We start from the raw sequence: 72,089 nt of genomic DNA on the forward strand, positions 1-72,089 counted from the left end.
AAGCTAATTTTGAGAGGAAAATGTCAGACAGTACAGCAACCTGAATAAGTTCTTCCTCAAAATCATAAACATGGTAGCCGTAACATGATAAACATCATTACAAAATATTGGTGAGCGGGGGCACCTGGCTGGCTCAGTGGGTTGAGTGCCTGACTCTTGATTTCATGTCAGGTCATGATCTCAGGGTCGTGGGATGGAGCCCCGTGTCAGGCTCCACACTCAGCAGGAAGTCGGCTTGAGGATTCTCTGTCTCCCTCTCCCTCTGCCTCTGCCCCTCCCCCTACTCATGCTCTGTCTCTCTCACTCTAAAATAAATAAATCTTTAAAAAAAATATCGGTGAGATTACCAAATATTGCACAAAGGATTAATGGGTAGGAAACACATGTGGTCATTTCAAACTTTGTTCAACTCTCCATTTCCCTCATTCTCTTAATATGATGGTTGATTTGTCCCATGTTTGGTCCTGGTTTTATGCTATTCCCCAAGGAATACAAAACAAACAAATGTGCACATAGTAGATAATTAAGTGGCAAGAAATGTATTAAGTCTAGTTTTAGAGATGGGGAGCAGTTTCATTCTACCTGAAGAGGAAAGAATCTCTGTTAACTTGTGTCCTCACTCACGTTATTCAACCTGAAATCCAATGGCCAATGAGGGATTGATAGAGTAAACACACATCATGGGGCTGAGGACTAACAATTTTTTTTAGAAATGTTATTTCTACAATTACTGTTATATGGAATATCAGATAAAAATTGCCAGATATAAATTTTATTGAGTAAATGTATGCATTATTTATCAATACTTGTAGTGTTATAAATATGGCTCTATCACCCATATTTTATTTACCTTTGCAGCCTGGTACTCACGGAGCTTCGTATAGAGAAGGAAGTCAGTAAGCACTTGATGAGCTGAATGTGCTCATTCTTTTCTCTGGTATGCTCTTGAGGAATATAAAGTTTCACTTGCAACTCTTTATTAATCTAGGCAAAGATTTCAGGAGCCTGGGTGTCAATGTGTGTTATCAGTTGAAGAAACAAGAATTAGAACAAAGAGATCCTAAGGCAGGTGGACTTTGCCTAGACAAAGATTTCTATACAAATCTAGAGTTTATGTGGACCCTGTTACATGATCACAGGATGAGTAAGGATGGAAATTACATTTCCATCACATACTATAGATATGTACCACGCAATAGATTATAGCAACTTCATAGGAGAGGTTGGGAAGAATAAAAACAACACCCTGCCACAGACAAGGCAAGAATACTGGGCGCGGGGCGGGTGGGGGGGGAGACACAGATGGAACACTTACAAGCTCAATCCTTCTCCCAGCATATTGCCTGCTCTAGCCTTACTACTAAAGTAGATGGATCATCCCATCCCCATGCCAGAAATGTAAACCCTCAGGCCTTACCCAAGAACTAATGAATCCGTCAGTCTGCATTTTAACAAAATATATAGGTGACTTACACAATTAAGTCTGAGAAACACCTTACTCCATTTTTTATAAGATTTCACAATGCACCAGTAATGAGTAATGGGTAAGAACTAGGATTGGACCATTCTTAATATTAAATAGGACAAAGCTACCTAAACATATCAACACTAATAACAGGATACTCATGCTGCTTTGAGTCATATTTGACTCCATTATGAACATAGCAAAGAACTAAAAAACTTAGTGATATATTAGGTATTTGCTCATCCACAAAGCAATTCTTCAGGGAAGACTTCAATTCTCAACACACAGTAATGCAATACGGTCTCCATATTAGTGTTCAAAATGTCTGAAAGAGTATGTGTGAGTCATCGAGGGCAATTCTATCACTTACTCATAAGCCTTAAATTCCACATTAGGAAAATATCATTGGCAATAGTCAAAGTATGAGCACAAAGTCTATGAGGCACTCTATGTATTACTGATGCATGGATTAGGAAAAAGTTAAACTAATTCAAGAAATTAGCTTTAGCCTTTTAGGAAAACATAAAATGAAGATGTGTCCATTCAGGATTAGGTTTTCAAAACCAATTAACTCTCCACCCCTGGCAGACACCAGCAGCATTGCAAGCCTCATGAGCTCATTCACTTAGACCCCCTGACACACACATGTTGGGGAACCTTAGTCCCAAACTTTGCTGCCACCACTGCTCTCTGCTGGGATGAGTGGAGTACAGAAAATCACAAAGATACCTGAGCAGGCTTCATTCACCCAATCAGAGCACAACAGGGGAAAGGAACTCTCCTAGGGAATCCAAACTAAAGCCCCATGGGAAAGGGATACTAAGAACAACTGTGGCTGAGTCTCCTTGGGTGTAGAATCAAAGGCCTGTGTTGGGCCAAACAGGAGGAATTCTACCCGTGTTTTAAATTGCATGCTTTGCCAAATAGCAAAATATCACTCCTTTGGACTCAGTACTTTCCTCAATGTGGTCCTTACTTTGCTTGTGATGCCCCGTCATGGTCACTGAGGAGCTGCACTTATTCATTATGGATTATGTGTACATATTTCAGCAAGGCAGTATCCATCTCTGTCCTCCCTATCGGACATCACAAGGTTAATGTGGAAAATGCTGAGTGCTAATCATGTATGAAAACTGCTACCGAGCGGAAGAGGATGGAGAGGACTCTGAGTAACTAAAGAAATGCATTCCCTTGCTGTAACATGCACACGGCAGGAAGAGACGGCTGAGATGCATATCCTTGCAACTCCAGATGAAGCAAGAGACAACTTGCCTCCTTTCTAGGACACAATCAGTATTCCTAGGACCCCCATCACATACGTGATGGTGCGCATTTAACCACTTGTGGCCTGGAAGCTTTCCTCTTCTCTAAAAACCAATGTCTATAAGAGCAATGTACTTTGGGTTTTGTCACAAAAAAAGGAGGAGCAGGCTGCTATAAAAATGTCTTTGTTCAATTAAACATGGAGAATTTTTTTGTTTCAGTGCCACGATGAGGAGAGAAGATGTTCTATTAAAGTGAGTCCTTATAAATGAAGTTTAGTCTCTTCTAAATGCCAAAACTTTTTTTCTTCATCTTAACCACTTCAAATGAAAAGCTCTTTAAATTTTTAGACTACATACTTAACGTGCAAAACTGATAATGTTCGTTTCTTCCTTATAACTCCATTTACCTCTCCGTAAGAGCCCCTGTCTCTTCACCTTTGTCAACTCGACTCAACGCAACTCAGTCCTTCCGGTTTGAAAGTCATTCTCTTCTGAGCAACAACTCAGTCTGCCCGGGACTCTCTCCCCTCACATTCTTCCCTCTCTTCTCACTCAGTGTCCATCAGGTTCAGCACAAAGAGGGGGGTGCAGGGGAGAGGAACAGGCCATCCATCACCAGTACTGAATGCCCTCTCTTGAGTCCTCCTCAGTGCTCTGGCCTCAGCCCAGGGCAGCCGGGTCCACACACATGGCCTCCTGATGCCAGGAAGTGTGTGGGTGTGCAGGCTCACCTCAGTCACTTTAGGGGAGCTTTCAAAGGGGAGGGTCGTAAACTTTTTTCGGTGTATTCTCACACTACACTGGAGAACTCTGAAAGACTTCTGTCCTCGGAATATGGACATATTGCTAACTTTGTCATCCTGGTGTCATATTAGACACATGGCTTACCTAAGAGTCTCATAGAGTTCCTATTCTATGCCCTGGGCAAAAGACACTGCTCTCAGGCCCCCTAAATCTATATGAGATTTTAATCCCTCCTGCCCTCCCCCAAGACTCACCAAAGCAGAAAGGGGCACGAGGCCCCTATCAGGGACCTGGGCAGTATCTAAGCTCTCGTCACACTGCACTCCAATTCTCTTATCTTTTCTGGCCAGCAAAATCATGTTTACTTCATCAGGCATGCTTCCCACTCTAGGGGTGATCTCCCAAATTCTAGGCACTGGGTTTTCTAGGCTTCAGGCCTTACTATTTAATGCCAAGTTTTTGGAATTCATGAAATTTATTTTTCTGACCTGAGTCTCTGGCTCTTTCAATTGAAAGCTGTAGCTTTTAAGACTTTAACTTCAGCTATAGATATATAAAAGTATGCACAACAGCTCAAGAGCCAAGAATTGGACTCTGTCTTCTTCCTGGACCATCTCTACCCTGCGCTGCATTACTCTCACACTGTTTCAATAAGGAGAAGTGAAAAGGTAGAAGGAAGTGGAAAAAATACACAGTTCAATGTCAAAGTATTACACTGCTACACAGGACTTCTCCTCCAACGGGAGATGCAGAATATAACTGTGCTTTGCGTAATATAGGATCCTTATTGGCCAGGGTGGTAATTCTATTCTGCCTCTGTCTCTCCTGCCAGACTGTGAGCCATCACTGCTATTTTGATGGCTGCCTCCAACAGTTTGTTCAGTCTGTGGTTGCTTGTCTGCTATGAGCTGGGAAACCAGACAACCACACTTGTTAAGAATTGTGTGTTAAAGGGAAGTCAATAAAGCCCTGACCCTAGGAGTTAAGTGCGTGCCTTTGTAACCACTATGTCAGCCTTCAAGGCTGTTTTTTCTTACTTCTAAGTTAGGGCTGAGTTCCCAAGGGTAGAGGTTGTCAAAAATTCCACCTCTGAATAAGCGGGTCATTGCTATAATTTAAAGCATAGTATGTATCATTTTCCTTCATAAAAAATGACACAATAAAAAAAAAGCCTTTTAATTTATACCATGAGCATCATGTTTGAACTTAAAATGGAAGTCAAAGCCCAGTAGGTTATTTTCAGACATCTCTACAAAAGGCAAACACACCATTAAGAAGCAATGCATTTTTCTTTCTGTTTTCATTGACTAAAGTGTATTTCCATTTCTCTCTCCCATGAGAACACTGACTTCAGTTATTCAGAGTTCAGATTTTTGACCCAGCTGCCACTGTGAAGGTTTCAACCTAACATCTTAAATTGTGAAATATCAGTACACAAATTGGACTGTAAAACCAAGACATTTCCTTATAATTGCTTGAAAATATCTGATTAGAAACAAAGTCAAAGATAAAAATATAAGGCATTCAGGTTAAACCTTAGGAAATTCTTAAACATCTCAATAAATAAATTCTATAGCAATTATCTTCACCCAGAATTCTGATCTTTTGAGGGGAAGAATTTTCCATCTTCAAAGCTGAGGTCTTTCAGCTTTGGGGCTGCTTGGTTTCTCTCCAGTATCAATAACAAAAATGTTCCTGGTGAATAGGCCAAAGATCAACCATACAAAAGCAATTTCCCGACCCTCACGAAACCCACAGGAACACCTGAGGAGGTTTACTCTTCCCGGTTTCCACAGCTGAAGACACCCCATGCCAGCGCACTGGAACGGAAGCCCTCTGTCTAGCTGGTCTTTCTTTTTCTCCATCCCTTAGTCGCGAATAGGAGGAATGTGTTACACTAGCAGGTGAAACATCCACACTTACTCCTGTTTCACAAAAGACACCTAATTAACTTAAGTCTTTGTACCCCCCCCAGGTAAGACAGCATTCACACGTTATTACGTATGCCCAGCAGCAGCTGCACAGCTGGTCTCCTGTCCTCCTTGATTTAACAGGATTTCTGTCTCTTGCCTTTGCTTAAGTCGGACACTCTTAATTCTTTAACCTAGTGAATATGTTATAAGCACTGGGTGAATTTGCTCATTTAGGAAATTTTATTTGCACACTGTTAGATGAACAAATGAACACAGTCCCTTCCCATATTAGTTATCCATTGCTGCATAAAAAATATTTCCACAAATTTAGCAGTGTAAAATAACACATTTATTTTTCTCTCCATTTCTGTGGGTCATGGGTCTGAGCACTGGCCTCACAGGCTTTATAATCTAGTGAGGGGATCAGTCAAATAAATTGCTACCTGATGCTGTGATGAGCATTACACCTTTAGACCCAGGCAGAGGGGAGGATGAAACGAACCAGTTTAGATGTGTGGACCACAGTATTTACATGCATGCCCAGGAGGCCCCTTGATGTGAGAGAAGAGGTGAGGGGATGGCAAAAGATGTGGGGCAGAAAAAAAGCTCGCTCTCGTTCTCTCTCTGCCACCACCTTCCAGCCAGAAACTTGGAGAGGTAGGAGAATTCTAAATATGAATCAGCCTTATCAGGTTATTATGAACATGCCTTTGTCAGCTACCAATATGCTCTGTGGGCCATGACCTGTATTCTTATACCAGGCTCCTCAAACTATAGGGGTGGATCTGGTGACAATACTATGATAACTAGTCCAGGGGAAGGGGTTCAGGGAAGAGCTACTTAACTCTGACCAAGAATTATGGTAGGAACAGGATGGGAAGTGTTGGGGGGTACAGCAACCATGCAATGAGCCTCTTAAATTCTGAGTGCTGGGAGTATAATTGAGCAAGGGCTGCAGCTGCTATGCCCTGAAATCCATCACCATGTGCACCAGGACCACTTCTGCCATGGGTTCACCCAGCCCGTGACTGAGTGTGGTAGGGATACTAAGGCAGGCCTACTCTCAGGAGACATGGGACTCCTTCAAAGGAAGACTGGCTTGATGACTCCCCAATGGCCTTGCTAAGCTCTTTTCAGGATTGCTTTATAGTCTAATACACTTACATTCTCCCTCCCTCCCTCTCTCCCCCTCCCTCCTTTCCCCCCTCCCCCATTCATTTAGGGTCAGACCTGCATTGCTCTCTGGCAGCTATCTTAATCTCAATCAGCTTCCTCTCCATTTTCTTTCATGAGGTTTTCTCTAATAAACTCATTACATATTTAATCCTATCTTGGCATCAGCTTATCAGAAGATCTGAACTAACACAGGGGAAAAAAGGAAGGCTTCCTAGAATAAGCTCATGGGAAGCAATTTACTGAAAGAGAGCATTGTACAAGTTCTTCCAGAAAGGGAGTGAGTCCTGATCAGAAGAGAGTGTTCATTGGATAGATGATCATTTAATCCACATTGATGGTTCTTTGCCTTCAATGCCCTCAGACTACCCTTTTTACACCCCAAACTCTAAATATAATGACAGAAGTTGTGAGAGGTTTTTATATAACATAGCAATAGGAAATACAGCAATAGAGAATTTCTAAGTAACAACGCTAGATTAAAATATTGGGATATGGTTATAAATTGGTATATGGTCATTAAAAAAGATATGATGTAAGCATATCTATTGACATAACAAGATATGTCAATATATTTAGAGTGGTAGCATTAGAGGACTCACTAGGGGTTATTAGTTTGGCTTCATTCTCTATTTTCAATGAGCGTGTACCACATACATAATAAAGAAGAAAACAGTTGCATAACTGGTCCCAGTAGATGCTCAGAATAGAGCTGCTTTGTGGGCTGACCCAGGCTGGGAAGGAAGGAGACTGGTCCGTACATCCCCTGCTGCGGGCCTGTGAGCAGTAGCAGAAATATGGGGCGATCCATGTAGTCCGTAACAGAAATAGCAGAACCTAACCAGGACCTAATATAGAACTGGGAATGACAGAGCCAAGGACTCCTGAAGTTACAAATGTCAAGTGCCCAAGAGTCACCTTGTCTTAGTGCCAGTCAGTCAGTGAGGGGCAGAGAGAAAAGATGCCAATTTTTAGGCCAAAAGACTAGCTTTCAAGCCTATAAAACAGCCCACTTTCTTGGGGGAACTAGAATTAGGACTGGGATTCCTATGTTTCTACATGGGGGCTGTGCTAGAGAGACCATTATGTATTACTACAGTCTGGTTCCCAGGCAAGGCTGCGCTGGAGAAACATGGGAGCTTATCCTCACAAATGCCCACATGCTATTTCCCCCACTCGAAAGATGTTATTTTCTGAAACACATTTTGTATAAATGTGCAAATACCATTGCCTATTTGCTCTCAGATATGTTCCCAGCCTTTCTCCTACTAGTTCCACTCTCGGGGTCTCTTGTCACTGACTTTGGCTAGACCAGAAAGTGGAAGGAAAGGGAACACAGGTATTTCTCTCCCTCTGTTCCTGCCTTAGAAGCATCACCTGGAACGGTCACGTCTCCATAACTCCTGATCCTGCAGAACCAGTTCTGGATTGGCAGGGCCTGCCTTAGTTTTAGCTCCCTCCAGATAAACCCATGGTCTTTTAAGACCATGAGGTAATTGCAGCATCCTGCTGTTGCTAACCCTGAGCTATTCCACTTGTCTTTATTATGTCTAGGCCAATCACCTGTTTATCACACTGCCCAGTATTACATTCCCTCTGGTTGAAATATCTGAACGATTTCTGCTTTCCTAAGTCAACCCAAACTAATAAGCCAATCTCCTCAAGTCTATCAACACAAGAACATCCCAACAACTGACTGCTAGAACTTATTGTGATGTCACTGTATTTATGGGTTTTACATAGTAACATGGAAGTCAGTCATCCATCTTAATGCAAATAACTGGTTTTCAGCAGCTAATTAAATAAAAAAAAGAAAAAACAGGAGCACCTTAAGTGTAGCCAGATTATTCTTTTTGTACAGAAGCAGTAGTGCTAATAGTAAGAATAATACAACAGTTACATTATTTGAAGTCATCCAAAGTTTACTCACTGAATCTGTTTCAGTTCGGTTTTGTATCCAAAATGATATCAGACTTTAAGGAAAGTTTCAGGTTTCTTCTGTCACCTTCCAGAAATGCATGCCCTCTCTATTCTTTACACCATTCTCCTAAGGTGAAGCTTTCCTTCTTCTATGCTCAGCAGATTCTCTTTGCTTAGTGCCAAAGGCAAGGTTTTAGCTTTTGACTGTATCCTTGGTATTTTCTAGATTGCTGGTATCTTATGGATCCGCTTCCTTTTATCTGTCCTTCCTTCCCCCTACACCAGCCCATTCAATTTTATGGAAGATTCTACCCAATCACTCTGCAAAATGAGCAGTGGCATGTCTATCTTGGAGTGACTCCTCATACCTAACGTGTTCCTGTCATCATCCCAGCAACACATCAGTCAGAAACAAAGAGAATTAGTGGTTCTCAATGGGAGGTGGCACTGCCTTTGGGGACAACAAGGGTTCAAGTCCCAGCTCCTCATCTAAAGCTGGGTAACACTGATTATTCAACCTCTGTACCTCAATTTTCTCAACTGCAAAATGAAGATAATAGTACAACCTCATAAGGCTGTAGACAGGGTTACACAAGTTTTTTTCCTATAAGCCTTTAAGGATAGTACATATCTCCATAGGAAACACTCGATAAATAGAAGGTATTCAGAAAAGGGAAAAAAAACCACCTCTAAAAACCATAAATCTTCTTCATCTTAAGATCCTTGGCACCTAAAACAAAGCTACACTCACTTTTAATTTTCTACAGGGAGGCTTCACAGAAATATGAACAAATGACTATATGTACTTTATATAAATACATTATGCACTAGGATTGTTAAAAAGCAATGCATATTTATTTCAGTGAGACCATGATTCTGTGTTTGCATCTGAAGATGTGACTAAAATATGGCCACCTTAGAAAGTTATCAGCATCTCATCTTTAAGAGATTTTTTTTTTTTGTAGAAAAATTATCCTTGAGGCAGAGGCATTTGCAGAACCCCTTGTTAAATGTCAAAAATCTATAGCAATCATATTATTATAAGGCAGAATGGATGGTGTCAAATACACTTGCTTCTTTAAGCACTGTTTAATCTACCTTAATAATCTTTTTAAAGATGAGGATGAAAATTGGTACTTTCGTGTAAGTCTGGGTGTCAGGGCATTTAGACAATTTAGAGCTGGCATATCATTCTGTTAAAGGTGACATTCCACCAAATATAAAAAAAAAAAAAAGTTACCATCGCAGCCTAATAAACTTTAATGTCCAAAACCAGGCCTTTCAACTCCTAAAATATTGAATTTTGCCTCTTGAAATACAGCATTTGGAACTGTGCCTTTTCTGCAACACTATTTTCTGATGAAGAAATGTACTTACGAAGCAGTATAGGCCCAAATGAAACGTATCCTTGTCCACAGTTACCTCATGTGATAGGAAAATCGCACTTAGAAGTTCTGGGAGTTTGCTTTAGAGAAGCAGCCAGAACTTAACCCCTTTCAGAGTTGTCATGCCTCTGCATTCAGACAGGGAGCCAGAATCACACAGAGTACAGACGTTTTCTTTATGACTCTAGCAATTTTTTGTTAACCTTCTTCTGTTACAATCACTTGTGTTCACGATTATTACTTATAATAATTATTTACAAATACATATTGTATCTTTGAGATTGCCAGAAATGAGTCACTATCAAAAGTAAAATATTATTTAAAAATCTTTTTGTAGTTATTTTTATTGAAGGATAATGTGATATAGCATTTTGGAGCCTGAGATTTCTGGTTTCAAAACATGGGCCACCTGTTAGCATCTGTGTGACTCTGACTGAATTACCTAGTATCTCTGAGCCTCAGCTTCCTCATCTGCCAAAGAGTGGTGTCAGGAGACTTACGTGAAATATAGTATGGAAAACTTCTGGAAGAAGGATTCATGGAGGTACTCATCATAGAGTAGTTCCTTTCTACCTCCCTTCATAAAAACACATTTAAAATGGGAAGATTTGTGATTGAGGTAATAGGTTTCAGCCACATACACTACCAAATGAACATTATCCAGTCTCAAAAGCACCAATTTGTGACTTCGCCTCCCCTTCATAGACATTCATTTCTCTCCCCGTATGACTGCAGCCCAACAAAAACACTCCTGTGATAACAATAATTATCTAATAAAACTTCATCCACTGTAATTATCTCTGGCAGGATCAGACCTAAGCTAATCTACTTGGAGTAGTCACAGCTATAAGTACCTGCCCAAAGTTAGAAACATTCTGGTTTTTTGTGATCCAAAGGGAGATATCAATATGTAAAATAATATACTAAAGTGCAAATTTGTCACAACGAAGAGCAGTTTTAAGCCTTCAATCATTGTATTTCAAGGATCATGGGAGGTCTTAATCACCCTGCTATTTTCCTCATGGCTTAACTCTAGTTCAGGTTGATTCCAAAGCTGGATATCTGCCATGATCTATGGAGGTCATGCCTAAAAGTTCTAAAGATTCCAAGTCCCTCTAAAAGAAACCCCAAGCTTCAGAGCAACCTGCAGAGATTTCCATGTATTTTTGCATCTGTCCCACCTGACTAACAGAACCCTTGAACTTTTACAGAAAAACTCATTGAGGTTGAAATGGAACCAAAAAATGACCAAGTCTTAGTCATTAGGAACTTAAGAGAAGCTCCTTAAAGAGGAACTTGAATGTTTTAATACTTCTTGTTCAGCTTTGAGAGGCTTTTTGACAATCAGATGACAACTTATAAATAGAAGTACTCTTGATAACTGTATTCACATGGACTGGGGGCCAAATCATTAGACTAATTGTTACAATAAAGTTACTTCAAAGTATGATAGGAGCATAAAAGCAAGTGTGAAAAACTCCAGGAGTAAGAGAAGGGAAACAAGAAGCTTCTCAATATGAGATTTCAGATGGATTCTGAGAAATGGAAATATGGTTACCAAGTCCACCAAGCTGAGAAGATGATTAGAAGGTGTATTCCAGATAAAGAAGACAATCTAGGAAATAGCACAGGGAATATCAAGTACACAGATATCCTGTTTAGTGATGGTCCCCTAAGTACTAATATCTTATAAAACTATTTGTTTTATAAAACTATTTGTCCCTGGGTTTTCTCCATTAAGATAGGAGAAGGTTATAGATACATATATATATATATATATATATATATATATACACGTGTGTGTTTACATATATATGTATATATATACACATATATGTGTGTGTGTGTGTGTGTATACATGCACTTATATACCTACATGCTATTGCTATATGCATTTTCCACATTCTCAGAGTGCTCTCAACATTCTATCCCAATGAGAATTACCCACCAAACTGTGATTTACACTCTCCGTGAGGGTTGGCATACCATTATGCGACAACTCTCAGCCAATGAGTGCTCTACTGAATAATCCTGGGCTGAGTGAACCTACAACATAAATAATTTACTTTTCTATGACCTCTCTTTATTAATGTTATATTCTGACAAACAGCTTTGACCCATCGTGACTGTCAAGAGAGGATATTGCTGGACCTACAGCTAAAACACAAAGGAAGAGGACACATACTGCAGTGCCAGAGACTGCAGCCAGGTGCACCTGAAAGTAAATGGTCAAGGAAACAAGATAAAAATCATGAGCTAATATAAAGTACAGAGTAAACATCACTGAGAACTAAAGCAACTGACCAACAAGTTTATGAATGTTAAGTGACAGAAACAACAGAGATACAGCCTAGCGGTAAAGGGTAAGAATGAAGAGCTGCTGCCAGAGCACGATGCTGGAAAGGAACTTTGAAATTGCTCTGACTTACTTAGCACAAAATTTAACTCTAAAGCAGGTATGCTTATAGCTCAGTGTGACTGGAGCACAGAGATGTTGAGAGATGTGGCAGGAAGGAAGTTAGGAAGGTGAGCTATGGCCCGTACATAAAAGATCTCATGTTAGGGACCTAAACAGTTGAGCTTATTCTCTAGGGCAGGCAATAGAAAACATTAAATGTTTTTAACAACAGGATTTGTGTTTCCAAAATAAAATTGGTGATGAGTACTACCGCTTTCTTAGTACCATAGAAGGACATTATCAAGGAAACAAACTGGGAGATTTACACTGCCACAGAATAGGTTAAGAAAAAGAAAATACAAATAATACACAAGAACCCCTAACTCTCAACCCACCTTTGTTAAATCCAGGGAAGATATCATAATAGGTAATAGGAAGGCTCCCCGGTCTGGAACCAGCTGCTACTTGACCCATCCACTCTTAACTACTTCTTCCCATCCATGTCCATTCTCCATTTCCTTCTATCAGATTCCACCTCTGCTCTGAAAATAGGGATGGGCCCCAGAGGATAGAATAAGAGATGCTTAAAATGTCAGGTCACAGGTAAAGGTTACTCAGCAGGGACATAGCTTACTCCAGCATGCCCCACCTAGCTTGACAGAGGAATTGAAAAGGTTGTCAATGCCTGTTAGACAATCTTACTGGAAAGAAAAGGTCCTTTTATTTCTTTTAGCCAAAGGATCAGAGGAAACTGAAGGTCAGGCCTTTCAACAGAAGATGAAGGTCTACTTCATCTTGAGTTTCAAACACAGAAGATCATAGCACCACAACAGGAACAGGAGAATCTCAGAACAAAGCTAACCATCATATTTCCCACAGGGAGTTTTCCAAGCATAATTGTTAGTTGCATAGTCCTTGAGGTTTTGAGATGCTCACTCATTTTCATAGGGGCATTTTTCTTTAAAAATGCAACCCCTAGTCCTTTATCACTTAAGGACAGGAGTGCTTAACACATTTATATAGTCAAAACCGTGGCATTCAGGAATATCCTGTTAGTGTTACAGATAAAATTGGTTGAACTTTCTGCAGTAATAGAGATCAGCCATCATGATTATGGCACTCTGCTGTAAAGATGACACAACTTATGAGATTTTGTTACAGCAAATGCCCTCAAAAAGGGCTCCATGTCATCCATTTTCAACATCCTTGCAGGAAGAGGGACTTGAGTGTACTCTGAATGAGACTGCTGTACTGATACCAGTGAGATCATCGATTCAAAATAGCCAGTGAATTGATCAGGTTTATCTGCCTCTAAGTCTTTAGGATCCACTGTCATTAGCCTGAATAATGGCTTTAGTATCTGGAAATGAATATGGTCCTTTACATGAATAATCACTTCAGAGAACAAGGAAAGGTTAGGAGGGGAACTCAAAGATTACATTTCAACGAGGGAGTTACCCATAATTTTCTACTCACTTCTCTAACTAATCCATCGGGAGAATCTTACAACTTTTGTGCCTGGCCAGAACGAGGCGGAAGATGTCAAATAGGATCTATGACTGAAAAATGAGAGAATTTCCTAAATAATGCTTATGTAAAGAGTGGAAAATAATAATAAATATTTTGTTTTAAAATTAATGACTCACTAGAAATCATAAGGAAAAAATTTAAGTTTTATCTGTAATTTTAAAGAAATTTGTCCACATAAATCTTTGCATTCTAAAGTAGATTTTAGAAATTTTAATGCTTAACTAACACAAAGATACTGAATATGAGAAGTCATCATTTCCATAGAGTAAACTGTAGTTCATTTCATAACAAATAATGCCACTTGTCATGTGAGTCTTTATTAGTCTAAACAAAAGTGTCAGCTACCACATGGAAATTAATTAATTAGCTTCATAAATAGCATTTGTCTTATAACAGAATGCTCTAAGCTACATAAATGCACAATAATTTCTGTATAGATACTGATTTGCAACTGACACTAAATTATTTTTTAAATGTGTCCCAGGGAGGAAGATATGCAAAAGACTTCTGAAAAAGCCTCATTGTAGATTGATTTATTAGCTCCAATGAATTCAGAATTAGCCAGGATGGCTGATCACATCCAAAGCATTCATAGAGATAAGAGTTACAGATCAGAAAGTGCCCCTACAATAAGAAAATCACCTGAACAGGTTCACATCAACAAGTGAATGCCAAGGCCTTCACAAACTAATCAAATCAATTGCCACTCCTCCCCCCACCCCACCCTTTGTGCTGTTTTCAATTGGGTGAGATATTGAACCAGCTGAATTTTCAAATCCAGAGTATTCACTTTTAAGTATTATATACTCCACAAGAGAAAAACATTTTCACACATCATTAGGATATATTCTTTTCTTAGGACAAATACATATTTCTTGATAAGTGTGTTTTATTCTAACTCCGTGAAGATATGCCCTTCACTTTCCTTGGCTCTATATATGCACCCACATAAATATGATTTAATTATCTTTCTAAAAATGTTGAATTCTCCAGCCTTTTTGTCTACTTACTGCTTTTGAATAATTCATGTTAAAAATTAATTTTTTTTTAAATTTGCCTTATATGACACTGCATTTCTTAGCCTTAAAGACTACTTACTGGCACTAACTTCATGGAAGTATAGGTTTCTAGCTCACTCTTACGATGTTACATTAGTTTAGATTTGGTACAATTTATATAAGAATTTAGAAACTAAAGATTTATTTTATAGTTAAAATAACCCCTGTCAAGTAAGGCAGTACTGAGTTCCATCCAGAGCATTTAATATCATGAACCATGTCATCAAGAGTAGAAGAGGACATGGTTCCTATGCTAGAATGCTTAAAATCTGTTGCCCTTATCAGAAGTTATTTCTATGCACAACTTTGGGGAATGAATGAAAATGGTGTGATTCAGAAAATTCACTTATTAATTTTTAATCAACCCAATGTGTTTACCAGATAATTTGTACATTAAGTTTTATATTATAGTAATTATTTTCAAACTACTCTTAAATACCTGGAAGGCATCTAATTTATATGTCTGCCTTTTATGTACAGCATATTTCAGAGTAAGGGAAATTTGTTTTTATAAAATACATTTTTAAAATTAATGATTTGTATTTCTGTGCCCAGCTATCATGAAATAATTAGCCCCAAACCTACCCTCCTGACAACTAGTGCAATTAGACCAGAATTACTCTCTCGACAACTAGAAAACTGGGTTGTACAACAAATAGTAGGGGACTACGGTACCTGAGAGAAGAAAAACAAAGATGAGCCCTATCATCATCATGGCTTTTTTCCTAGATCCATTTATTACACTACATGTAGGAAAGGGGATCATAAGCAGAAAATAGCAGCTCTGCTGACTTGGAAGAGAGAGAGTTAAAACCTCAGGAATACTATGGTGATGGGAATTGGATCCATTTAAGATTGGTCAAATGTACACTACACATCCATGTAGCCTTGCAAAGGACATTACCCGGGAAAGAACATAGGTTATGGAGATATAAGATGTAAATTCCTAAAATCCGAAAAGGGTTAAGATATCTCTGAATTTCAACAAGCCAGAGTAGAGAGGCTTCAGTGAACACCTAGGTCATTTAGTACAAACTCTGAGAGGATCAGACATTACTAGAAGGGCTAAACTAACACCACAGTACAAACTACTCTAGGGTCTCCTTTAAAAAACCTTAAAAAGAATCCTTGAAAAAAATGAAATTGGACTTCAAATAACTGTCAAAACAAAATGCAACACTCTTTAAAGGAGGAAAACAAAATCTAGATGGTCAGCAATGGAATACTGACATTGTTCAGTATCTAAATGATTACTAGACATTCAATGAAGCAGAAAAATAGGATTCATAACCAGAAGTCATTCAGTAGGAAAAATTGACATAATTAATAAAAAGTGATAGGAACTTGAAAATAGCTATTATATTTCCAAGGATTTAAGTTAAAACATGAATATAATGAGAAAAATTATATATTTTTAAAATAGCCACATGGAACCTTAGAAATGTGAAACTCAGTATCTGAAGAAAAAAAATTCACCAAATGGGTTCAACTATATATACATATATAAAAGATTAGTGAGTAGTGAACCTGAAGATATAGCAATAAAAATTATCCAAGCTGAAACACAGAGAAGGGGGAAAAAAAACATTAAAAGGTAATAGTCTCAGAGACATGTGGGAAAATATCAAAAATCTAAAATATGATCATTGGAGTCCAAGAAGGAAGGGAAAGAGTAAAAAAAATATTTGAAGAAATAACAGAAATGTTCTAAATTTGGTGAAAATTATAAAACTACATATCAGACAAACTCAATGAATCCCAAACATAATAAACACAAAGAAAACCCTACCAAGCATGTTAAAACCAAATTATCAAAAACCCATGGGAAAAAAGTGAAAAATCTTTAAAACAGCCAGAGATAAAGACAAATTACAAATAGGGGGACAAAAATAAAATTATTACTGATTTCTCATCAAAAACAACGCAAGCAAGAAGACAAGCAACGTCTTTAACGTGCTGAAAGGAAAATGCATTAATCTAGTAATCTATATTCAGTGAAAATATCCTTCCAAAACAAGTACAAAATAAAATCATTTTCATTCAAAGAAAGCCTGATTGATTTTGTCACCCATAGATATGCACTCAAAAATTTTAAAGTTTTTCAGGTTGAAGGAACATTATAACAGATGGAAACTTGGATCTAAACAAAGAAATGAAGAATGACAGAATGGTAAATATGTTGTAAATATTAAAAGAAAGTTTGTTTGGTTTTTTTTAAATTTGATTTAAAGACAATGGACCCCGGGGGCACCTGGGTGGCTCAGATGGTTAAGCGTCTGCCTTCAGCTCAGGTTATGATCCCAGGGTCCTGGGATAGAGCCCGGCATCCGGCTCCTGCTCAGCAGGGAGCCTGTTTCTCCCTCTGCCTCTGCCTCTCCCCCTGCTCATGATCTCTCTTCTCTATCTCTGTGTCTCAAAGGAATAAATAAAATCTTTGAAAAAAAAGAAAGAAAGACAATGGACCATTTAAAGTAAAAATGTTAACAATGTAGGTGACAGGATATTAGCCCCCAAAGCTGTCCAGGCCTTGATTCCCATAACCTATGATTTTGTTATACTGTCTGATAAAGGGGGCTTTGCAAAGGTGATTAAGGTTATGAATCTTAAAATGAGACTATCCTGGATTATCCAAGTAGGTCTGATATAATCCCACAAGTCCTTGAAAGCAGAGAACCTTTCTCAGCTGTTGTTAGAACAATATAATGGCAGAAAAGGGTCAAAGAAACTTGGAATGAGAGGTGGATCAAAGAAACTTGGAATGAGAGGTGGATCAGTCATAGATCAGGAGACTAGGAGCAGCCTTCTCTAGAAGCTTGAAATGGCCTTTAGCTTATAGCCAACAAGAGAATGGGGACTTGGATGCTACAACCTCAAGGAAACGAATTTGTCAGCAATCCAAAAGAGCAAAAAATAAATTCTTCCCCAGTGTCCAGAAAGGAATACAATCCACTAACACCTTGATTTTAGCCCAATGAGACCCATACCACACTTCTGACCTAAAGAACTGCAAGACCATAAATTTTTATTGGATGAGTCACTAAATTTGATTCACTAAACTTTTCTATGGCAGCAATAGAAAACTAATACAAATATATTTTAGGGGTAATTATAGAGAGACAAAGTGTACAACAATAATAGAAGAAAAGAAGGAAAAAATCTAAAATTTTACATTATACATTCAGTAGTATAATATAATCAGAAAGTAAAGAGTAATAAGTTAAAGATGCATGTCATAAATGCTTGAGCCAATTACTTAAAAATTAAGGGAGCGATAATTGATATAAAATTGATATAAAAATAATCAGTTGATCAAAAAAATAGGAAATGAGGGAAAATGTCATATGGGACAAACAGAAAGAAATGCAGTACACTTAAATCTTACTGTATCAGTAATTACAGTAAAAGTAAATGGCCTGAACACTCTAATTAAAAGGCATAAATTTTGAGTTGATTAAAAAACACCAAGACTTAACTAAAGACACAGATATGTTAAAAATAAAAGGATTAAAAGTGATAGATCCTGAAAATATTACTAAAGAAAACCTGGACTGGTGATGTTAATATCACACAAATTAGATTTTAAGACTGAGAATACCACCAGAGAAAAAGACAAACATTTTGAAATGATGAGTTAATTTATCAATTCAACAGATGTGCCTGCACCTAACAGGTTTAAGATAAATGAAGGAAAAACTGACAGATCTGAAAGGAAAAATAGATAATCCAAAATTATAGTTGGAGATTTCAAGACACTTCTCTCTTAGGACAAGCAGACAGAAAACCCCTAAGAGAAAATCCAAACAACACTATTGACCAACTGGACCTAATTGGTATTTACAGAACATTACTGCTACAATGGTCAAATATAAGTTTTTCTAAGTGTACAAATGTATTAGCGGTCTACTGCTGTGAAATAAATGATCACAAATGTATATTTATTACCTCCCAGTTTCTGTGGGTTAAGAGCCAGGCAAAGCATAGCTGGGTCCTGAACCTGGGTCCTGGGTCAAGTTTTCACAAGGCTACAATCTTAGAGGTCAGCTGAAATCTGTTCCTTTCTGGAGCTCAGAATTTCCTTCCAAGTTCACACGGCTATAGACACCTGTGCAGTTGCTTAGATCAAAACACTAGGAGTCATTCTTATTTCCTCTTTTACAATCACTCCTCACATCTAATTCTTCCTCATGTCCAGACAACTCTACCTCCAAAACTGGCCAGTATGCACCATCAAAAATGCTACAGCTTTTATCCATTATATCATCAGCTCTCACCTGAATTATTTTAAAATCTTCTGATTTTCCTCTTCCTTTGTTGTTCCCTTCCTCCCTTCTTTATCCACTGAATGCACAGAAACCCAGGTGGATTTGTTTTCCTAGTACTAACACATACCTTATTACTCCTCCACACACTGTGTATCAAATTTAGTGGCCTAGGATAAACGAAAGTTTTCATTTACAATTTTCTTACGCATGATATTGAGGAACTTTTCATATATTTGTGCTGCTGGGTCTCCCCTACCAGTAAAAGTTCTTTATATATTTAGGAAATTAACTGTTATAATGCAAATTGTAAGTATTTTCCCAGTTGTTTTTCTTTTGTGATACCTAGGTTTAGAAACAAACTTAAAAAGGACTTTTCTGCCTATAGGTAATAAAAATATTATGCCATAATCTCTTCTAATATTTTCATAACTTCAAAAAAATTTATTACTTTGATAAAGTTTCAGTTTTTTCTGAATTTGGGGGAGGGGGAAAGGGAGAATTTTAAGCAGGCTCTACACCCAGTGCAGAGTACACCGTGGGGCTTGCTCTCATGACCTTGAGATCATGACCTAAGCTGAAATCAAGAGTCAGATGCTAAACGAATTGAGCCACCCAGGCTCCTGGCTATCTTTAATTATTGTAAACTTAATACATGCTTTAGTAAGTAAAACAACTAGTGCACAAAGACACACACACACACACACACACACACACACACACACATTTCTAGCTACTCTTTTTTCATATGAACTTTAGAATCCATTTTTTCTAACTTATAAAAATATCCCATCACCAGTTACATTATTATCCTATTAAATGTATAAGTTAACTCATCCAAGAGGAACTGTCAATTTAGGAGATAAATTCTTTTCTCCAAACATACTAGATCTCCATTTCTTGGAGTCTTCTACGTATATATAATTTTAGGGTGAGAAGTGGAAGTAGTCATCTACAAAACAACCAGCAAACAAAATATTTACTGGGTGGGCGCCTGTTCTATGCCAGGCCCTGTGGTATGTACTGGCCCATATGATACTTCATTTAAGGTCAAGCAACAAATGACTTAACCATGAAAAGCAGTTGTAACTATTAGCACAAAGAGCTCATTTTTCTACAGCTTTTTAATAAAGAGACAGAGAGACCTAAATTCCCCTAGCTGCCACAAAACATCCAGATACTGGATAAATCATAATAAATTTAAACGCATTTTCTAAGTTCAACTGAAAGTACAGAAAATCTCTAAGAGCCAGATAAAAGCAAGACTAAGATAAAATCAAAGGCACAGAACTCTGCGGACTTTGTGACCAAGTAACACTCCAAACCTTCAGTTTAGGGAACTTGCTCCAGGAACAAAAGATTAGGTTTTGGCATCAGCAGAGTGAGTTGTAGCCTGAAACCACTGTTGAAAGAAGCCCAGGCATTTCACCAGGCTTTACCTTCAGAGAAATGTTTAATGGTAAAAATTTTACTTCACTACAAAGCAACCTATTTATTCCCCTATTATTCTTGAAGTGGGTGTATATAAGGCAAAAGTGCTTAAGAAAGGCATTCCAGTGTGTTTCTGGTAGATGCCATTCATTAGATTTATTCTTGGTTTGATAAGAGATTTTATCATTGATGATATTGAATTTTTTCAAATGTTTTTTCTTTATCTATTTAGATCATATGAATGGTCTCCTTTGAACTATTAATAGATTTGTTAATTATCCTTGCGTTCTTCAAATAAACCCTACCTGATAGTGATGTATTATTATTTAACATCTGCTGAAAATGAACTGCCAAATGTTCAATTTAGGAATTTTCCATTTAGATTAGTAAGTAATGTTTTGCTCATAAATTACCTTCTCGTATTATCCTGGTCTGCTTATGTTATTGTCATGAGAAAAAAAACCACTTTAACATGTTATTTTTTAAAATGAGAAATCTACTAAACCTATTAATCTATTAGCTTACATTTATATTCAGAGGCAGAAGAGACAGACAAAAAAATTCCTGAACATATATGTAGAGAATGGAGTTAGATTGGATGTCATCTTCCATGAAAAACAATTGGTTTGCAAAGATTTGGAGATTAAAGTTTACATTCTTCCAAAGATAACATACTTCCGAAAACACAATGTTTCACAAAGGACTTTCTACAGATAAGAACAGAAGGACATTTAAATGGTTGTAAGATAAAACAGGAGAACAACAAATATAAATTCTTATACACAGGTCTATACCTATCAGGTGGTAAACTGTGATCTTACCTTTCATTTTTACCTAATAGTCTCTTTGAAAATACACCTAAAGTAAAAATTCTATCTCCTTGTACTTCATAAACAGCCCTTATTTATCCAGAAATCCTTTTTATACCAACTGCTAATTAGAACAGCTAGAAGTTTCAAGGCTCCATACAGAATTTCGGGGCCTAAATATGCCTAAAATTAAATAGAAAAGCATATGCACTGTGATACAAATTTTTTTTTAAGATGAGATTAACAGTGACCTTCTCCCAAAGCATTAGCTGAATTGCATCTGTTTCGTGAATGCTTGCCAGAACTCTCCAGTAAGACCATTTAGGCCTAGCATTTGGGGCTTGGGTTTAGAGAGGGTAAATTTTTATTTTTAATACATTTAGGTAGGCTTTCCATTTCTTCTTGAGACAGTTAGATGGAATAAACTTTCTTAGAAAGACACATCAAAGTTTTCAAATTTATTGGCATAATATTTTTCATAAAATTCTAACTTTTCTTCTCTATTATGCCTATAGTTATGATGTCATTATTTCTAATAGTATTTGTGTCTTTATTCTTGATCGAGCATGCCAATAATTTGACTATTTTCAAAATAACAGCTTTTAGTTTTGTTCATCTTCTCTATTTCTTTAATTTCTGTTCTAATAATTTCTGCTGTTGTGTTTGAGCCTTTTTTCAACTACTTCATCATTTCCAGATTCAGATGCTTAGCTGACTAATTTTTAGCCTTTCTTCTTAAGAATTTAAAGCTATCCATGCCAATTAAATCCTATTTTTTGCTATATCCCTCAAATTTGATTTGCAGTATTTCCACTATCTGATATCAACTGATTATAAAATACTTTCTAATGTCTATTTTCTAATATTTATTAAAAATAAATATCACCCATGAGTTATTTAGAATGTGTTAATTTCCAAATATCTGGAGGCTTGTAAGTTACTCCTTTTATGGTTACTAATTGTACTGTAACCAAAGAATATGCTCTGTGTGATACCAGCTTTTTTGGTGTTTTTGAGATTTGGCTTATAGCATAAAACATACTTTCTATAAATTTTCTGTTTTGACATGAACTCTTCTTTTAATACAAGATTCTGTATATGTCAATAGATCCACTTTATTAACTGTGCTATACAAATTCTTTATAACCCAACCAAATATTTGGTCTGCTTCATCTACTAATTATTAAGAGAAGTTTATTAAATTCTCCCTCCATGACTGACTTTCTAGATCTGCCCATATTTTCATCAATTTTTCTCTATATATTTTGGGATTATGATATTAAGAACATGAGATATCACTTCATCTTCCCAAGAACGCTTTCTTATATGCCAACCCTCTATTAACCTTAAAGTGTATTTTTTTTTTTTGTAAAAATAACACAAAGTCACCAATCTCTTTTTAGTTCACACTTACTGGTACAATTTTCTCATACTTTTACTTTCCCTCTTTCTGCAACTTATATGTTAGGAAGTTAAGAATTTATAACAGTTTTATTTTTTTCAAACTGACAAGCTCTGTCTTCTGTGAGTTGAGTCCATTTGGATCTATTTTGATATGAATACATTTAGAGTTGTTATCATCATGCTCTGTGCTTTTCATTTACCTTCCTTTTCCATGATTATTTTAGTTTTCCTCTCCTGTATTAAGCTATTTAAGTTTATTTTTCCCTTAACTTCATTAGAAGTTATAGATTCTGTTATATTGAACTGTATGAAATTGCTAGTATTTGACCATCTTTTCCTGACAAAAATGGTAATATATGTTTTTATAGTTCAACTTAATAGGTTTAACATATACATTTGATTTCTTATCTAAAATCAGTCAATCTCTCTACCTGCTCTGAACAATAGGAGGACCCTAGGACACTTCTCATTCACCATCTCCTGCCTGGATTACTGCAATAATGTCCTAAGTCTCCTTTCTACCCTTTTTCTTCTTCTCAACAGTTAATTGCCAACATAGGATCTAGACTAAACTTTGCAACACATAATTCTTGTCCCATCATTCTGTTCCACACTCTCCCCCAATGCTCTTCAGCTTCACCTCCCAATACTCTCCTAGTTTATTCGGATTCAGCTCCTTCTCAAGCATGCCAGGCAAATTCTTTCCTTGGGGCTTTTGCATCAACTCTTCCCTCAGCCTGGAAGTCTTGCTCTCTTTCCACCTCCAAACCGTTGCTCAAATGTCTCTCTCTCTCTCAGTGAAGCCGATTCTGACCCCCTCTTTGAAATTATAACTCATCCAATTTAGGAATCCTTATCTCTGCTTTGTTTTTAATTTTAATATGCATCATCCCCCGAGGCAGTATATGATTTTGCTTTGATGGTTGCCTGTCTCTCCCCTCTAGAATGAAATCTCCATGAGGGCAGTGACTTTTGCTATTTTGCTCCCTGCTGTAGCTCTTGGACCTTGAGTGTGTGCCTGACCCACAAATACTTATTAAATGAATGAATTGGTGACCTCTCTTAGAATGCTCACATTACAGTAATGAGGCCTATTTCCATCTTGATTTGTACCTCCAGATAAACACTTATTACCATTGTTCTATATAACCAAAATGTGCATTTTGATTGACTATTTGTGTAATAATTTCTTTGCTCACCATTCCATGTTTCTTCTCATGCCTCCTTCCTGGGTATGACTTCTTTTTACTTCCTATAGTACATTCTTTAGTCATTTTCTAAGTGTCTCTTAGTAGTAAACTCTCAATTTTTGTCTGAATGGGTATTATTCTGCTTCACCCTTAAATTATAGTTTACATGGATATAGAATTCCAGGTTAATAACCTTAAAGATCATTCTACTATTTTATGGTTTCTCTTATTGGTATTGATAAATTACATACAAAGAGGTGACAGATGGTCCTCTAATTGGCCTTTATTCTCTGGTGCTTTTAAAATCTTCTCTTTGTCTTCAGGGTTCTTCAACTTCATTATAATGTTCCAAATGGGAATTTATTTTAATTGATCTTATGTTGGGATTCATTGTAATTCCTGAATATGAGAAGTCATGTCTGTGAAAAATCTGGAAGATTCTGGAAAATTCTCAGCTATTTTCTATTTCAATAACAAAATATAAATTTCCCAATTTCTCCTTCTAGAACCCTTTTAGATATATAATGTTCAATTTTAACATTCAGTGATCCATGTTTCTTAGCCATATTTTCTATCTCTATCTCTCGGGGCTGCATTCTGGATAATTACCCCAAATATGCCTTCTAAATCATGAATTCTTCTTAAGCTAGCTCTAATTTTATCTCTAAGCCCATCCACTGGAATATATTTTTAATTTTGAGCAACCAATTATGCCATTTAAAAAATTTTGCCTGGTAGTTTTTTATCCTGTCCTTACACATCTAATTTTTCCTTTATTACTTTGATAATTTTAAATGTTTATATTATGATTTATGAATATTTCTAAATGTTTATGGGTCATACCTGTATTTGCTAGGTCTTCTACATCATTCTTGATTTTTTTTTTCCTTGCAAGTTTGTTAAATTTGGGTCATTAGCTTATATTGAGTAGGGCTTTGTGTGCTTCCATAGAAACATTTGGTATCCCTTGTCAGTTACCCAAGGAAAATTTTTATGTTAATTCCCTAAAAGTACAAGATACTTTGTAAATATAAAGCCAATCCATACGAAGGCATATAGACTGACTATAAGTTCTGGCGATAAGTTCTTCTGAAACAGTTATTTCTTTATGATCTACCCAGTATCAAAACCAAGTTTGGCCAACTTGTTTTGTCACATTTCCTAGCCAATAGGCATTTTTTTTTCCTTTTGCACCATTTCATGAGGGTACAGCTGTTTGAAGGTATTGGCTTTTTGTAAGAAACTTAGTTCCAACTGCTGTTCTTTAGTTGGCAAAGCCCTGTCTCTCTCACTACCTAAATCTTAAAATTATAGGCTCCTCATTTACTGCTATTTCAGACCTATGCTTCCTGAATTGGTTCCCCTCTTCATTTTTAGGACCTGGAAGTGTCCTTCACTTTTTAGGTTCCTAGTTCTGGAACTTAAAAGACATTTTTATATTTTATACATTTATAAATATTTTACAGTGGAAGTATTTTGAGGTTGTCTACTACCACATTCCTGGAAACCAAAGTCCTTTTGAAGGGTTTCAAACACGGAGTGCACCTCAAGAAAATCTACATCAAAGAAGTTAGACTTAAACATGGTACAAGAAGCAGGGCCAAGTCTTCCACAGCATCTGGGTGATCCTAATGAGATCTAGCCCTTGAACGCTTCAATATCATGTGCTGCAGTGTGAAGGAGGCTTGAAGAAGTGGTCAAGAAAAAAGCTACTCATTTATAAATCTCATTAGAATTCTATGCAGTCCATGTCCATACTCCTTATGCAGAAGGCACAGTCTTTGAGAAGAATTTTCTTGCACCTCCAATTCATTATGTCACTTATCAAGCCTCTCAAGTATATGTCCCACCATCCCTTTCTTTAAGCAAGTCTTAAATGTTAAGTATCATAAGGGAACACAGTGAGAGTTGGATACAGAATTACACATGGTCATGGTGACACTGTTCTGAAGCTATGTCAAGTTCTGAACGTACATACTCACTAGTAATTAAAATAGACACTAATAATACTCTCACTCTCAGATTGGATATATCCAATTATTGTTTGTAAATATATTTTGTTATAAATTGCATCCTTTCTAGGAGTGTTTTCATTTTGCAGAGTATATTTTCCTTGTAACTGTGAAAATTGGTTGTAACTGCTCATTAACTGGGACACTTATTTATATAGTCTGGCATAACTTGGAACATTAATTAAGACAGTACGTGTTTCAAATATACATGCCCTTTCCAATAATTACTGAATTGGTTGGGAGAGAGGTGCCTATTTGGCGTAACAAAATTTATATACTCTGTTCCTCTTTTGTTGATACGACATGACTTCACAGATATGAGGCATTATGTTTAGTAAAGGGATATAAATAGGCCCATAGTAGTTCATCTACAATTCCAAAATTCACAAAGGCTCTGAAAACTGGCAGCCTTGTTTTATAATTCATTTGTCAACAAAATCTGACCTGAATTCTTTTACTGGTAAAATATGATCTGAACTGATATGAGCTCATTTAACCCACACTAAGTGGGTTTACACATTTTACTGTATAAATATCAGGTAAAATGCATTGTCCCAGACCACAATATGGTTTAACATAATGTATATATTATGTAAAGTTCGCACTACACTACTGGATTAAAATCCAAAAAGATCCTGAAACACAGTTTGTTTAATATTTTCAAATAATGCATTGTGGACCTACAATAACCTAGAATGAAAAACTATCAGCAATATTTTTTAAAATGATTAACATACCCATGAAATTGGGAACCAAACAAACAGACTCAAGAATGTTCATGAATCACAATTATATTTCCTTGTAGAAAGCTTAACAAAAAAGTGAATGTATGTGGTAATATATTATCAAAATGTAATGCAAATAAGTTATAATGCTGTAGTGAATACTATTTTTAAGCATATTTTGAATCAAAGCATAAATTAAGTGATAAATATAGCGTTTATAGCCACTAAAGAATGGTTGAAAAACTAGGATAATAAGCCTCTTTGAGTTATGGAAATGTTTGAGGTTTTAAAACTTTAACCCAAAGTTTCTCAATAGCAGTGCTATTGATCTTTGGGTCCAGGAAATTCTTTGTTGTAGGAGACTGTCCTGTGCACAATAGGATGTTTAGTAGCATCCCAGGCCTCTACACACTAGAACTGGTAGCACACCCCCTGCCCCAAGTTCTAACTAGTAAAAATGCCTCCTCACATTACCGAGTGATCCCTAGGGGACAAACTGGTTGAGAAACACTCTCTTAACCCAATTCATATCGGACTTTGTTTTTTGTAAAAGTAGTTTCACATATATATTAAAAATATCATGAAAAAACTCTGAAGTAGGTATGATCATACCCAATTTGCTGATGATGAAATTAAGTCCCAGGGGAGTTAATCAACTTGCCCAAACCACAGAGCTAGTAAGTGATCATCTAGGACTCATCCAGTGGCTCAACCCCCTGTTCAACCAGGTTCTTCCTTCAACATCACCCTGAAAAGATTACTGAGTCAATGAGACACGATGCAGATCACCTGATTTTTCTTAAGTAGAAGAATGCATTTGGGGACATGCATTAAATTATTTTAGCATACATAGCAGATGATTGCTTATGAAAACCACTCACCTCTGGGTCTAGGCCATAAACTGATCAAAGGCATGCCAAATGGAAGCAGGTGCTTTCATATTTGTAAGTCTTGCTAGGCAATGACTCTTGGAGGTAGAAAAACCAGCAACATAAGCTGGTTTTAATAAGCTCGTGCCATAGAAATCACTTTGCAGCTTCTTCCTAATAATCCCAACTATAAAATAACTTGAAATAATTCCAAATTTATATTTTAAAATGGAATATCATGATGAAGTATAATAAGAATGATCCAGGAAAATTAGCATTTAACCTAGGAAATTAGTTCCCAATAGCTCCAGCTGTTTAAAATTCCGTTTAGAGAACAGGTAGTATCACATCGCCTTAAGTGCATAATAGGAATGCATTTTCAATTGCATGCTTATCTCTAAGGCTTTAAATCTTCATGAAGTTTATTTGACACTGCACCTGATAAGGAGCAGCACAGCTACCGAAGCAAGCGCACAGCCAGTCCAAGCTCCCTTCCAAATCACTATCGACAATTCCAATGAAACCGAGAGGAGTCGCCACATTATTGATGCAATTTCATTTTCAAGTGTCACATTTGTGTCAAACTGCTTGCTCCCAAGTGATTTTTGTAATTCACAGTTCAGAGGCGTAATTTTCTTATCCAAACTAAAATGATTAAGCAGTATCTTGTATGACAGCTATAGGCTACATTGTTATATAAGCTATACATAAGCACACACATCCAGCACTCTGTAATAGTCATCAGAATTATAGCATTTTATTTAAAAGTCAAAGGTCAGTTGATTGGATCCTCCATCTGCTGAGAAATAACTCTTTTCACCTATTTAAACTTTGAATAAACATAATGTCAATATAAAAATACAAGTATGTTACTCAAAACAGTTTTGTTAGTCACTCTGGACATTTCCTACATCTTTGCTTGTTTGTTTTTTATTAAGCCTTTATTTTTATAGCACTTTCAGGTTTATAGCAAAATTGAAAAGAGGCTACAGAGATTTTTAATTTACTCCTGACCGTACCCAGGCAAGGCCTCCCTCATTGTCCACACCCCCCACCAGAGTGATACATTTGTTACAACTGATAAACCTATACTGACACATCATAATCACTCAAAGTCCATATTTTGCATTATACTTCACTCTTGTGTTGTACATTCTATAAGTTTGGAGAAAGGAATAATGGCATGTATCCATCATTATGGTATCATACATCCTTTTGAGCAGCCCCCCAGAAAAATTGGATCTCTGGACATTCCAATTCTTTCCCTCCCCACAGAGAAACTGGGAGCTAGAATTTTTCATCGTTTGCTCTTGCTCTTGCTGAGCCAAGGGGAGGGGCAATGTCATTCGCCAGCCCAAATCTCCTATCTCTGTACTCACTTGTCCCCAGAAAGCTGGAGTTTGCAGGTCCCATCAGCACTCTAGACAGGCAAGTCAGAAGGCAATCCTTTGGCCCACTCCAAGAAGAGGTGGTGACATTAGATGCCTAGACAAACTTTTTCTCCCCAGAGAAAAGGCAGCCATGGGTTTCAGCTACTCCTTCTGTAGTGAGCTGAAGGGAGGTGCTATGTCATCTATCTGCCCAAGCTGTCATCTTTATTCTCCCCAGGCAACTAGACTGTGCCAGACCCTTCACATCTCCAAGACAGCAGCCAGTCCCCAGGAGCACCCTCAGAAGAGTCAGGATATTGGATGTGTCAACCAACTCTTGCCTTCCCCTTAACGAAGCTGGTAGCAGGGGTCTGTCTCTTCTTGATTGTATGGCACTGTGTCAGGGATAGGGATTCTGGTGAGAGGGTCTCCTAAAACCCCCAGCTGGCTTCAGGGAGTCTGATCTTGCATTTGTCAGGGTCTAAGAGCCATTCAGTTAGTTTGTGGATTTCTCATAAAGGGAATTTATCCATTAATTGTGGTTGAATTGATGTGTTTGTGGGGGAGAAGGGTCTAGGGCTTCCCACCCTGCCATCTAGCTGGTACCACTCCTTCCTAAATCAATTTTATGACACTTTATTGTATTTTAAGGAGTCAACAGCCTTAGTATATATGCTTATTTCCAAGCTTAAGGGCACACGAATTACTATCAGATGGCCCATCTCATCCCATTTTACTCCTTCACCATCACTGCAACCTCACTCATAGTTGGAGTTTATAAACTCCAAGTAGAAAATCTAAGAAATCCAATGTATTGCTGTTCTAGTAAGCTTGTCAAAATTCATTATTGCAGGTCTTCCTAGAATAATTTTCCCACCCCATAGTTCATCCACTCAGAATAGTGGAAGCAGAAATGGACTGGGTGTGCAGAGCGGACCCACTCATCTTGACTCCACCATCAAGGAGTTATAGGAGGTGATTCTGAGCCACAGTGTCCTAAACTGAGAAATGAACTTAAAATTTGGGCCATTCTACTTTCCTTGCCCAGTTGTCAGAGAAGATTTCATTAAAAACTTGCTTCTAAACACATTTTGAAAAAATATATACACATACACATGCATATACATTTATGTAAATATACCTTATGCACTCATAACGCTCAAATTTATACAAATACAGGATTTTTTTTTACTTAACATTACTTTCATCACATACCAAAATGAATGGTTTTTAATCTCTTCCAACCAATGATTTTAGATGAGCCCCCAAAAAGCAATTTCCAAAACGTATTAGAAGAGTTGCACCTCACAATAACCTAATTCTAACAAGGTAGCAGAAATTTCATTAATGCATTTTGACATTGGAAATCTGTATATAGTCATCTATCTAGAAATCAGGATTTAGAGTAAACATACCTCAATGTAATAATAAAGGTCACATATGAAAAACCCACAGCTAAACAAACCAACCACACAGCTAACATCATGCTCAATGGTGAAAAATGAGAGGTTTTCCTCTAAGATTAGGAATAAGAAAAGGATGTTCACTCTTGCCACTTGTATTCAACATAATACTGGAAGTCCTAGCCACAGAAGTCAGACTAGAAATAAAAGATATTCAAATTAGTAAGGAAGAAATTAAACTGTCACTATTTGCAGATGACATTATCCATAGAAAACCCTAAAGACTCCACCAAAAAAAAAAGTTATAAGTGAATTCAGTAAAGTTGCAGGATAGAAAATTAGTACACAAATTGGTTGCCTTTCTATATATCAATAACAAGGTAACAGAAGAGAAATTAAGAAAACAATCCATTTATAATTGCACCAAAAAGAATACAATATCTGGGAATAAATTTAACCAAAGAGATGAAAGACCTGTACTCTGAAAACTGTGAAACATTGAAGAAATTGAACACAAACAAATAGAAAGACATCCCGTGTTCATGGATTGGAAAAATTAACTAAAGTGTCTGTATTACCCAATGCAATCCCTATCAAAATACCAGTAGTATTTTCCTCAGAAGTAGAACAAATAATCCTGAAATGTGTCTCAACTCACATAAGAACCCAAGTAGCCAAAGAATTCTTGAAAAAGAACAAAGCTGAAGGTATCACAATTCTAGATTTCAAGATACACTACAAAGCTGTAACAATCAAAGGAATACAGTACTGGAACAAAAGTAGACACATAGATCAATAGAACCAAAAATAGAGCCCAGAAATAAACCCAGGTTTATATGGTCAATTAATCTATGACAAAGGAGGCAAGAATATACTATCAGGGAAAGACAGTTTCTTCAATCAATGGTGTTGAGAAAAGTGGATAGCTACATGTAAAAGAATGAAACTGAACCACTTTCTTACACCATACACAAATATAAACCTCAAAGTGGATTAAAGACAAAAACATGAGCCTGAAATCATAAAACTCCTAGAAGAAAATATAGCCAGTAATCTCTTTGACCTCAGCCTTAGCAACATTATTTTTCTGGATAGACAAGGGAAACAAAAGCAAAGATAAACTATTGGGACTACACCAAAATAAAAAGCTTTTGCACAGCAAGGAAACCATCAACAAAGTGAAAAGTCAACCTACCAAACAGGACAAGATATTTGCAAATGATATATGTGAAAAGAGGTTAATAGCCAAACCATATAAAGAACTTACACAACAACAAAAAACAATCCAATTTTAAAATGGGCAGAGGATATCAATAGACAATTTTCCAGAGACTATATACAGATGGCTAACAGACACATGAAAAGGTGTTCAACATCAGTAAATCACCAGGGAAATGCAAATCAAAACCACAATGATATATCACCTTACATCTGTCAGAATGGCTAGTATCAAAAAGAAATAACAAGTGTTGGTGAGGATGTAGAGAAAAGGACCCCTCAGACACTGTTGGTGGGAATGTAAACTGGTGCAGCCACTGTGGAAAACAGTATGAATGTTCCCCAAAAAATTAAAAATAGAAACCCTATATGATCCAGTAATTCCACTACTGGGTATGTACCCAAAGAAAATGAAAATACTACTTCAAAAAGATATGCACCCCTATGTTTATTGCAACACTATTTACAATAGCCAAGATACAGAAGCAACCCAAGTCTCAACAGAAAAATGGATGAAGAAAATGTATATTATATATGTAATATGTAATATTACATATATATGTGATATATATACACATACATACACATATAATAGAATATTATTCAGCCATAAAAAAGAATGAGATCTTGCCATTTGAGACAACATGGATGGACGTGGAGGGCATTATGCTAAATGAAATAAGTGGGACTGAGAAAGACAAATACCATATAATTTCACTTATATGTGGGATCTAAAGAAACAAATGAACAAACAAAAACAACAACAAACACACTAATAAATATAGAGAACAAACTGAACAAATGGGTGGTTGCCAGAAGGGAGGTGCTAGGGGATTAAGAGGTTAAAAAGTTCCAGTTATAAAAACAAATAATAAGTCATAGAGATGAAAGATACAGCATAGGGAATATAGTCAATAATATTGTAGTAATGTTGTATGGTGACAGATGGTGACTACACTTGTCGAGGTAAGCACTGAATAACGTACAGAACTGTCAAATCACTATGTTGTACATCTGAAACATTGTATGCCTACTATATAATAAAAATTTTTTAAATAAAATTCTACTAAAAATTTTAATGGTAAAAAATAACCCTTCAACTGTTTACTCACTGAGTAAAGAGTGTCAGGCTAACCAATGAATAAAGGAAAAGAGGAAATGTTGAAAATATCTGATTTTTTGTTCAGTACCATAGTCTATTAGGTCTACAGGCATATACCTTGACTTACAAGCTCTATTTTAAATTATACTGCAAATATTGGCAAAAGTATTGCCAGTCTTTTTTGAATAATGCCATACATGCTCCTTGAAGGTAATATTTGTATTTAATTTCAGTGACTATCACAGTACATGTAGGATTAGGGAATATTTGACAGCCCTATTCCAATAACTGATGGATACTGAAAATGTAGCATGTCCAAAACTGAATTTGTGCTATTTCTATCTAATCCATATCTGCTTCATCATTGCAGTAGTCTTTATAATTGCAAACATTTTCAACAATTATCCAAACATGTAAATTAAAAACTAGAGTCATTTTTGACAACTTCCTTGCCCTCAAATCTAACAAATTCCCATTAACAGATTCCTCTTCCTAAATCCCTCTTGGATTTACCCTCTTTTATCCTTCACACAAGCTATACGTATAGGTCATACTGATTCTTTGAAAGGACTTGACCTTCCACCAATGTGGATACTTATAGATTAGGTTAAATCCACAAATTATTATTCTGGGTTCTCTGTATCAAAGGTTTCTAAGATATACTGCCTTAAAATTTTAAGAATTCACCTAGGAAAAGAGAGTATATAGAAATATCTGGTGACCTCTCAACTTACCCCATTTAAAATATTAAAATTCTTTTCCACAATAGGGCAATCAGATTCTATTTCTAAAGATACTCATAAGTTCTAGTTTTGGTTAATACCTTTAACATTTCTTCTGTTTTCAAGAGAACTAAAGAGACAGAGCTCAATATGGTGAAATTTAATATTGTAATTGCACTTTTCTCCTGTCATTTTAGCCAATAAAACTGTCCAATTAGTTTAACTGGCACAGCTTACCTGTAACTAGTAAGAGCTTGGAAAGGAAAACAGAAAAATCTATAAAATCTAATGTTTCAAATAAATGTTTTCTAGAAGCCAATAAAATTATGTTAAAGATGCCAGTTCTCAAATTTCAAAATCTATAGTTCTGTTTAATAAGTTTACATAAGCTTATTTTTTTCTAATTTCCAAACAATGGCTGCGTACAGCTTATCTCTTTAGGGATCATTTTCTGTAATAAACTTTACTGATGTTGTCTAGTGTACCTCTCTTCCTCATTCCTTTCTTTTTTTTTTTTTTTTTTTTTTAAAGATTTTATTTATTTATTTGACAGAGAGAGACACAGTGAGAGAGGGAATACAAGCAGGGGGAGTGGGAGAGGGAGAAGCAGGCTTCCCGCTGAGCAGGGAGCCCAATGCGGGGCTCGATCCCAGGACCCTGGGATCATGACCTGAGCCGAAGGCAGACGCTTAACGACTGAGCCACCCAGGTGCCCCTTCCTCATTCCTTTCTTAAGAATTATGTTTTGGTACACCATCCTCCTCTGTAGGCCATGTAGGTCCAATCAGGCTGTCACTGGAACTACACATTGGGACTTCCAATTAAGAGTAGCCTCACTCACTTCTGAGTTATTCCTTCACCTGCCCTCTCCCCCCCAAAAAAAGGGAAAAGGAGCTCTCAACACTTAATTCTGCTGCAATACATTTCCAACAGTTGTCTACATTGTGCTCACTCTCTGGATCAAATTAACTTATTTCAGTTCTAGGGTCAATTAGATCGTTATTTTTCTGTTGCAGTTAAAATTTATTTCAATAGAATATTATAAACTTCAGTTCCTAAATGAGAAGTTTGCATAGCCTATTTTAACTCATTGTGAATGGATAATATTTAACAATATAAACAAAAAGAATGTTCTTTTCTTCATTTCTCAGAATTTTCCTCTTTGATAAGCATGCACACCTGGAATACCTTCATAAATGTATTTTTGTAAGCATAAAGAATAAAATTTCCATTAAATTTACATAATAACATTTCCAGGCCTATACTTATAACCAAGGATGTTTTCATTCAATATTCACCAAACATGAGTTTTCTGCAATGCCTACACCCAAAATCTATTTGGAGTAAGTGGACTAAATTTGAAAAACTTTATATGAACAGAGAGTCTTAACACATAGAAATTTGTAAACACCTTATATAGGTTCCTAGAAAAGAAATGTGATAGAATCAAAATAAAAAGTGAACTGTTCCTTCCTTCCCTTGAATTAAAAAAAAAAAAGTAGTTAGGACTCCAGCTTGCCTCAGATTAACCCAGTAATTTAAACACTAATATTTCTACCCCTGAAACTAATAATACACTGTGTGTTAACTAACTTGAATTAAAAAAATAAATAAAAATAAAGTAAGTGCTGATAATAGACTAGTATACAAAGAATATTTTCAAACTAAGAGCTTACCAATGCTAGCCAAAGTTTCCTTGGAACAAGCCTACATCCCCAGAGGTTGTAGGATATCAAGATCTGGAAGCTTTAGATCCTTCAACTTAGGTGCAGACTCCTGCTCTATTACTTAGAGTCCCATGACCTTTGGCTAATCACTAAACTTCCCTAAGGCTCAGTTCCCAAGCTATAAAATGGGAATAATAATGCCTACCTTCACTGCAGACATAAAAAATTAAATTTATGTAACAATCCAGACACATAATATACCTGAAGTAGTAAGTGTTAACACTTTACAAGTACAAAAAGAATTTCCCAAGTTGTACCCTGAAGGTACTAATGTACCTCACTTGGGTTTACACATTACTTGGAAAAGGTCATTTCTCTTGAATTAATCAGACCAAGTATATCAATTTGCTAAGTCGTACTCTAATCAAAATATTCAATATTTTTTTAATCAAAAATGCCCACTTTCCTAGTAAGTGAAACAAAAAAAGCCCATTCAAGTATTCAACGAATACTTAGTATGCACTTTTATCTTGCCATTCATGGCTTCTCATTCTCCCTGTCCTTTGAGAAGATCTCTGTCTTGCTGAAACAGGGCTTTGGGCTTTTAGGATACAAAAATGAGCAAAGGAAAAAGGATCAGAATCAGTCCGTCTCAAGCTGGGGAAAAGGTAGAGGAGAAGAAGGTGTGTGAGCAGGCTAAGGAATGCGAGGGAAGTGGACTGGGGAGAAAATGTTGCATTAATAAGTAACTTCATAGTTATGTGTTCCCTAGCATGGCATTCAAGAAAACCAAGCAAAAATCACTAATTGGTATTACTTCTGGATTTAGGACTGTGTTGGTTCCACAAAATGACTTCAACATATTCATTTAAAGGCCACCATAAGTGTGATGAAGTAGTTGAGTACTCAGGAAAAAGAGCCTCCTCTGAAGGGGGTGGAGTGGGGAAATACACACAGGACTTCCTGGGAAGAGGTGAAAAGTTAAGGGTGTGGAGGGAGTGACAACAAACATTTTTGTGGTTAACAAGAGCAAGCCCATACCTAAGGCTTACTTTGTACCAGGCTCTGCTCTGAGCAGTTGTCAGGTAACAACTTTTTCCTAATAACCCTAGGAGATAGGTAGGATTGTTTTCTGCTTTTTACAAATGAGGAAACTGAGTCACAAGGAGATTGAGTAACTCATACAAAATCATGAACCAAAAAGTGACAGCACCAAAATTCAGATCAAGCCAGTCTGGCTCCTTATTTTTGACTGGTGTTTCATTAACTGAAGTTGAACAAATTTAAACTTCCTAAGCAACCTGTCCTTAATTTAACTTAAATTCCTTTCAAGATTTTAAACTGGATTTATGCATTTGATATATTGGTTTTGTAATCACTCCATCTACCTGATAAATGGTTTCTTAAGCACTTAGTCCATATACATCAAGTCAAACACTACGTATGCACTTAGATATTGTACTTCCTTAGATATTATCAACATTTTTAATGACAAACAATGATCAACCCAAATAGAGCACAAAAATACTCACATCATGGGTTTTCTTTGTTTTTTATTTTCCTCAGATTTTATATAGTCCAACTTAGGGGGTTGCAAGGGGGGTGAGGTGCAAACTACCATGTTAGGCAGGCTAAGATTTTTGGGTCAAAAATTTGATCAAACTGTGAATTTCTCTGTGGTTAAAAATTTAAGAATGGACAAATTTCCTAAGGGATAATAGCTTCCAATATGATTCTACTTAATCCTTTGGTATAGTTGCTATGTTAATAGGGGCCTCAGAATTATGTTTATTAGAGGAGATTCATTTGATTCCCTATATCCCCTGAATTACATAGTTCTATCCATACACAATTTTAACTTCCTTCAATTTTTATTGTCTAATTCGTGTAGACAGGATTTTTGCCCCCACGAATGTTGTTTCTAATTTCCTTCACATTTACATTCCTTTTATATTCTTCTTTTCTAGGGATTTCAACCACACTCTACAATCACAATGAAGTTTTTGCTGAATTTTTCACTTTGCATCCCATTTTAAATAGGGAAGACCTGGGGTCCATCTCAGTGGTATTTTGACCAAAGGACCTAGGTCTGCCCCCAGATCACAGCCCTTCTTCTGTAGGGGACCCCAGGAAAAATATATTTACGAAATAATGACAAGGAAATTGAAGACACATCTTACTCAAAGGTTTAGTAGACCGGGGGAAATGTGTAAACCATGCCCACATATGCCACATTTCTAACCCCTCTGAAAGCCCCTCTTCCAGAAATAGAGCAGAATCAGTGAACTGAACTAGGACAACAACTCATCACTGTTTCTTATTTTATGGAGGAGTCAGAGAGGAGAAAAAGCCCATAAAGAGACCTTAAACTAATTCCCCTTGAGGCCTCAACTGTCCTTATTTGTATTCTTCTTAAAGTTCAAGACTTAAAACAATAAAATGAGCATCATGCCTCTTTTCATAAACATTCTCTCCAGAATCAATTACATATCATCATTCACAAAAGGCACTGATACACTTTAGAGACCAACAGATTGGCATTTGAATCCCTCTTTTTACTAGTTCCTAGTTTTCTGATCTTGGGCAAATTACTTAAGTTTCCTGAGCTTCAAGTTCACTCATTTTAAAATAAACTCAATTTTACCTACCTCCCAAAGCTATGATGATGATAAAATGAGATCACAGATTTAATGTATTAGACATATAACAGCAATAGAGATTAGTTTCTGCATTCAGAAAATACCTCATCTCTTCAACTTAAATGCATTATTCTCCTTTTCCATTGTTCTCCTAACCTAAAGAATATTAGTTTGATGTAATTTGGCTTACCCAGTTTATAACATGAAGCCATGTAACTACGACCTGCCAGTGAACAGTCATGAATCTCCAGCTATTCTACCTATAATGATGACTGTATCTCTATGACTTACTTCCCGAATTTCAAACTTGTATCAATTACCCAAGACTAGTTCATTACTCTAATTTTAAAATAAGGCCATCTACGTCCAAAGAGAACGGACATAAACCATTCTTACCAGAATTTGAGGTTTAATTAATGTTAGCTATAGCATATGCTAATAGCTGAGTGATTGATGCTATCCATTTTTGTCAAATGTGATTCTGTATTGACAAATCACAATTCACAGAATGATTTCATGTCCTTCTGTAGCCATGTGCAGACCTACTTGTGGATAGCATTTTTCTTAGATTCTTTTCTTGTTTCTAATCAAAGTTAGACAAAGGTTTCACTCTCATGAGAAAATATTTATATTCATCAGTTTTATGTTTCAAGGGCTTTAAAAAAAATTATGTCAGACCAAAAAAGGGCTTATTTATGATAGAATCATTGGAAGTAAGGTATGAGTTGCTCATAATTTAAAAATACAGTCCCATCTTAATTTACTTCCATATCTTGCCATAGGAATACTCAATTACCATTGAGTAGCACAGATTTCTCACTGTTTAAGCTGCAATTTGCTATAAGCAGGCACTCCCATGGTTTCCCTTCTTGGCTGGATGCCTTCAGAAAAGAACAAAACTCCTAACATTGCCCTCATCTTTTAAACGAAAAGCCAAATGCTGGAGGAGAGAAAAGACATCAATGCAGATAAAAAGAAAAGGTTCTATTTTATTTTGAGGACTGTCAAATTCACAGCCCCTCCCTTCCATATATAGTTAGTGATTATTCTTAAATGCAAACCTCCATAAATACAGAATCATCAGTCCGTATTTCCTGGTGCCTTACTTTTGTTGTTAAAAATGTTGAACATGGGTACAACTTCTCCTTGCAAAGAAAAAAGCAAGCACACAATTAGCTATAGAAGACCAGGTTACCATAGCAACATAGCACGGATAAAATGATCTTTCAAACTTTTTCAGCACCATGTGTCAAAGGAAAGTTTGAGCTCTTTCATCTTCTTCCTGGGATGGAAAAGGCACACTTTGTTTTCATCCAAAAGGAGCACCTGCTTCTATATATCCTTTCCAAGTGATTTTAGCTGCTGAAATCAAGCTACATAGAGTAAGGACTAAAAGGTACGGAATATTCTGGGTAGCACAGGTATCAAGCTCACCTCTTAAACAGCCTATCCTGACCCAGCCTCAACCAGACTGACTTTCCTATCCCCCAAGCCTCAAAATCCTGTTGTGATACACCATCATCATAAACTAAAAATGGAACAGAACATTTCAGTCTTTAATGAACTTTTCCAGAGCATAGAACACATATTTATGAAACTAGAATAGCCATGAAATTAAACATTTAAACATAACTCAAGAAAAAAAAAAAAGAACACTAGCTCTTCCTCATTAATACAGATGTAATAGGCTAAAGTGCTTGCAAATTAATCATGACAGGTTAAAAAAATAACACAATCCAGGAAAATCAATACTTGGTTAATATTACAAATTAGTGGAGGTGACAAATATGGCTCAAATGAGAAATATTGGAAATTTGGACCTACAGTCTATAATTATTCAAATTAAAAAACAATGATCATCTCCATAGGTCCTGAAAAATTATTTTAAAAGTCTGGAACCAGGGCGCCTGGGTGGCTCAGTTGGTTGGGCGACTGCCTTCGGCTCAGGTCATGATCCTGGAGTCCCTGGATCGAGTCCCGCATCGGGCTCCCTGCTCAGCGGGGAGTCTGCTTCTCCCTCTGACCCTCCCCCCTCTCATGTACTCGCTCTCTCTCATTCTCTCTCTCTCAAATAAATAAAAAAATAAAATCTTTAAAAAAAAAAAAAAAGTCTGGAACCATGTCTATATACAAAAGTCACTCTTTGAAACCCGGAAGAATAGAGCTACTTCCTAAACACAATGTTAAGCAGAACTTTGTGTAGTTTCATAGCTATTGCTGAAGTCCAAACCTGGAAATAAAAAATGCAGTGTGCACACATTCTAAAGAGGGGTGCCAGGATATTCCCCCTTCCTACATACTCTCCAAACATGAGCCAGAGGAGGGTGAGGAGAACTTCAGAAAGTATTTATCAGAAGGAGAGATTAACCTTTCCTACTAACCTGGTTGCTTTCTGTGCTTCTCCTTCCCCCAGTACTTTTGTTAAAGACTCAGATGAAGAATTGAGCAAAATGCAGACCTCTGCCTTATGCTCCTCAAAAAAGAGCCAGAATGTGAATATTTGCCTCATCAAGATTTCAAAACGAGACCACAGTTGAACCAAGCAAGGGAAAACTCTCCTGTCCTTAACTTTGTCCTCTAACACACATCAGGATGGGGAGAGAAAGGCAAAAGAATGAGGGAATTAGTGAAGAAATGGCCACATCAGAGTTGTTTCTTTTTTTTTTTTTTTAACCTAGACTTCCTTAGACATTTTGGTCCTTGAAAACTCTCCTTCATGTTCAGATGGATATCAAAATTGAGTATCTCTTACATAGCAACATAGCATCTCTTCTGTAGAGTCTTACTCAGTAGGTCTAGAGTGGGACTCAGAAAACTGAACTTTTAATACCACTCTATTACCAAAGTATGGGAAATATTATACTAGGGACAGAGAAAGATAATAATGAGTTACAGAATTTTATCAGTTATTTCTGAGTAACAGATGGGGAAATGCAGGCTGCAGGATATAACAAAGACCATCCATAAAGAATATCAAATCCTGAATGCTTTGGTCAGGAGCCCAGAATACTCCCCAAGTCCAATGCCTACCAGTAGTGAACAAAAACACAAAATTATCAGTCACACAAATTCTGCCACCACGTTAGATCATCCTGTGAACACCAAGTTATATTAGAATTGCTCTTGGAAACAAAAGCTATGGGCACCATCTCAAATCAAGATCAGCTTGGAAATCTCACCTATAGCCAAATCTTAAAATAAATTCTGATAAGGAATCCTTGTATTCTTATCCACCCAACCCAAGTTTGAGCCTGTTCCAGGTCATATATCCAGAGATGATTAAATAGCAAGAACAGGTTGAAATATGTTTGCACTTGTAAAGTTACTTGTGAAGTATGTGAATACCTGGGTGAAACCCAGGATTTGCTGCTTTAATTCTAAAAGAAGTTCAACCTTGTAAAAATGTCTAACGTTTCAGCTAGCAGAACAAAAGTTAAAGTACCAATTTTCCTTTTACCCATGAATTTTCTGCATTTTCATCCAAAAATATTATCACCCTTCCAGATGTGATTATCACCACTTTCTGACCAGTATGTCCTCGTGTAGGTGGCTCCCATATGCCCTACATTTTTAAAAAGCTATTGTCTTCAGATTGTTTATTATGAATTGAAAATAAACATGGGGATAAAATTAAAAGCCTGCTTTCTCATCTTCTATTCTATTATCCATCTTTTGAGAAAGGGGGAAGATTGGTTGAAAAAAAAAAACCATCCTCATCTTCCTATTAAGGAAATATAATGGGGTATGCTATTTGAGACCACAATTTCTGATAGTTCTTTCCAAAGGGAGTCTTTTGTCCTGAACATCTTAATGAATTTTATGATGAGGAGCTGAGAAAAGGTACATTGCTTTACAGAGAAGGCTAAGAAGAGTTTGGAGTTACCAGTGCTCTCCAGGGACAGGAGGAATTAGAGAGCAAAGATGGAAATTGTGAAGGGAAAAGCAATCAAGATGGTATGTGGCCAGAATCTATATGAAATGAGGCCACTGATGAAAAATCTCAGGTTTCAGAGGATCAAGAAAGAGAAAGATTTTCTGATATAATTTAAAGTTACATTGCTTCCTGATGAATTTGTCCATATCCCTTCCCAAAGTTGCCAGTATAATCTATTACTTACACCTGCCCTATGAGAATAGGGTTTTACGGAAATTGGGTAAGGGCTCAAGATTCATCTTTTGGACTCCACATAGTAGCATAAAGGCAGCAAACAAGGAATTCAATCCCTGAATTCAGTGAATTCTGAGGAAATAGGAACTTGGAGTCAGACATGAGCAGCAAAATAGAACCCCCCACCCAAGAAATCTTTGGAAAACCACATTGTATGGAATTGAACACTCTGGGCAATCTTATCTAGATTTTAGCAGAAGGAAGACCCATGCTAACATTTCAGTTTCGAAGAAACAAAATTATGATAAGTGAGAAGAAAAAAATTTAATTACTCAGCCATAAAGCCACACCCTGAGAAAGAACTGTGTACATTTGGGTGTCCATCCTTTGGTATTTTTTCCTTTTCTCTGTATCTCTACACACACACACACACACACACACACACACACACAATTTAAATAGACTCATGCAATTTTGTGATGATAAATATTGTAATTCCCAGTCCCTACATCAGCCTTTACCAGTTTTTCTCCAAATGCCACATACTTTCACATAAAAAGAAAAAAATTCGCTACTATGTCAGAAACAAACTAACACGGTCATATCACAATCTGGGAAACACAATGATTTGGAATCGTATGGAGTTGGATTTAGGTCAAACTATTTGGATCTCAACACAGGATATATTCTGAGCTTGCTTCATGAATCAGGGATTACCTAAAAGGGATAGAAAGACGCTTTCTTCCCCCACCAACTGCTTTAACACTGAAAATGAAGAGCCTAGACCAATCAAAGATCTAGGGAGCCAACAGTCTAACACCTTGACTCCCATTCTTTTTATATGTCTCCCCTTCTTTATTGAGGTATAACTGATAAATAAAATTATATTTAAAGGGTGCAATGCAGTATATATACATTGTGAAAGGAGTCCTCCATTTGGCTAATAAACACATCCATCCTTTCACATATTTACTTTTGGTGGGGGTGGTGATATTGCTTGAGATATCTTAGCAAATTTCAATTATACAATACAGTGTTATCAACTACAGTCACCATTGTGGTTCTGATTTGCATTTCCTTGATGATTAGTGATGTTCAACACCTTTTCATGTACCTGTTGGCCTTTTGTATGACTTATTTTAATTCCTATTAATTAACATAGTATATTAGTTGCAGGTGTACAATATTATGATTCAACACTTCTATACATCACCCCGTGCTCGTCACAAGTACACTCCTTAATCCCCATCATCTATTTAGGTCTTTTTTGAAAAAAATGTCCTTGGTCCATTTTTTTATTGGGTTTTTTGTTGTTGTTGCATTGCTGTTAAGTTTATGCATTTCTTATGTGTTTTGGATATTAACCCCTTGTCACATAAATGGTTTCCAAATATTTCTCCCATTATATAGGCTGTCTTTTCATTTTGTTGATGGTTTCTCTTGCCATGCAGAACTTCCTAGTTTGATGTAGTCCCAGTTTCCATTTTACTTTTGTTGCTTGTGTTTTTGTGGTCCCATCCAAAAAATCATTGCCAAGACCCATGTCAAGCAGTTTTTCCTCTATTTTCCTCCCAGAAGTTTTATAGTCTCAGGTCTTACTTTCAAGTCATTAATCCATGTTGAGTTGTTTGTTTTGTGTGTAGTGTAAGATAGGGGTCCAATTTTATTCTTTTGTCTGTGGCTATCCAGTTTTCCCAAAACCATTTATTAAAGAGACTACTCTTTCTCCATTATGTATTCTTGGCATCTTTCACAAAAATTTACCAAAAATACATGGTCATGTATGCATGGTTACTTCTGGTCTCTTTATTCTATTGATCCATATCTGTTTTTATGACAATATCATAATGTTTGACCCTGTCATTTTGAACGAGCATTTTTCTCTCACTTCCGGGCATATTGACATGGTCTCCTGCTGACGCTCATGACTTCCACCCCAAGCTTCTTAAGCAACCATGTTCTCAGAGACAGCCCCCTGCTTAAGAGAAATACTGGTATCAAATGTAAGGATAACAAATTGCCCATTATATTACCAAAACCTAAGAGTAAGAACTTCCCTCTAAGAAAAGAAGGGAAAAGAATTCTGAGATGTAAAGATGATAAGATATCTTCTGCAGTGTGTTCTTCTAAATACTCTAGAGGGGAAGTATATAATGAAGTCTCTTGACTCTTCAAGTGGAAGGTTACCGCTAGTATTTGAAAATGTATCAGCCAGTTAATGAATTCTAAGTAGCATAAATATCTTAATACTTTTAAAAACAAGTACTCTATGAAGAGGTTTATATCTTGCCTTTTTGGACAAGAACAAAGGGAACTGGATTTAGAAAGGAAAAAAACAAAGATTCACTGTGTATTGAGCATCTTCTACAGGACTGTCTAAGAAATTATAATAAGCAAAACACACCTTTCTTCTGATTTTCAGAATTTTGTTTCCTAAAGGCACATACTATAAATACAGATAAATTAATTTATAGTTAGAAGTCAAAAACTGTACATAAATAAAAATAGTAAGAAAAAGCAAGTGGAAGTCAAGGGGGCAGACTAAAGGTCATAACAATCACAATCAGAAAACTGAACTATAAAGAACACTACGAAACCAAACCTTCATCATCCTATTCCTATTTCCTTCAGAGGAACAAGTAATACAAGATTTTATTAACTTTGGGTCAAATACTTAGTGTCATACTTGAGGATTACCCTGAACTCATCCTTCGTTCTTCCTCTTCTCTTCACTCATATGGGTTCAAGTGGGTCCAAAAACCATGCGCAAAAATAAGACACAAAAATCAGCTCTCAGCATTACTATAAAGGATCAGAAGCTAAACACCTCACTGCAGCTTTGTGAAATATCTTAATGCAAATTACACCTCAAGGACATAAGTTTAACTGAAACAAAAGTTCATCCACTATATTTGCATTGTGTGCTTGTATTGGATTTTTTAAAGGTATTTCTTCCAGAGGCAGAAGGCTTTCAAATAAGAATAAACTGATATCACATTTTCTGTTTTTAACACTCACATACATTTCACAGCATTTTCTTCTCTAAGTTGTTCTTTTAATTACACACACTTCGTCATTATGATTACAAAATCATAATTATATCTAAGTGATTTGACAGTGGCAATCCCCATTATGAGAGTGTGAATTCTGAGCTTGTTTTCTGAACTATTAACCATCATTAGATAGGAGAAATTGCAGTCAATTTTCACTATGTTATCCGATGTGTCACTCAAGGATTTAACAAATGCTTAGAAATGTGCTTAGATCATAATCTCAACACCAATTTCTTTGTGAAATTTCATTATATCAAAACAAATACAAGCCTGCATGTAAAATACTTATGCTTATAAGTATGCGAGGTTTTGATGCTATAATTAAAGTCTCTTTCATCACATATTTAACACACAATTTGTGTTCATGAAAAGTTAAGGTCTTGCAAAGAATTGCTGGTTTATTCACTAAGGAAAAGAAATATTCCAGTTAACTTGTGAAATTTGATTATTTTGTTTATATCTTGGTAATCTCCAAAGCCAGAAAAAATAGATAAACCTTTAATAAACTTAAGTCTATTTATATGTGCAGTTTTGATGAAACTATCAAAAAGTTTACATCATATACAGTTCTAGCTTCTTTAAGAAATATACAAAAAGTTACCCAAAAAATTAAGTAAAACAACTAGCATTGTAAAGAGAGTCTTTGCTTTTCTAACAGACTGTACTGTGACATTAATTTAGAAAGGCAGGTAACAGACTAGTAGAGCACGACATGATCTCTTGGTAACTCTTGATAAAAGAATTCCTCAGGTCAATGTTTAAATGTAATAACATTTTATTCAAATTAAAGCTCTTGAAGATGTCCAACATTTCAAAGATTTAGAGGGTAAGTTGGTTGGTTGAATAAATGGTGGCCACGATAATGCACTCTGCCTTCCCCCTCCCTACTCTTAATATTTTAAACCAGTGTGGAGGTGGGGGTGTCACAGTCTTTCCATAGCATACTTGTTAACCAAAAAGAGGAACATGTTTCTTGTGCTGAAAATCCAGTAGGAGTCTTAGGAATTGAACATGTGGTACCATTTCTTTATTGTCTGGGTGGGTAATAGTGCCATCCCAAGACTGTGCTATAGTATTTTACATTATCTCCAGTGAAGCTCTGCATGATTGGGTTAGTGACAGAGAGCAACTAAGAAATTATCTGTTGCTCCCCCTCCCTTGACAGCACGTAAAAACTAAGGCGGCTCACCAGTTTATTTACTGGGGTAGCTTCATTTCTGTTTTGTTCTGTGTTTAATGTCACACTTAGAAAAAATTGAATCAGTGCATTTTCATTATCTTAAAAGTACGTCAGTTGCAAATTCAATAAAACCACTTTATTGCTCTCTGACACTGCATGTAAAGTCAGTAGGAAGAGGGAACACAATGCTACTGCTCATTATGGGATATGTAATAAAAAGAATCCTAAATCCTATCTAAGGCTGCGCAATTTGTGGAGTCAAATAAAGTTCCTTTAGTGGGTAAAAACAAAATCAATCAAACTACTTGTTTTCTGGGGCGCCTGGGTGGCTCAGTTGGTTAAGCGACTGCCTTCGGCTCAGGTCATGATCCTGGAGTCCCTGGATCGAGTCCCGCATCGGGCTCCCTGCTCGGCAGGGAGTCTGCTTCTCCCTCTGACCCTCCCCCTTCTCATGTGCTCTCTCTCTCATTCTGTCTCAAATAAATAAATAAAATCTTTAAAAAAAAAAAAAAAAAAAACTACTTGTTTTCTGAGTGGACCAGATGTTTATACAATAGTCCTGGAAGTATACCTCCTCCTGCCCGCATACAAAGGTATCAGCACTTTCCTGAGACGGCAAGCTAGCAAATACAAAAATTCACCTAACTTAGAGGACATAGCTCAAATATCATAGCTAGTAGGAAAAACAACAAATTGTCATTCACTTAACAAATATGTGTTGACACCCTAATACAGCGTCAGACATTGTTCTAGACACGTGGGACCCAGCAGTGAGGCAGACAGAATTTTTTTCCCCAGTAGAGCTTATATTCTCTCTGAGATGAATGATAGACATAGAATAAGAAAATTCTATGATATAAAGAAGGTGTTAAAAAGCTAAAAGCTATGGGACAAAAAATGAAGCAGGCTATGAATTGGGAGTGTGTGAAGTGGGGGAAGATTGCAATTTTAAGTAGGAGGGTCAAGGTAGTTCTCCCTGAGAAGGTGGCATTGATGAAAGACTTAGAAGGAGAATGGGGAGTGAACCAGACAGACATCCATGGGAAGAACACTCCAAGCAAAAGGAACAGACAAGGGGTGCCTGGGTGGCTCTGTCAGTTAAGCATCTGCCTTTGGCTCAGGTCATGATCCCAGAGTCCTAGGGTCAAGCCCAATGTTGGGCCCCTACTCAGCAGGGAACCTGCTTCTCCCTCTGCCTCTCCCCCCCACCCAGGTTGTGCTCGCTCTCTCTCTCGCAAATAAATTTTTAAAAAAGGGGGGTGGGGGACAGCCAATGCAAAGATGCCTATTCATAGAGCAGCAAAGAGACCCATGTGCCAGGAGAAATAGGAGTGACAAGAGGTAGCAGGAAATAAGCTCTGAGGCCTGGCTCTCTATGAGGTGGCCTCCCAACCAGCTTTCCACTCCATGCAGAACCAAGTCTTGGCCCACTGTTTCCCCGCCTCACCCCTATCTATCACTAGTCAGATAGAACTTCTATATCTCTAAGTACCCCTTGGACACCCTCAGAGTATATAGCAATTTTGAGACTACTTTATTTTGAAAATGCATATTCTCACTTAATTTTATTTTGCTTGCTTGCTTTTAAAGTATTTCCTCTAGCACATTAGATATTTTGTAGCCAGATAATTTGGGGAACTCAAGTCTGCCATCTAGTCATAAATATTAAGCTAAATGATATGAAATTGTCATGTTTATAGGTTAAAAATCAAATATTGACACCTTCAAATGGGTTGACCTAATAGAAGTATTCTTTAATTACTTTCATTACTTTAGCAACCAGAAATATATATGCCATATATTTCATAATAAACGTGGAAAGGCTGCTGGTTGCCTATGCAGTGGCCACTTCTTCCTTTTTTGGTAACAGAATCCTAATTTCTTCAAGATAACACAACCCAACACTACAAGAACATATTCCTGGCCTTCCTTGCTGCTAGGTGTGGTCTTTGACTAAAATCTATCCAATAACATATAATTGGAAGTGTTGTATGGGGCCTTTGGGAAGATTTCTTATGGAGGAACATATTTGACTGGGAGGTTCTTGGTGGTTGTTTTTTTTTTCGTGGTTTTTTTGTTATTGTTGCTGTTGTTTGTTTTTTGGTTTTTTGGTTTTTTGGTTTTTTGGTTTTTTCTTTTCTCCTCTTTCCCTCCCTTTTCCTCCTTCCTACTTCCTCGAATGTTAGTGTGATGACAGGAGCCACAGCAGCTATTTAAACCACGAGCTATCATTGAAGATAGAAGCCACAAGGAAAGATGACACAAGAAAAAGAGAGAACAAGATATCAGAGTTCCTGATGACCTGTGGAGCTTTCACAAGTAGCCTTGGACTAACTATATCCAGATATCCTCCATGGAATAAATTAACCGTTATGTTTAGGCCACTGGTATTTCTGTGTCTATTTTTTTCTTGGTTATGTGAAACCATATCCAATTTTGAAGAAACACAACAGAAATCACTTTTTAAAATTTATCTAAAAGTGGTGGAAAATAAATCATTTTAGATTTTCCCCCACTGTTTGTTCCAACATGTAATTATTTATATAGAAAAAAACTGTCTAGCCATCTGGAAATGTATAAGCCAAGTAAATTTTTAAATTTTGTTTTCCTTTGGAAAATATTTTAAGTCATGGTATTTTAAGTTTCTGATTTCACTGTTGGTCATCATCTTACCAATGTTAAATACATGACATAATTTATGAATTACATAGATGAAAATCTTTAATATTTCAACTTACTCTACATGAAAATATTCAAGTTTTTTCCTGAAAAACTAATGTTATTTTTTTATTTGCTTTACCAAATTTAATTTAAGTTATGTAGCACTACAATTTAATAAATGTTTCTGAGTAACATGTGGCTACTAAGATTAGAAACACCATTACAGCAAAATTCAAACATTTTTGAGAACTATTTACTATAACATTCTAATCCTTAAACTATTCTTATGTATACACCACTATGGAGAAACTTAATGTACATTTTAGTGCTTCTAATGAATATTTTAAAAGGCAGTAAAGGAGAAATAAAAATACAGATTTGAGAACATGTATCAACATTTATACCTCAATAAGGCAAAGAATAATTATAAAATTTGAAATAACTTTGAAAAATTTAACATGCTTGCAAGTTTTAAGGTCCAAGAGTAAAATGGCTCTCATGAATTAATGAGATTTAAAAACTCACATTAAGACAGTCATTGTCTAACTATTTGAATCAGTAGCTTTCAAATCCATTCTGGGAAATGATGCCATCCATTATAGTTTTCATTGGTCAATAGTGAAATAAGAAGAATAAAGACAATGTAGTGAGTTTTTAATAAAGCTGACCTAATTCAATTTAAAAGAATGTCCCTTATTCTGAAAGGATGCCCTTTGTTTCTGATACGCTATTGATCACAGATGACAGTTTGTTGTTGTTGCCTTTTTTTTTTCTTTTTTTAATGTCCTTAGACTCTACTTTTGGTAACTTTAAAACAAATTTTGGGAACCAGTCTCTTAAATCAAAAAGTGAGAGAATCCATAATTTAAGCGATTTCATTTTTTTCATTTACTACTTTTTTGTATTTTCCTTAGAGATTACATTACAACTATAACTTAATATATTTCCTTATAATTATAACTGAATTTTTAAGATAGTCATTACTTGGAGACGAATTCCAAAAAAAATAGCATAGTCTTCATTGATTTCCTATAACAGCCATGTTTATTACTATTATTCATATGCATTATAAAGGAAAATCAACTGTCCATTAATGTCCAGATTTTTTTTTAACTGATCCAGCCAGGAATGCAATTTAGAAAGTCTCAACAAATGACAATTATTTCTAAATATTTTTTGCACAAACAAACGTAAAGGTAAGGAAGAAATGTGACAATATCATTTCTCTTTACTAACATGTTACTCCTTGAAAAATCAGACTATCAACTACAGATAAAACATGGATTTCCCTTTATCTACACAAATAGTAATTCATGCAATAAGCACTTTATTACCACAGAGACCAGGTATAATAAGTGTGAAAACCTATTTTCCTTGTCTATAAAATGGAAAATTTGGGCACCTGGGTGGCTCAGTCGTTAAGTGTCTGCCTTCGGCTCAGGTCATGGTCCCAGGGTCCTGGGATCAAGCTCCGCATTGGGCTCCCTGCTCAGCGGGGAGCCTGCTTCTCCCTCTCCCACTCCCCCTGCTTGTGTTCCCTCTCTTGCTGTGTCTCTCTCTGTCAAATAAATAAATAAAATCTTTAAAAAATAAAAAAAATAAAATATATAAAATGGAAATTTTTTTCTTTTTTCTGTAAAATGAGAAGCCTAAAGCAGACCTGTCCAACAAAAGAATGCATGTGTGGCTAATATGCATTCTTAAGTTTTCTAACTGCCACATTAAAAAAAAAAAAAGTATATTCTTAGAACTAATTTCAATGTTTTTTTAATTTAACCTAATATATCCAAATCTTCTTTCAACATGTAAGCCATATAAAAAAATATGACATTTTACAATCTTTTGATACTAAATCCTCAAAAATTCAGTTGTGCATTTTACACTTGAAGTGCATCTCAGTTCAGACCAGGCACATTTCAGTTTCTCTAAAGCCACATTTGGCCGGTAACTACCATATTATACAGCGCAGGCCTAAAGGTGTATTTTTAATCCTGACCTAATTAGGATACAGACCACAGGTCTGTGATTTTGTAAATCTAAGATAAAGTAAGATATAAAACTGAACTGCAGCCCAGTGTTTCCACCCATGTGGACTCTTCAGAAGCCTACAAAACAGGATTAACCCCAATGAATAGGAATGATCCATTCACTTCTCATAACTTTAAAAGTAGAACCAGGGGATGCCTGGGTGGCTCAGTTGGTTAAGCATCTGTCTTCGGCTCAGGTCATGGTCCCAGGGTCCTGGGATTGAGTCCTGCATCAGGCTCCTTGCTCAGAGAAGAGCCTGCTTCTCCCTCTGCCTGCCACACCCCTCCCCCCGACTTGCGTGCACACTCTCGCTCTCTCTGTCTGACAAAATCTTTAAGAAAATAAAAATAATTTAAAAAATAAAAGTAGAACCAGTTTAAAAATAATGAAAGCCCAATTTACATATTATTCCTAACATAAATAGAGGGAGACAAACTAGGTAAAACAAATAAATCTGGTGTGGGTTTGAGGACTGGTAAGAATGAAGTTCTCGAATCTTGGCCTACTTCCAGCCAGCAAATAATCAGACAAAAGACACTCATGAAATCAAGGATATGGGTGAGTGGGCAGGACTCTAGTTCCTCAGGGAGACATACTCAAGTGGGAATTACACAGCCAAGCTTGATCATTCATATCATTTCATTCATATCATTTCACTGGGGCCATAGGAGTGATTAAGGACCAATCCATTTACAGCATAAGGAAATTCTTGAAATTATATAGACATGTTTCTTGCTGTGTCTTTGAGCTGACCCAAGGCTCAGTGCTGCAGGCCTGACAATGACATCCATAGGAGAGATTGCTCTTAAACCAGCAATTCTAAAAGACAAGACACAATTTCCCCACAGACTGCTTGTTAATTGGAATGGGAAAAGAAATAACAATGCCATGAAGAAGCCACACAAAACTTTGGTCAGGTAATCAAATTAGCATCCCCCATGAGGGGCAGGAGGACACCAATTACTCCAATTGTGATGCCCTGAGAAAGACTCATCATCACTTCCATGGTATTCTGGGCAACAATGCACAACTTCAATCTAATCATGAGGAAACATGAGAAAAACAAATTAAGGCACCGTCTATAAAGTAGACTATATTCTTCAACAACGTCCATGTCATGAAAGACAAAGGGCAGCTGAGAAACGATTCTAGATGAAAGAACACTGGATGCAATGTGTAACTTTGGGTGGGGTCTGGTCCTAGAGGGAAAGCTTTGATGGAGGACATTAGAATAAGTGACCGAATTGGAATATGAATGGTAGATCAAAGTATTGTATAATGTTGAATTTCCTGATCTTGATAACTATAAATCATTACATAAGAAAATATTCTTGTTTTTAGGAAATACCCACTGGAGCATTAAAAACTGAAGTGATGAGTACAGAGTAAGGTAAGAATTGTTGAATCAATATATTATACACCTGAAACTAATATAACATTTTACACTAATTATACAGGGATTTTTTTTTAAAAGTAAAGAAGTATGATGTACATGACATACTTTTTTGAAAAAAAAAGTGTGTGTGTGTGTGTGTGTGTGTGTGTAGACACATGGAAGGGAGAAGAGAGTAAAAATAAGGGGCGCCTGGGTGGCTCAGTGGGTTAAGTGTCTGCCTTCAGCTCAGGTCATGATCCCAGGGTCCTGGGATCGAGCCCCACATCGGGCTCCCTGCTCCATGGGAAGCCTGCTTCTCCCTCTCCCACTCCCCCTGCTTGTGTTCCCTCTCTCGCTGTGTCTGTCAAATAAATAAAATCTTCTTAAAAAGAGAAAAAAAATAATAAAACAAATATAGCAAACTCTTCACACTTGGTGAGTTGGGTAAATGGTATTAGAAATTCTCTGTTGGCTGTGTTTCTCTGGTTTTCTCTGGAGAACCCTAAGTAATAGTCCCCAGAATATCAGATGGCCACATGGCCATATACCTACAGGCTATATATTCTACTATCTCTTACAGTGAAGTATGGGGGTGTGACTAAACCTAAAATCAATAAGATATGAAAGGGAGTGGTTGACATAACTTCCAGTCATTTCCTTAATTCTTTCTGCTTGGACTTCCTTTTCCCTCCTTCCTACCGGCTGGGAAATGCCACCAAAGTTTTACCTTGGGATGGCACAGCTACCTCTCCAGCCCTGGAACACTTAGCTCTGGACTGTTATGTGAAACAAAAATAAACTACTTCTTCCTAGTCTCTTTCTTTTAATAGCTTAGCCTACCGTTAACTTACGGATGTTTCATCTAGCTTTGGAGAACCCTACTATAAAATAATATTTGACATCCTAAGAACAGCAATACGAAAAAAATGCCTATTTTGGAAGAGTATGAACATTCTGCATACTCATAGCTTTTGTAAGAACTAGAAGTTGCAATCTTCCCCAAAAGCATTCCTGCTAATTTTTCATTCACAAGAAAATAAATTTGCCTTGCTAAAGCTGAAGTTACATTTAAACCAAAACATACAGGCATTACGTTGAATGCCTACATGACCAAAGAACAAAGCTGCTTAAAATGAGTGAACTTGTTAAAAAATAAAACTAAGTCAGAATACAAGAATTTCACTGTGTAATATATATACAGAATTACAACTACACTTCTCTTTCCCAAATATGATGGTATGCCACATGAAATTGTGATTTTACATGTGGCAGATCAGTATGATATAGTTTAACTCTGCTCAACAAATCACACTAAAATAATGATAAATGCAGTAAATAATGGTGCATTTGAAGAATAAAAGTTATTTTTCTCCAGTAACTACAGTGAGAATTAAGGTTAATAATCAGCCTTTTAAAGATATCACACCCTAAATTCCTGGAGATAAAAAATTATTCTGAAAGTACCTCTATACCTCAATAGTGCTTTCTTCAAGGAAAGTACTAGAAAATATTTTAACAAATTTTTCATATTTGCTCTTAAGATGTCACACAAATCTCCAGTCTTATTAGTGAATATACTATGCTTTTCTTTAAACATCTTGCATAAAACAAAGAAATCCAACAATATATTTAAGGCTATATAAATACGTGTGTGTGTGTGTGTGTGTATTCTGTCACAAGACAAAAGAGGCTGATGAGGTTTGAGGATTTTGACTCAAACAACCCAAGGACATATAAGAACACTCCAGGGCGCCTGGGTGGCTCAGTCGTTAAGCGTCTGCCTTCGGCTCAGGTCATGATCCCAGGGTTCTGGGATCGAGCCCCACATCGGACTCCCTGCTCCGCGGGAAGCCTACTTCTCCCTCTCCCACTCCCCCTGCTTGTGTTCCCTCTCTCGCTGTGTCTCTCTCTGTCAAATAAATAAAAATCTAAAAAAAAAAAAAAAAGAACACTCCAAAGGGAAGATGACAAGGTTATTTTTTACAGAAATGTCAATAGATTAAATTTGGAGTCACTCTGCCCTTAATATAATAGTTGTCATAAACAAGGAGGCATGAGTTATCAGCTGTTCACATAAGCAGCTTTAGAGAATCATGGAAAAAAGATTAAATGGATATAATTTATAATCCAAGCTCTCCAAAATCCTAGGGCTTTCAGTACCAGACTTCCACAGAGTCTCTGGCTGGGCCTCATTACTGACCTTCACCACAACACTGACTTTGTGCGGTCTTTGGTGCTCACCTGTTATTCCTCAGAAGAATAATACACGCTAATGCAAACATAAATTCATTGGATTTTCAACCCATTTTATAGGCTTTCACTTTAAGAATAAAAAAGAAGAAATAGCATCTCATTTCCTACTTAACTCCATAGGCACAGGAAAGACAAATTTATCATATTTTGATGTTGTCTGTAATATTTTTCATATTCAGTATCCAATTTCTCTGTTGTGTATGTGCACTCTATGTAAATATATACAAAAATATAAAAACATTTATTTATATCAGGTTCTTTTTCCTGCCTACTACATGATATAACAAACCAAGATTAACAAATAATTCAATGGAAAACACTAGCAAATTTTACTATATTTAGAAATGAATTTAGATAATTTTTTAGATAATTTCTTAAATCAAATGACAAATTATGAGCTTGTGTATCATAGGCATCTCTTCCAGAATATAGTGTATTATTTTAATTTCCTAAGAGTGAATTTTTGTACTCACTTTAGGAAGTTTACTTATACATATGAATGGTACCTGAACAGAGAAACTACATTAATCCAAATATAAATTCCTATTCCTTGAAACAACTATTTTAGAGTATAAAGTAAAACAAAAATCAGTAGTTTTAAAGTCAAGCTTCCTAGATTTGAACCCCAGCCTCCCCATCTATTAGTTGTGTAACTCTGGGCAAGTTCTTTTTTTTTTTTTTTTAATTTATTTATTGTTATGTTAATCCCCATACATTACATCATTAGTTTTAGATATAGTGTTCCATGATTCATTGTTTGTGCATAACACCCAGTGCTCCATGCAGAACGTGCCCTCCTCAATACCCATCACCAGGCTAACCCATCCTCCCACCCCCCTCCCCTCTAGAACCCTCAGTTTGTTTTTCAGTGTCCATCGTCTCTCATGGTTCTTCTCCCCCTCCGATTTCCCCCCCTTCATTCTTCCCCTCCTGCTACATTCTTCTTCTTTTTTTCTTTCTTAACATATATTGCATTATTTGTTTCAGAGGTACAGATCTGAGATTCAACAATCTTGCACAATTCACAGCACTTACCAGAACACATACCCTCCCCAGTGTCCATCACCCAGTCACCCCATCCCTCCCACCCCACCCCCCACTCCAGCAACCCTCAGTTTGTTTCCTGAGATTAAGAATTCCTCATATCAGTGAGGTCATATGATACATGTCTTTCTCTGTTTGACTTATTTCACTCAGCATAATACCCTCCAGTTCCATCCACGTCGTTGCAAATGGCAAGATCTCATTCCTTTTGATGGCTGCATAATATTCCATTGTATATATATATACCACATCTTCTTTATCCATTCATCTGTTGATGGACATCTTGGCTCTTTTCTGGGCAAGTTCTTAACTGCCTCCCTCGATTTCATTTCTCTCATCTGAACAAAGGTCATATTAATAAAGTCTACTTCTGTCTTGAGGATCAAATGAAATGAGGCATCTCAATTAGCAAAATGCTCCAGAGTTAGTAAATTCTCAAGAAGGGTTAGCTATTATTATTCATATGTTTACCTTATTATTCCCACACCTAAAAAATGAAGGTCTATTGTTACATTCAATCCCAAAGAGTTATGTACCCAGTCTGCAATGGATTGAATGTTTGTGTCCCCCCAAAATACACAAGTTGAAACCCTAATCCCAATGTGATAGTATTAGGAGGTAGAGCCTTTCAGAGGAAATTAGGTCCTCAAGGTGGAACACTAACAAATGGGGTTAGTGCCTTTACAGGAAGAGTCCAGAGAACTAGTTGGATCTCTGCTCTCTGCCATGTGAAGACACCAGGAAAAGAAAACCATCCCCAAGTCAGAATCAGGCCTCCCCAGACACCAGATCTGCCAGCACCTTGATCTTGGACTCCCAGCCTTCAGAACAGGGAGAAATAAACGTTTGTTGTTTAAGCCAGGCTACAGTAATCTGTTATAGTAGCCCAAACAGACTAAGACACCATCCTACAAACTGACAAAAAAGAGGAATTTCTCCTCCTTTATCACCACTGAGCAGAACCAGAAAGAGCCAATTATTATATATGTACATATAATTGCTGTGTGAGATAAAATATATTTTAAGACATCCAATTTGTCTTCAAGGTGCTATGCAGCTGAAAAAACAGTGCGTATAAATGTTTACCTTTACTTTGGGGCCAATTTACGCATAACCCTGTATCAGTGCTCTGCAGGAAATAAAGTAAACCGCTTTTCTGTAGTTGCTCATTCCCACACTGTCCTAAGAGCCTTTGCATGTGGGATAGTCTATGTCCTACCACACCCTTTCTGTCTTTAATATTCTACTTTAAAATCAAACCCTAAAATACTCTTTCCAGAATAATTCATTTGACTGTCATCACTGTGCAAACATTATCACCCTACACCCACGGGCTCTCTTCTTTTCCGATGTCCTTCCACCACAAGATCATGCCCCTCACTCACCCAAACTGGAAAATTTAGTCATTACCCCAGCACGCTTCCTCTCCAAGTTCAATCCAGTCCATAGCCAAAAACTTGTTTAATATGAGCCCTACCTATTCAATACCCGCTCTCAGGGAAACTGCTATTATTAAACTATTTTAAGTGTTTGTTCTTTCTTGAAACAATGAAGTATGTTCTAATTTTCCTACCTTTCAATATAGGTCTCATTTCTTGTATGTCTTTTGTTTCAGGATGTTTAGTATTAAATGTATGCATCACAGCAGCAGTTGTATGACTGAATTTAGATACTTATAATTTGTATTTCCATCGCATCACTAAAACGCTGCAAGAAAATGATCAAAATTATTTAATAAAAGAGTAGGCTCTGATGCTTAAGCCTTCTTATAAATAGGAGCTGTTATGGGTCAATTCTCAAATGTACTTTAGCAAGGAATCAGCCTGTCCTCAAGCACATTACAATATGCCCCTTTCTTATTCAGTTGGTAGAGATCTTGCATACAAAACTGCTTAATAGTCAACTTTACATTTGGATTTGGATTTTTAAAGGAGACGGGACTATTCCTAGCCATTATATCACACCAAATTTATCTTTGGTGAAATTTTGCTTTGAAGAAGTGTTCGACTCTCAGATGCAGAAATTCAGAGAAGTTAATATTTTGTAACTGACATGAAGAGCTGGTTTACTGCAGTTTGATAATTTTAGAGCTGTTCTGAACAGAGTCCATCTCCTTCTGCATTAGTATCATTTATAGCATCCAAAATGCATTTGAATTCAGCAGGTTCCCTGGAACCCCAGAAGGGATTCATTATATATCTTTTCCAAAGTTAATGTCTATTTGCATAAAAATATAATTTCATCACAGCTTCCAATCACAGGCAATAGGAGAGTATTGTGGATGTCTAGTCTAAAGATTTTCGTATCTGAATAGATCATGAGGATGGGGCTTCACATTCATTGTTGACCTTTTACCTTTTACCTTTTATCACAGAATTATACACACTACAAAAGAATACACAAGCTTAGAAAAATCATCTCTCACAAAGATGCAGGAGCTTATCTTTAAAGAGGACAGATTTTGTGATGTGTTTTGTAACAAAATCCCGTCAGCCTTTTCTTCAAAGAGAAACCTCTACACAGATTCCAGTGATGGAAAGTACTCTAAAACAGGACGATTATATTTCTGCTCTACATAATTACTACAGCTCCCCCTTTTCGGGGATTGAATACAGTTGGCAGTCACAACACTTTGATCTTGCCATTGTTCCACACTTGTAAGAAGATGCAAATTGTTTAAACTGATGAATTCCTAGATGAGCCATCCAACCTCAGGCCCCAGAGCAGGACTTATTTGGGTTTCCTAAACTTCAGTCATAGAACATTAAAGGGAGTGAAGGGCATTATGGTCATTTATTCATTAGGACATCCTTTATTGATAGGGTGACCGTATATCCTAGTGTGCCTAAGATAGTCCCTGTTTATGCCTATTGTTTTGGTATAATTATCAAGAGCATCTCCTCAAAGGGCTCCTTTTAGATAATAAATGATGTGGGAACTATTTTAACTGAAGGCAAATATATATATATATTATATTTATATATATATACACATATTTATATATATATATAAATATATGTATGCCAGGTCTATTTGAGGTTTCAGGTAATGGGAAAAAATCTGGCCAAGGAATAAAATCCCTTTCCTACCTAAAACCATGGAAGCAGTAGTCTATCACAGAGGAGTATAATCCCAGAGACAGCATAAGGCAGTACCCGATGGTACTGGATGTGCCCAGGCGTTCTCAGCAAGGAGAGTCAGTGAACACCAATACAGAAAAAAAAAAAAAAAAACAGGCTAATGTGTGTTAAGAAGCCAAAGCAGCTCGAAGCATGCTGCTGGAAACCAATGACCATATGGGATGACTGGATTGAGCCTAGGAAGAAAATTGTCTAGTTACTCAGATAAAAATTTTTGTCTTGTCAATACCCTAAAGATGATGGGTTAGTATTTAAGAAAAGAATCACACTCTAATTATATCTACATGTTATTAGTATCTCATTTAGTGTATGTGTGCTTCCATGAAATATTACCCAAGGTGCACCTCATCTGGTTCATCTGTGGTGTTCAGTTAGCTCATTCCAAAGATCTTCCCTACTGCTTGTTTTCCCATTAAAGTTATTAAACTCCTAAATCCTTAAACGTAGGTCCATGTTTAAGCTCAAATCAGTAAAGCAATCTTCTCAGATACCAAAACAGGCCAAGTATGCAGCCCTCTAAAGGCAAAAAGGATACTGACATTTGAGGGCATGTCAGGTCAGAACCATGGGAACCTGGGCTGTTCTTTGAGGGAGATCTAGAAGAATAGTTTTACCCCTAGACACTTACAATAGGAGCAGCTGTGTCCATGTAGTAGAAAACACAGGGGGGTTGCAATCAGAAGATCAGAACTTGGGTCATACATACGAACGAAATGGGCTTAATTCAATTTTTTACCTCTCTGAATATCACATTCTCTTAGAGAAAATGCAGATGATAATCATACTGATTTCACAGGGTTATTTTTAGGATCAAATGAGTTAAAGTATAATCATGGAACAGAAGATGCTGCCAATGAATCTAGCACTGCTAGTACACCTTCATTTTCTTCGTCCCATTTCTAAAACTCCCTTCAAATTAGTCAGATTTCAAATGTTTCAAAACTCTTTCTTTGCTCATTTACTTTATCAATACTGACATGTAGGCAAAAAGAAAAGTGGGCGTGTCAGTATACACAATTTTTTTTAACCACATCCTGTTCTTTTTTTTGTTGAATCCAGTTAACTCTGCCCTTGGTTTTATTAATATAATTAATGACACTTGTCTAAATACTTCACTTCTCAGCTCTTTGTTTTATTGCCATGAGGAAAGAACCATAGTTTATTTTTATCTCCTTGCTAAGAGCAAAGATTCTTCAAATAATCAAACCAACCTAGTAGGGCTCTGTAGTCTAAGGAAATCACGTGTCTTTCCTGAGAAGCACTGTATAATTAGTGACTGCTCTCAGAGTAACTGATAGTTAGTGCATTGACTCATACTGTTCATGATTATCTGGCCCATATTTCATTAAAAATGGCATCTACACCTCCTAATAAATAGTCCTAGAATCTTTTTATGCTCTATTCTAGAAAACATCTTTTCAACATTTGAAAGCATTCACAGTAGAGAATGAATTTTTAAATAAAAATATTAGAAGTTAGAATTGGGGGATGCCTGGGTGGCTCAGATGGTTAAGCGTCTGCCTTCGGCTCAGGTCAGGATCTCAGTGTCCTGGATCGAGCCCCGCATCGGGCTTCCTGCTCAGTGGGGAGCCTGCTGCTCCCCCTGCTTGTGCTCACACTCTCTCTCTCTCTCTGCAAAACAAATAAAATCTTAAAATATTAAAAAAAAGAATTGGAATTAGAATTTATAATTCAGTTCAGTATCTGAAAAAGAAAAGAATTCCAAGCCACTCCTCTTTAGAAAACAAAAAACTCCCATTTCACAAGCTTCCTTTCTAGACTATTATTTAACCAACAATTAGTACTCAATGCCCGAATTTCTGAAATGGTTGACAATCTATACTCAGCTACTCTGAAGCCAGTCTCTCAGAATGCATTTTTGATTATTTTTCTGAAAGGCTCACGCTTTTAATACTTAGTGTCTGGTTCATCCTTAGCATTTCTGTAGGAAACCGATGACCAACATCAACGCTAACATTTCACAAATATTTTAAAATCATTAGGACAGTGACACAATTATATAATCACTAGTAATTGGATCCCAACCAGATCATGGGAACTTCCCTGTGTTGCTTTATGCCTCAGCCACCATTATAAGTTTACAGTTTACAGTTATTATTTATAGTTATTCAAAAGTATCTAGGAAGTGATATTAAGCTACTAGGACATAACTGGCAATAAGCAGACGGAGATAAATTTGAAACTATAGTTAACAAAGATACAGACCTACTATAAACTTTGGTTTTATTCATTTATATGTTCTGTCACCTATTTATTCAATAAATATTAAAACACCAACTCTGTGCCAAGCAAAATTTTAGATTATAAATCTATTAGGATATACTGGTTAGCAAAATTTCTGCCTTCAAGGAGCTCATATTCTAGTAGATATAGACTAACAATACACATAATTAAGAAAAAAAGTATATGGTACCTGGGAAGTTTATAAGTGCAATGAAAGTAAAACTGAAGCAAATCAAGATTGTGAGATCATGCGGGGAGGAATATCTGTACTTTTTTTACTCAATATTTTCCTGTGAGAAAACAGCTAATGCTTAAAAATCACTAATACAGAAGTATTTGCTTCTCTTAAATATTTAAGAGCCTTTACAGCAGAAAATTGTTCATTTTTCTTGCTATCCCTTAAATGTGCGCATCATTGAAGTTAATAAAATATGCGGCTAACACAGAAGAGAGAAAGAGAAAGGTGTCATCTTAAATCTGATGTTATCTATTTAGTTCCCAAGGTGAGGTCACATCAGCAGTATCAGTAAAATTGTGTTCTGACACTGTACACTAAAAACTATCTGTAATTACCCCAGGAAAAGCAGCTGCTGCCTGAGAACAGCTGTCGATCTAGTAGAGAAGCAATTTTTTTCAGTTGATGCCATAACTACAATAGGCTCAATAATGTTCCCACGTAGCTGTACACTGTTTATTTTGTAGGTCACTGTTGCTTTTATTGAAGAATTACATTTTGTTTTACATGTCTCTAATGACCCCACTGTTACCAAGACATGGGTGTTAACAACATCAGGAAGATATTAGCCACTAACGCAGTCATCAAAGTAACATGCATATTCTCAATCTCTCAGCAACACTGCATTTGTTTCTCATTGAGAACTCAATTCAAGAAACATTAATTGAATGCTACCAAATGCCAGGATTCTTGCAAGGTACTGTAAGGAATATGATGAACTCATGTACCCCCATCCTTCAGGAGGCACCGCTTAGAAGACTTTGCAAAGTCTATAGCTATAAACTTAAAAGAGGTCTGTATTTGAATATACATGCTAGGTATTTTGAACTGTATTCTGATTTGGCCCTTGTTAATTAGCATTTTCTAGATCTCAGATTCTATGACTCCAACTTCTTGGGCCGTATTTTCAGTTGCTTATTTTTCCCATTTGAAATCACACGTGCAAATGTAAAATTTGCAACTGTGAATCAGGACTGTTCAAGAGATGTGCTCACATGCAGAAAAGGCAGGCAGGGCACATCTTTGAAAAGAATGTCCCTGAGCGTTCTAAAGAGCCAGGATTTAGAAGAATGAACCTGATCATGGTCTGGCAAGAACCAGGGCATCTACCAAAGCAGAGGAGCTGAACTTCAAAATGCCAGGTATTTAATGTTTTAAATACATGAAATAAAATAAATAGCATAGACAAAGAAATCAATGAAATACAAATAAAACTTTTTATTGTCATATAGTAATGTGTCTTTTATTAATGTACTACATTATAAGACGTAGCAGCATATAATGCCTATAATTTCACAGCAGTGCTGAGTGCAAAGAATATTTTGAAATATCTGCAACAACTATGATGGAATATAAAAACATCTATCGGGGCGCCTGGGTGGCTCAGTCGTTAAGCGTCTGCCTTTGGCTCAGGTCGATCCCAGGGTCCTGGGATCAAGCCCCGCATCGGGCTCCCTGCTCGGCAGGAAGCCTGCTTTTTCTTCTCCACTCCCCCTGCTTGTGTTCTCTCTCTCGCTGTGTCTCTCTCTGTCAAATAAATAAATAAAATCTTTAAAATAAAAAAATAAAATAAAATAAAATAAAAACATCTATGATTTCTATTGATGACAAATTCCCAGGTGCTAATAGAGTGGTTTGTTGCCTTCATATATAATGAAAGACATGAAAAATTTTATAGGTTATACTTTACTGATTACAAAATACACTGTCACCCCCCTACCCTCCATCACTGGCCTGTGGTAGAGACCAAATTCCTACCAATGCTCAGTGTCATTCAGCAGTTTAATTGCCCATTGCCTCACAAAAGCAGCATCTTATCACCCTCACACATTTCCCACCAACACATCAACCTCATTATGCCCCTCAAACTTCCCTGTCATCAGTACTACTGTGCTCATGAGAATGTGCACTTGGATAAATAGTTCTGTTTACCAGTCTTGGGTCTGATAAATGCAGCACCATTAACTGTCATTTTCCCAAAACCACAAAAAGCATATAATACTAAGCATTACTGCAGCCTGCCAAAAATACACAAAATACAGGATATAGCACCAAGACAACTCTATTAAGACCTATGATCAAGTTTAGATGCTTTATAAAGTCAAGACATTCTCACCCAAACAATGTGTTAATGACTGACAACAGCAACACAAACAAGGAAGCTCCCTGAGTTCTGTTATTCCAAGAGTCGGTGGTCAGAGCTGGTGCTAAAAAAAAAAAAAAGAATCATGAAATCTGTGTCAACAAAGGTAGAACGTCTGTTGGGAGGCAGACAGAGAGCCTGACTTCAGAGCTCCAATAAAAGCAAGATATGCAGGGGGCGCCTGGGTGGCTCAGTCGTTAAGCATCTGCCTTCTGCTCAGGTCATGATCCCAGGGTCCTGGGATCGAGCCCCGCATCGGGCTCCCTGCTCCACGGGAAGCCTGCTTCTCCCACTCCCACTCCCCTGCTTGTGTTCCCTCTCTCACTGTGTCTCTCTCTGTCAAATAAATAAATAAAATATTTAAAAAAAAAAGCAAGATATGCTGTTTGATCCATGTGTCGGTATGGAATCACGTGCTCTTCAGTCTCTGGAGTAGTTTCATCGGTGACACCTACAAGGAATATTTATCAAATGACAAAGTAGAGTCACTCATTCACTCCCTGAATAGAACCAGACATATGATGTATATTTGAGACATTCTAAATCCACTCAGGAATGTTAGCAACATACAGACCCATGAACACAGTAATGTCAACGCCAGCTACTTCTCACTATGTGGAAAAAGTGCCCTTGAGGACAAAAAGTGGCAGGAGTGCCTTTTAAGCACCTAGAGGGGACAACAATTTCCACAAGAAAAGAGGTGGGAGAAGAGTAGGAGAGGTGGACCCACGGTGCTTAAGGAAAAGATTCTCACAGAGGAGTCAAAGTATGGCTGTGTGGGTCCTTGGCCACAGGGCCCCAATACTTCAAAGCTGCCTGTACCCTAGGTGTTGGTCACAAACAAAAAGCTATAAAGCTTCCAAATCCAAACCCCATTATGAGCTTGGAAAAGGTGAACATCTTCTCCCGCTTTTTACTCAACCGTAAGATTCCCAGATTCTGGTACAACCTCATAAGGAAGGAAACTGAATTTTCTATTTAAAGGAAATAAATCTATCAAAAATTTCTTGCTCCTCCAATTCTTAAAAATGTTTTTGCTAGGAATTTTTGATAATACACTGCACTTATTTATGCCTTCTAAAACTGAACAATTTAGGCAGTCATTTCAATGAAAACAAATGTTAGAAGCCCTACAATGTATGAGTGATGACACTTGAATATTAGAAAATCCAGACTATGTAAAGACACTCTGAATAAACCTAAAATAACACCTTACAACTTATTACCTGATAATTTTTGATATATAAACAAAGTTCTTCTAGCTCTACAGTTCTACTATTAGCTCATTTTTAATTTGAGATCCATATATTTTTTGTGTGTGTTTTTATATTCATTCCCTAGTGTCTTTGAGCTGAAATAATTCCCTTTGAAGCCAAACTTCCCCTCAGATATGCATGAAGTTATTGTTGTATCTCAAGATTTGAGTTGAAAATTTTTTAAGATTTTATTTGAGAGAGAGAGAGAGAGAGAGAACGAAGGGGTAGGGGAGGGGCTGAGGGAGAGGGAGAAGCAGGCTCCCTGAGCAGGAAGCTGGGCATGGGGCTCCATCCCAGGACCTGGAGATCATGACCTGAGCCAAAGGCAGACGCTTAACTGACTGAACCATCCAGGTGTCCCTTGAATTAAAATTTTTAATGTGCAAGGATGTGAATTGCTAAGATTGCACAGATACTATAAACAAAGTAAAACAAAAAGAATGATGAGCTCATTAAGCCAGATAGGCACTGATGAGCTCCATGTTCTTTCCTAGACTGAATCTCAGAGCCGACGGTCATGCTGGTGACTGTCCCTGTGAACAGAGACACCCACGAGCCAGAGCCTCCAGCTACTGCAGTGGCTGAATCCCCACCAGCATCCTGACCCAGACAACATCAGGATAAATGATCTCTTCCAGGAAAACAGAGCATCCAAGAATGTTCATAGAGAAACTGGCAGAACCCAGAAATACTTTATTTGGTAAGTTCTTAAAGTCCACCTTGCCAGTAAAAAAAAAAAACCAGACAAACTTCTAAAACTTAAATGTGACCTCATAAATTAGCAAAAAACTTGAGAAGATGGAAAATGAGAGATAATGTTTTCCACTCAGAACAGCAAAATCACTGCATAGAATGAACTAGAATTAAAAAAAAAAAAAATCAGTGGGTTTGGGGATGATAGAGAGGGGAGCTTATGGTGAATCCTATTTTTTTTTTTTTTCAAAATAGTCTTTTCCCTGTGATAAGATTATAGATCTCCACCTCATTAATGCCAGCCTTAGTTAGTTATGGATCTTATTTGGCTAATGAAACTGAAGCAAGGAGATGAACCCCTCCCCAAAAAGCCTTAAGTGTCATGTTCTCTCATGCCGGTCATGAGCTCAGCATGCCCAGATAAGGACTGCTTCTTCAGTCTGGATCCCGCAAGGAAGCAGACACCAAGCATGATCACAGTTGATTCAGGGTAAGTGGATAGCAGGAATAAGAAATAAACAAGATCTGAGGTTAACTGATTACTGTAGCATAATTTAGCCTAAGCTATCATGGGATTGATAAGATTCCAAAAGCAGAACCAGTGAGCATATTCCAGTAAAAACAAATGTACTGCAGCTATTTGTTATCTCCATCCCAGAATCCCAATATAGACATGCTGCTTCATCTCTGAACCAAGAGAGCACCCCCAGGAGACTACAGCAGACCAGGACTACAGGATACAGCCCAATGTCAATGGCTTCTGCATTGTTTAACCTTTCTGGAGCACACACTTAATAACTTTTTATTTCATTAGCTTTTAGAGCTCTCATGATTTAACCATCTAGCACTTCCATCCTGCTGAAACCAGTAATCTTCCAGTGTTTGTAAACGAGATTTTCCCCTTTTCTGTGTTACCAAAGAGTAGAAAGCAAGAAGAAAAAAGGAAAGTAGTGAAGAAGAGTCACAGTCCACATACTCAGACACACAAAAAGTGGAACTTCATTTTCTGAAACAATTTGATCTGTATTTAACTTGTATTTTGGGGGTTCCTCTCACTTGATCAAGCCACAGCTCTGAAATTTGATATAGGGGTTTGCTAAGGAAAGTCTGGGGAGAGGTCCTAGGTCATCTCAGAGTCCCCACAATTTGTCACTGAAATATTTACCACACTGGTCCTTAAGGCTCTTTGCCATTTGTGACTAGAAGATGCTTCTGTGACACATATTCAATAAGCTTTCATGAAGTGGAGTCTACACCTCTTTGCCTAGAAAAACCTGACAGCATTTCCAGCTCAAGGAATTTGCTGCCTCCCTAAATGAACTACCTGGGCAGCAGGTCTCTGCTCTCTTCCCACTTGCCTCATCCTCAACGGGGAAGCTCTAGCATGAGAGAATATCCTGCGTCCTTTGTGCTTGGGGACAATTTTTTTTATATATAGCCAGGCAACTTCTACATACTCTCTCCAGCTTAAGTTTCTCAAAATAAATGCCAAGAAGAATCACAATTTGTTTTCCAGCCAGCCACACCTCTACTCTGAGGCAATAGGAAGGTGGCAGATAATTTAGTTGTCTAGGAAGAAAAGCAAAGAAAGACAGGAAGGTAAATTTTTTAGTTAATCTTCTGATACTACTTCCTCAAAATTACAAAACCACTGTGGTAAGCAGAATTTCTAGAAAGAGCCCCTAAGATTCTATAACCTTATCACTGGAACTTGTGAATATAATGAGGTATCACTCCTATGGTGTGTTGTAGTACATGGCACAGTTTACCTTATAAAAAGGGAGATTCTCCAGTGGTCCTTTGTAATCACGTCAGCCTTTAAAAGCAAAGAGATTTCTTTTGCCATGGCAGAGAGCAAGTCAGGAGATATTTAAAGTAAGAGAAGGACTTGATGCACAGTTGCTGCTTTGAAGTTGGAGGGACCTCAAGAAGCTGCGGGTGTGCCCCCACGGATAGCCAGCAAGGAAATGGGGACCTCAGATCTACAGCCCCAAGTAACTGGGTGCTGCCAACAACCTGAATACACTTGAATGCAGACTCTTCCCTAGAATCTCCAGATAAGAGGCCAGCCCAGCCAACACTTTGAATTTTGACCTTGTAAGCAGAGAATCCAGTGAGCCCACCTGGACTTCTGACCTATAGAACTGTGAACTAATAAATTTGTGTTGTTTCATTTAGCTACCTTTGTGGTAATTTGTTACACAGCAATAAAAAAAAAATATAGCCACATTCCCTGTACTCAACTTCACTCCTACAAAATAAGGATCACAAATTCCCTAAGCACTATTAATGATTCTTCAAGAACCATTTTCCCTTGTATTCAGATTGTTTAACTAATAGTGGCTGCTTCCCTTATCCTTCTTAGAGCATTGAAGTGCTGCTTATTAAACCCATATGGTGATTGTGTTTTCTTTTTTAAGCTCTCCATATGTGCGCACATTCATTTTATATCCTTGCTTGGGCTGAAACAAAAATGGTAATTTCATATGGCTAACCTAATAAACTATTTCATCAAGGACGTTGGATTTTCTCCAATGTTGGAAAATACTCTAAATCTTCTAACTCTGTGCTTAGGGATCTAAGGATGTCGTTCCCCTTAATAGTTACGGAGTTGAGATTACAAAAAAATTTGAACAATTTTCACCAATGATACCCCTCTAGAAGATGTACTGTGATCTGAATTGCTTTTTGAGAATTCAATTTAGAATATTCATTATATCCTTAGGAGTTTAACTCTATAAATCACAAATTTCAAGAATTACAGGATATACTTCAACTTGGAGTATAAATCAGTTCATCGTATTTTATAGTGCATTTTGCTCTTTTTAAATATACCTGAAAAGGTAACCTTTTTTACAATTTCAAAATACTTGAAAAAGTAAAAGCTGATTGGTGTGGTTTCTGATTTTTTAGCCAACAATAAAGTATAAAGGTCAAAATAGCTATTTCCATCCTAAGTCACTATTATACACTCAGAGTTCTTAAGTACCCCCTCAGACAGGACTTTTAGTTTTCATCTCCTAAAAAGGGCCAGCATTTGGAAGGAAGTGTCTCATTCAAGGAAGTTTTAAAGGCTCCAAAAGCTGTATACTATAACTCAGGGACCTATCAAAACCCTAATAAGCTATAAAAAATGCTTTTTGATTCTTAAAATGTTGCTTCTATGTAATTCTGAGTCCCTCCTGTCAGTTTGTCAGCAATAAAAGCATCACTAAGTTGTGTTCACTGAAGTTTTGATCTTTAAAAAAAATGTCTTCAAGACACAAAGCGCAGGCAGTATTCCATTATATTCTTAATGATTTCACATCTGGGCACTAGCTAACATCCTCCAAAGACAGTTGTAACTGTCCTTGCTGGATGGCTGTAAATGGATTGGTTAATATACAATAAAACATAGTCAAGTAGGTATTTGACTAAGTGATTTACGTCACTGCCTTGGCCCCTTTTCTACAAAAGTGTTCATAGCCAAAATTGAATGGCTGAAATCTACAAGCTAATACCCTTTGCAGGATTGCAAATCCTGGGAAACAGGAGTAGGAAAAAGAAAATGGGGCAAGAAAGGAGGGAGAGAAAATGGTGGGGAGTGTTTCCAAGTTACTCCCAGCTTTCCACCAAATGCAATTACGTGCTCAGTCTCATGAGAAGTCTTCACAAAGGAAATACGAACTACTGTTTGTCCTAATGGTCCATAAAGACATGGAAGGGACAGGATTTATCACAGGCTCATTTGCCCCATGGAACACCAAGTCCCTGACACTTCCAGGTTGCACCACACCAGCCAACCTGGTGGTCCCTAGAATGGCCCCAAGACATCAGCAGCACCGTAGTGCTTATGGGACACCTGCTAGAAGTCAGCAGGCAGATGCAAATTCAGGCATTCCCCACCTTCCCACCAAAGCTACTTGGGCTCAGCCTATGAGCACATAAAAACTCAGCAGGTCCCATGGCATCTGTGCTTCACCAACAATAGTGAAGGCCCAGGGAGAGGTGAGAAGCTCTTAGCAGGACACTTGAGGGAAAATGAGGCCAGGTCGTCATGAAGATGACCTGAGAACATGAAGACCTGAGAACAGCTGCCCCCAATATAAGCCAAGAGTGGAGTTCAAGGAGCCTCCCTCTGATGAATACTGAAACTTCCCCTTTAGGGTCTAGGCAATATTCCTGGAGGTTCATCCATAACATCAAGCAGAAAGTCTTGGCCAAGCAAACCCAGGGGTCTGATTAAACTGATCCAACACAGTTTACCTCTTGTGGAATGCAGATTCTCACTCATCTTCCAAGAAAAAATATATATATATACCTTATTTCTCCCCTGAGAGAGGAGCCACTTATTCCAAAAGGTGGCTAATTTCAGTTACCAAAAAGACAAAAATAGTTTGCACATTGAGTTCTAGTCCCCACTACTATAGCTGGTCCCAATGCTGTAATTAAAGCTTATTACTTCCCTCCTCCACTAGCCATTCTATGGCTCCTCTGTCTTCAGCCAGCACTTTTGCTTGTCTAGGCTGTTTATCTGCTGAGGTGATCCAGACCTTTATCACCAAAGGGTCTGACCCCTCAGTTGCTTTATCCTTAGCAGACCATGATTGTTGCAATTGTCCATTTATAGTTACCACTCAGCACAGGAGCACAAACCTCTTCCCCTTTGCCCTTTATTATGTATCATTATGTATCAGGAGGGAGATTCATTTTATATGTGAGAGAGAGAGAGGTGGAAAGTCATTGGAAAAAAAACTCAGCATATTGCTTAACTCCCACCATCATCACCACCAGCAGCAATAACAAAATTGCATTGTTAAAGTTAAGAAAGCCTGAGATAACCAACCCAGTGTTTCCATTAAGTACAAAAAAAAAAAAAAAAACAAATCAAACACATACAATTGCTTAACCATAAGCAACTTTGTTGTAAGAACTGGTATAGCCTACTTATAGAAGGAAAGATATTATTTGGGATATTAACAGTTTTTATACCTTACTAGATTTATAAATAGTACACTAGAGCATCATCATGATACCATCTCTGGACTTCTTCTTGTAGTATTAGGATCCATATGAAACAATGTCATGCTAATATCTTCATGTTTCTTCCCCCCCCCCAAAAAAAAAAAATCTTTTAGATCGAATATAAGACTCTAAACAGCTATCCGCTATTACAATTCCATAGTACGGTGAGAATTCATGTTTGCACACCCAAATACAAGAAATAAGGGCTATAGTTTTGTAGAAATCCAGATTATCTCCATGTAAACCATTACAGACGGTGAGAATGTATTTTACTGTTTGGACCTTTTTTTTAATTTCATCAAGTAGATTATAATACAGCCTTGATAATAAATTTTAGGAACACCCAAGAACTCCTTTGGAAATGGTTGAAATGGACCTTGGTGACTTGACTGGCACAGACTGTGTAAAAGGCAAAGATACACAGAGGGTAAAGGAAGAAATAAAAGCATGTTCAGCAAACTAAGGGAAATTTTTTCAGAAATAGTTAAGAATCATCATACTGGAGCCGGAGCCCTTAATTAGAATTCTAATCCAAAACCAAACACATCTGCTTTTCTTAACACTAAGATGTGAATGCTTGTCTTCTGTTCCAACAAACTTCCACCCAACAATTCAATGTTTTATATGGAATCATTTTCTAATCCACCGTGTTGTTGTTTTGTTTGTTTGACCACTTTATTTTTCAACTTCAAGTTTACACAAAACATCCAGAAAATCCAAAATTATTTAAGAAAAATAATCTCAAAGGCAACCATTACCAAATACAACATGCGGCTTCTCCCAGATGCACAAATTTTATTTGTGATGAGAGTGCATGATTGGCCATTAGAGAAGAAGAAAAAAATAACGAACAGCTACAACAATTCTACAGTGTAATGGTTTTATCATCGTCATTTCACCAATTCACATCTGCAACTATATTGACTCTGGTACTAATAGGGACATCAAAAGAAATAAAACATCTGGACCAGAATCATGGCTGAGGTACTCATCACAAACATTATCAATCCCTCACACTTTCTTCTCACTTGGCAAGGCTTTGTGTAGGAATATTTTTCTTCCTTAACACAATTCTGAAACAAGGAGTTTACTCCCATAAATATTTGTTATCTCCTTCCTCAATGGGATATAATATTTTAAATTAGTTCTGTTAAAATATTTTTTCCTCTGGTAATTTAGAAAATGAATCTCTTTTCACATCTACCTCTGGGGACAACATGGAGCTTTTTTTCATATTATAATTCCTTTAGTTCTAATCACTATAATTTTCAAGAAGGTTCTTCCCAGGTCATTTCTTTGGCAGCCCAGTAATACAAATATCATAGAGTATCTTAAGAGTTTTGAAATCATCCTTATCCAGCACAATAAAGAAGGTCACTAAAGGTCTATATTAATGTCCAAAAAAATCACACACATACATACACACACACAACCTATTCAGTGTTTAAAAAAAAAAAACTTTAAAAAAAACACTGAATTTTGTACTTATTTTGTACTGTGAGAAGATTCAGAAATAGAGAAGAGCTTGAGACATTTCATGGTGGTGGGGAGAGGTGCTACAAGGTTCCTATCTCTCAAGCCAATCATTCAATTATGAAATGTCAAAGTCTTAAAAAAAAAAAAAAAAAATCGGTCTGTTTCTTCCCCTCCCTTCCACATTCATACAAAGGGGGGATTGTAACCTCTGCTATCAGACTTCTGAAGGTAGAAGTTTCATCAGGATTACTTTAGCTAAAGGTCAGGTTTTATCTATTCACTGAAACTACATGGGACTCCAAAGTCCTGACATTGCTCTGGATGTACCCCTCCACGAAGTCTGCCCTACCGCAGTTACATAAACAAAGAACCAAAGGGGTCTAGAGTTTGTTGTTTTGTCTTCCTGCGTGAGACTAAAAGAGTTTAATGAAAAAGTCTAAACTTAGGGAGTTTACATTCTACCTGAGAACAGACTCATAAATTAAATCACAATGTGGTCCAATGAGAAAGGAATTTTGTATTATT

This window comes from Phoca vitulina, unplaced genomic scaffold, assembly GCF_004348235.1.
Source record: "Phoca vitulina isolate PV1807 unplaced genomic scaffold, GSC_HSeal_1.0 scaffold7, whole genome shotgun sequence".
In the NCBI taxonomy this organism is placed as follows: Eukaryota; Metazoa; Chordata; class Mammalia; order Carnivora; family Phocidae; genus Phoca; species Phoca vitulina.